Source organism: Odocoileus virginianus, chromosome 6, assembly GCF_023699985.2.
Source record: "Odocoileus virginianus isolate 20LAN1187 ecotype Illinois chromosome 6, Ovbor_1.2, whole genome shotgun sequence".
Lineage (NCBI taxonomy): Eukaryota > Metazoa > Chordata > Mammalia > Artiodactyla > Cervidae > Odocoileus > Odocoileus virginianus.
In genome coordinates, this window is record NC_069679.1 from 47,964,027 (window position 1) to 48,030,591 (window position 66,565).

The 66,565-nt window shown below is 37.5% G+C and overlaps 1 protein-coding gene across 2 annotated transcripts; it reads left to right on the forward strand.

The window, feature by feature from the left end:
- The first annotated feature begins 5,136 nt into the window (after window positions 1-5,136).
- Window positions 5,137-58,936, forward strand: SPPL2A (signal peptide peptidase like 2A). Of its 2 annotated transcripts, XM_070469284.1 has the most exons (16): window positions 5,153-5,366; window positions 24,951-25,066; window positions 25,377-25,559; window positions 26,481-26,570; window positions 27,044-27,177; window positions 31,146-31,297; window positions 35,248-35,344; window positions 35,779-35,880; window positions 36,837-36,918; window positions 37,475-37,549; window positions 42,087-42,143; window positions 42,339-42,392; window positions 42,841-42,943; window positions 44,317-44,391; window positions 45,839-45,999; window positions 55,105-58,936. In XM_070469284.1, the coding sequence occupies exons 2-16, from the start codon at window positions 25,016-25,018 to the stop codon at window positions 55,243-55,245; spliced, it is 1,557 nt and encodes a 518-aa protein (XP_070325385.1). In that variant the 5' UTR covers window positions 5,153-5,366; window positions 24,951-25,015; the 3' UTR covers window positions 55,246-58,936. The 2 variants fall into 2 exon arrangements, with proteins under 2 accessions (XP_070325384.1, XP_070325385.1); XM_070469283.1 differs by lacking the exon at window positions 42,339-42,392 and having other exon boundaries at window positions 5,137-5,366; window positions 24,947-25,066.
- Window positions 58,937-66,565: the final 7,629 nt, after the last annotated feature.

The window sequence follows — 66,565 nt, forward strand, 5'->3', positions numbered from 1 at the left end:
TTTAGAAAAGTGTGGTAATCTAATTATTTGAAAATCTTCAAGGTATCTTTCTGTTATTAGCTGGATCATCAAAAAAGCAAGAGAGTTCCAGAAAAACATCTATTTCTGCTTTATTGACTATGCCAAAGCCTTTGATTGTGTGGATCACAATAAACTAGAAAATTCTTAAAGAGATGGGAATACAGACCACCTGACCTGTCTCTTGAGAAACCTGTATGCAGGTCAAGAAGCAACAGTTAGAACTGGACATGGAACAACAGACTGGTTCCAAATAGGAAAAGGAGTACGTCAAGGCTGTATATTGTCACCCTGCTTATTTAACTTACATGCAGAGTACATCACGAGAAATGTTGGGCTGGAAGAAGCACAAGCTGGAATCAAGATTGCCGGGAGAAATATCAATAACCTCAGATATGCAGACGATACCACCGTTATGGCATAAAGTGAAGAGAAACTAAAAAACCTCTTGATGAAAGTGAAAGAGGAGAGTGAAAAAGTTGGCTTAAAGCTCAACATTCAGAAAACTAAGATCATGGCATCTGGTCCCATCGCTTCATGGGAAACAGATGGGGAAAAAGTGAAAACAGTGTCAGACTTTATTTTTGGGGGCTCCCAAATCACTGCAGATGGTGACTACAGCCATGAAATTAAAAGACGCTTACTCCTTGGAAGGAAAGTTATGACCAACCTAGATAGCATATTAAAAAGCAGAGACATTACTTTGCCAACAAAGGTCTGTCTAGTCAAGGCTATGGTTTTTCCAATGGTCATGTATGGATGTGAGAGTTGGACTGTGAAGAAAGCTGAGTGCCAAAGAACTGATGCTTTTGAACTGTGGTGTTGGAGAAGACTCTTGAGAGTCCCTTGGACTGCAAGAAGATCCAACCAGTCCATCCTAAAGGAGATCAGTCCTGGGTGTTCATTGGAAGGACTGATGTTGGAGCTGAAACTTCAATATTTGGCCACCTCAGTGAAGAGTTGACTCATTGGAAAAGACTCTGATGCTGGGGGGGATTGGGGGCAGGAGGAGAAGGGGATGACAGAGGATGAGATGGCTGGATGGCATCACTGACTCAATGGACATGAGTTTTGGGTAAACTCCGGGAGTTGGTGATGGACAGGGAGGCCTGGTGTGCTGTGATTCATGGGGTCGCAAAGAGTTGGACACAACTGAGTGACTGAACTGAACTGAACTGAACTGAACTGAATTAATTCTGTGTAGGCAAAGAACATACTTGGATTATTTGGAACTTTATTGAGATTTGTTTTATGACCAAATGGTCCCATGTAGACTTGAAAATCATATGTATTATGCATATGTTGGGTGGAGTGTTCTATAAATGCCAATTAGGTCAAGTTGGTTGATAATGTTGACCGAGTCTTCTGTATTTACTGATTTTCTGCCCACTTGTTCTTTCAATTATTGAGAGAGAAGAGTTGAAATCTTTAGCAATAGTCATGGATGTGTCTATTTTTTCTTTCAGTTTGATTAGTATTGGAGCACAGGGTTTGCTTTTTAACTTTACATCTGATTCTAATATGCAGGCGTCTTTAAGGGGTGTTGCTCCATAACCAATAATTCTCAAACTTCAACATACATCAGAATTGCTTAGGGCGGTTATTAAAACACAGATTGCTAGGCCCTTCTCTCAGAGTTTCTGATTCTGCAGGTCTGGATGAATTCACATTTCTCACAGTTCCCAGGTAGTGTTGATACTGTGTTCAAGTTGATACTGCCTCAAGTGTTCAAGAGGCCATGTTTTAAAATCACCGAATAAGCCAAAGCTTCTCAACCTTATATTCATATTAGAACCACCTGAGGAGTTTTAAAAATTATGATACCCAGACTACATCCAGACCAATTAAATATAAGATCTGCATGGGGTAAGGGGAGTCGTGGGACTCAGACATCAGTATCCTTTAAAGCTCTCCTGTGTGATTCTGATAAAAATAATCAAGATTGAGAATCACTGTGTGTGTGTGTTAGTCGCTCAGTTGTGTCAGATTGTTTGCATCCCCATTGACTGTAGCCCACCAGGCTTCTCTGTCCATGAAAATCTCCAGGCAAGAATACTGGAGTGAATTGCCATTTCCTTCTCCAGGGGATCTTCCTGATCCAGAGATCCAACCCGGGTTTTCTGCATTGCAGGGAGGTTCTTTACCATCTGAGCCACAGGGAAGCCCTGAGAATCATTGCTCTATACTATAGCAATGATCTAGATTGCCCAAGGAAGTCTTTGGGGCTCATGACCAAAACTTCATCAATGTCCTCTGAGTAAAAAACACTGTGGAAGTACTGGGAAATTACAGGTTGTATGAATGATCTCTAGTGAACTAGGGTAGGAGACAGTGTTAGCTCCTCCTCCTTTGCTTCACCTAGCACATTTGTAAAATGGGGCCTATAGTTCCTGCCCATTTCCTAGAACACAGAAAGATTCTGACGACCAATAGCATTCTATCTTTTATCACTGGGGAAAAAAATTTCATTAATTCAATATATTTAGGAATTAAAACAATCTTTAATTAATGATATTTGTTTTCCATAATGAGTTTTTATACATAGTTTATTTAGAGGAGAAAAATATTGACTAAAAATTATCCAACATAACTTTAACCCTACCTGACACTTCCAAGGAAGTTAACTGTGTAACAGAGGTATACTCTAAATCTTTTAACAGCCATCCCAATAGTAAAGTTATTAAACTCTTTTAAAATTTCCATTAACCCTTCCATTTTCCTTCATCATGCACAGGGACTTTGACCAATGAGAAAAAATTCTAGCAGAATTACGACAAACAGTGCTAACGCTGCAATAGCACAGCCTTCTATTTTTTCCTCCTCCTCTCCCTACTTTTTTATTTTTAAAAAATGGAGTAATTACACCCAAATTACAAATCCTGTAATTTTTACAATACTCATATGAGACAGAACAGGTTTTACTGTCCATATCTTTCAGCTGAAAAAAACTAAAGCAGGTAAAGAGAGACTGCACAAGAACTAGCCTATACCACAGGTTCTTTGACTGCAGGCACAAAATTTTCCCCAACTGAGAGGAGAGAAAAATGGTGTAACTCCAGACAGGAAAACCAGAGATTTTGAGACAGCCGGAGGAGCCACCCTGGAGATTCACTAGGCAATGGGCCATTATGGGCAGAAGGGAATATTTAGAGATGAAGTCATCTAATCACAGTCATTTTGCAAAAGGGAACTTTGACTTGCCCTAGGCAGCTAGAAAATGGGAAGAGATTCAGATTAACAGACAGGAGACCTGAGTTCTGGCCTCACTGTACCACTAAGTCTCAGACTTACCATTAACCTACAGGCATTTGCAATAGAATGTCCTACAAACATTTCAAACTCAAGTTCAAAATTATCTCTTCCTCCTCTCCCATCCCGTCTCTTCCATCTCTTGTGATGATCATCTCAATAAAAGACCCAGGGCAGGGTCCAGAGAACCATCTCCCATGTCCCCTCAGTTATACCAAATCCTGCCACAGTCTTTGGACCCACCACCTCGTTCTCCTTTCCATTTCTTCTGCCACTTCTGTCTCAGTTCAGGCCCTCACTACTCCTGCTTGGGTTAGGTTACTGGTGGTGGTGGCGGTGTTGGTTTAGTTGCTAAGTCGTGTCCAACTCCTGTGATCCCACGCACTGTAGCCTGCCAGGCTACTCTGTTGTCTAACAGTTCTCCTGGCTTCTGTATTGCCCTGTTTCAATCCTATCTGCCACTCTGTCTGCCACCACAGTGAGCTTTTAAACAGAAATTGTCCATCACTGCACTTTCCACCACCAACTAGCTGAAGCCTAAAATTCCAAGCAGGATTCTCCCATCTATTTGTGATTTGGCCTCTGCCTTCTTCTCTCACTTCATCTATCATCACTCATAACTTCAGCCAAGCCTGAGTTTTGCAGTTCCTCCAATGTCACCTTTCGCTTTGACACTAATGGTTCACTCTTCCTGGAAGTCTCCCCCTTCCCCTACCCATTGCCTGCCTAAAATTAACTCAGCCTTCTAGACTCAGCTTAAGTTGAAATTTTTCCTGGCACTCCTTTAAGTGTTCCTTTGATACTCCCATAGCATCTTGTGCAAACAAAAGAGTCATTAGTCACCTTGAACTATTTGCTCACACATCTCTGTTCTTTCCTAAACCCTGAGCTGTGGGATGGCAGGGACAGCATTGTATTCAGTGTTTGGTATTGAATATTCATCCAACAAATATCTGAGGACCACCTTTATGCCAAATGTTGTAATGGATAGAGGAGTGAACAAATCAAAGATACTCCTTTCTATCAAATGGGAATCAATATCATAAATAAACGAAGAGGTAAATAAGAGAATGCAAGAGTGAAAAGTGCTATGCAGAGAATTTAAATAAATCATGTGATATGACAGTGACTGGGTGGCTACTTTAGATTATGTCAATAAGTTCCCACTAAGAAAATGACATTTAAGCTGCTAAGTGAATGCCAGAGTGCTGCGTATTTAGAAAGAAGAGCATTCCAGCAGGGAGAACTACCACTACAAAGACCAGAAGAAACAAAGGGGGCCCGCGCGGCTTAAAGCAAGCATGGGAAAATCGTGAAGATGGGGTCACAGAAGGCAAGGACGTTGTTACATAATCGTCGTCCAGAGTAGAGTTTTGATTTTGTTCCAAGTGTGGTTAGGAGTGACATGATCTGATTTACATTTTCAAAAAGCTCTCTCCTGGACAGCTGGGTGGACAATGGTCTGTGGGGAGTGGAAACTGAAACCAGTTTGGAGGAGAGAAACATCAGTGGCCTAGATCACAGCGATTCGGGAGAAGGTGACCCGATTTGGGACATAGCATGAGCGTGCCTAGGACTGCTGGAGATGAGAAGACTCAGAGCTTGTAGGATTCTGGCTCGAACACCTGGGTAGTTACTGGGGAAGAGAACAGACGCTCCGCGGCTTCAAAGAAGAAGGCCTTGAAAAAGCCCCTTCGCCTGCCAGGACTTGGGGACAGTTCAGGTCAGGCAGCTGGAGAGAGACACGCCCAGACCCGCCGCCTGTGGCCGCCAGCGTCGGGAAGCTCCGGGAGCCTGGCGGGAGGCGCGCGCCGCCCCGCACTCCACATGGCCCGTGGGGGTTTCCGCGTCCTCCGGGCGGGGCCGGAAGAGGAAGTCGGCGCCGCAGCGGCGGCTCCAGCAGCCGCGGCGGCCCCAGTCAAGCGCCGCGGTCCGACCCTGTCCCGCCCGGCCACCGAGGCAGCACCGCGACGGGCCCCGGAGCCTGCCCCGCTGAGCCTGCACGCGCCGCCCGGCGCCCCCCCGTCAGTTCGATGGGTCGGCAGCCGCCGCTGCCCCCCGCCGCGGCCGCTCTGCTCTGGGGCTTCCTGCTCCCTTTGGTAAGGGGGGCGGGAGGGCTCTCGGGCCTCCCCGGGGCGGGGCCGGGCCCCCTCCTCTTCCTCCGCCTCCTCCTCCGCCAGACCTCCCCCACCCGTCCCTGCTCCGGCTCGGCCTCCCTTCTCCGTCTTCTACGCGGCCTGCCGGGTTTTTTTCTTTCATCCCCTGACTTACTCGCTACTCCCTCTCCTTCCAGCCCCCATTCGTGTCGTTTGAGATCTCCCAGTACCTATCCCAGAGAAAGCTATCTGCCCAACCCTTAATACTATTTTGACCTTGATGCTTCTCTGTAGGTTTTCACCGTTCCAGGCTATTTTTAAATGACCTCTGATTTTATTGTCCAGCCTTTCTTACAGCTGTTTAAGCTTGACCACCCCCCCCCCCCGCCCCCGCCCAAGCCCTAACTCTGAAAGAAGGAAAAGTAGTATACATGATCCCTGAATGTTCAGCGGTTCAAAGACTGCTCTTAAACAGATTCCCCCGCCCAGTGTTTCTGCTTCGTCTTAGGGCTGATTTGATTTCATGTCTGGGGTTTTTTGGTAATAATGCAAAATAACTTTTTAAAGAACACACCAGAGTAATTCTTTTAGTGGTTTTCAGTTCTCTGCCTAGTTTAAAGGCAAGGAGAGCCAGTTAAGTAACAGTAACAAATATGTGTCCTCAAGTTTGTTTTCATAATTAGAGAAACGTAATAATGTCTTAAAATTCAATGCCAAGTAGTTGAAGCTTCAGTAAGTGGTTGGGCAGGGCACCGGTGTTCTCTGTTTCAGTTTTGTTTCTTGTAGATTTCCCGCAGGGAGTTTCAAGTTGGAAGCTTTCATGAGCTTTATATAGAATTGCTGTGGTGTATGTCTGTCTAGTTCTTTCCATTAGAATGTGTAACTTTTCTGAAATAGTGTATTTTGCTTACTCTCCAGTTTAAAGAATTACTACTAGTGAATGTATTCAATGTGAAAGTGTCTTTAACATTTATTGAAAAACCAGATTTAGAGCCCGAAGTGTCCTTGGTGTTTTCATAACTGCTAGGCAGTATTAGGAACATGAATGACGAAATGTATCTAAAAATTGTTAGGGATGGCATGTGGGGAGTAGGATATAAAGAGAATAACAAAGCAGTAGTGTTGGTCTGAATCTTTGTTGAGATTTTGTTTACTTTGTAATTAGATGTATCCAAAAGTTAATTCGGATGTACATATACATAAAACTATAACCTAGGTATGAAATTTTGTTTAGTGGTTTTGCACTCATTTTTATTCGAACTTCTTAAACTAATTGTAAGAATATATACATGTGTATAAATTCCCACCTATCCTTTCTGAGTGCAAATTAATAATTTAATAATAAGTACATCAGTTGCTCGTAAATTCACACTGAAATTCTTTTTAATTAATTTATTTTAATAGAATAATTACTTTACAATATTGTGATGGTTTTTGCCATACATCAACATGAATCAGCCACAGGTATACAGGTGTTGCTCCCATCCTGAACACCCTCCCCCCGAAATTCTTACTAAACTCACATAGAAATTCTTTTTTTTTTTTTTTTTAGAAATTCTTTTTAAAAGCTCTAATGCCTCTCACAAGAAAAATGTAAACAAACTTTTCGTTTAATTTCAGATGCTTCACAAATCTAAAAGTTTGTCCCAGTTCTAAATTGTAACTAGTTTGTCTCTCCCATATTCTAGATGTTATTCTTTTTGTATTATATGTATGTATTTTGTCATATTTCAGTATGTTAATCTTTGAGTTCAGTACTCCCTGGTTACAGGGTTGTTATGGGGATTTCATAATATTCTTTCACTCCACAAATAGTGTACACCTTATATATGCAAGGAGCTGTGCTGGTAACTGTAATATACTTGACAATATGTTTTTAAGTTGAAAAGATCTGTTCTAGTGCCAACTAGTACTATTGATTTTCTATTTCTTATTGATTTCTCAGTGGATTTGTTTTCTTCTTCACTCTTTCTTCCTTTAATTTCCTGAAATGGTCTCTTGTTCCTTTCCTTTTCTGAGGAACTCAAATAAATCTCACATCCTGTTTCTCAGCAGGGAGCTCTCTCTCCTGCTTGCTGGATACCTAGTTCCTTTTCTTCTCTACTTTTATTGTTGTTGTTGTTTTAACCACTTTCTCCCTGATGCCTTTGTTTACTCCTCTTCCCTACTTTCACAGCTCTGGTGACCTCTCGAGTTCATTTGAATGAATGATGCCAGCTTAATTATTTCATTTCTTCTTTCTGGGCTTTTGAAGCTGGTCCAATGGGGCCTCTTTTCTCTTGGTCATGTTAGAACAGAGTCATCATCCTCTTCTAGAAGCAGCACTTAATCTCCAGAAAGTGTCATATCTTTGTAGAAGAGGCAGAGTAAACCCTCTGGAAAGGCCCTTCAACATCTGAATGACCTTACTGTGTATCTTGCTCAAGCTACAGCCCGCCTGGCTGTTTTAATGACTTCTAAACCCGTTAAACATTTGAGTCTAGACATGAAAAGAGTGCCTGGCAGATAGTTAATTCTCTCTTGTCTTTGCCAGAATTCCATATTACATTTATCTTTCCTCAGTCTAGCTTCCACCACTAGCCCTGACTGTCACAAAGTTCTGTTTCAAAGAGAATGAGTGAAATGTAGCCTGCATCTGTTTTCTAAAATTGTTTCAAAGTTCTCTGAAGAATCCCGAGTCTTTCTCATAGTGTTTTATAAAAGTTCTATTCATGTTTTCATTACTTCAAATAATTTGAAGTGTCGTATTGATCTTGGGTGGTCTCAGCCTGCAGCAGCTTGAGGCAGGATCTCCATTCCTGGCCAGAGATGGAGGTTGGGCCGCAGAGATGCTGCTACAGGGCAGCACTGGAGCGAGTCCTGCCACTAGACCAGCACAGCCGGTGGCGAGGCCCTGTCCTGTCAGCTGTGTGCAAGTGAATTTCCACATGGAAACGGAAAGCGGTGAAACAAGTGAAGTGTTCACTAGGAGGAAAAGGGTACAAGGACACACGGGTGGGCTCAGAGAGTCATGCCCTCGTGGTGGTTTGAAGCACTTTTATGGGGCATTTCTTCTGGATTCCCTTTGGCTAATTATCTTGCTTTTCCTGGTTCTGAGTCTTGTATTTGGTATATATCTCAGGGTCCTCCCATGCGTCCAAGTGCATCTCTTAGCCAAGCTGAATTCTAGCAAAGAGGCCTATGGGTAGTTGACATCACTTACAATGGGGTAGTGGCCCCTCCCTTTTTGACCTCCAAAGAGCCTTTCTGCACATGTGTAGTCACAGACGTCTCCTTGACTTCGAGAAAGAGGATATGGGATCTTTAACTCTTATCTAGGTAGGTCCCAGCTTCCTCAGTCATCCTGATTTTATGGAGTTTCTGTCCACAGGGGAGAAACTATTCAGCTGGCGCCCATCTGTCTCCTTCCTGAAGTGATCATCAGGATCTCCAACAGAAAACTCACTTGCTGTAATCTTCCTTCCTTTGATATACTATACCAACTCAAAGAATCTTCTTTAATCCCTTCTCTGTTAACTTCCTGAGGAAAGTAGTTGTGTTCTTCTACCCAACCTATCAGAGACATGCTGAACTGCTGTCATGAATTGAATTGTGTCTTCCCAAAATTCATATGTTGAAGCACCAACCCCCAATGTTGATAGTATTTGGAGATGGGGCCTTTGGGAGATAATTAGGTTTAGATGAGGTCAGAGAGTGGGTTTCTTGTGATGGAGTTGGTGCCTTTATGAGAAAAGACACCAGGGAGCTCGCTCTCCCTGCATTCTCAGAATATAGCACCTACACATACATCTCCTTAGCATCTCAAAATAATCCTGAGAGGAGTTTCTGGAAGATTACGGTTTGTCCTAGACCATATAGAAAGTCACCAAAAAGAAGACTAGAACCCAGGCTTTCTAGACATCTTTTTATATTTTTTCACTAAATTTTTTTTTGTTTTATTTGTTTAATCAAAAATAGATCACAGGATAAATTTGGATAAATTTATTGGATAAATTTGTGAATTTATGTTCATAAAAAAGGTCTAAAGATAGGAGGAGTCATGTTTACTATGTGTGTAATCATTTTTTATGATTACATTTAAATTTTATTAAAAATTTACCTGCAGTTGAATCTGTTTATAGAAATCTAGACCATAAAGTCTTCAGGTATGGACACTTACCCCAGAATACTAACTAAAAAAAAAAAAATTGATTACTTTTAGACCAGAATTTGCCAAACATTACCATGTCCTGTGGACTTAAATCAACTTGATTTATGGCTGGCCTTTTAGGCATTTGAGTTTATGAATTCCAGTGTAAATTGTAAATTCTATAATAGTTAAATAGTAATGTTACTTAAGGAAAACCAAGGAGAAGTCTGGATCTAGGTAACAAATAGGACATAAGCCCCATGAAGGAGAAATTTTTGCTGACTGATCCTCCTCTGTCTCCCATAGCACCTCATAGACTGCAGAGTTTTGAATGGATGAAATGGTTACCTTGTTACTTCCCTGCCCCCTGGTACATCTTAGCTTGTTACCTGTCCCCAGATTCTCCAAGTCTAAGGAATGGTTCTGGGAATCTGCTTTCCCCAAAGTGGCACACAGACTCTTTGTGATTCTCTGTAAATCTCTGTTGGGTGCCCAAGCTTCCGTTGAGCCGCTAATGAGGTAAGTAAGGTTTCATGTCATCTCTGAGGATCTTGGCCTGCTCAAACTCAGTGCATCATTTCCATAAACCTCGAATCCTGGAAGTAGGAGTAGAAAGAACATAAGATTGTCTTGATAGAATTTATTAGGGAGGAAAGAGGCATAGAAAATATATAATAGTGAGTTAAAAATTACTTAGATCTGACTTTGGAACATCTATCATTCAGACACATAACCTCCATTCTGCCTTTCCTGTAGAGGTCATTTTAACTCTTACTGTGTTGCTGTTGACCTGAAACTCATAATCTGTGTAAAGAGGAAGATGTAAAGAAAATGATACCTTCTACATTGCTCTGATATAAGGGTAATGTGTGGATGACTGTTATTCCTGAGCGTTTAACACTCAGTGATTACATTGTAACTTTTAATCTTTTGGTTTAGAAATAAAGTGTTTTTTTTTTAATTTCTAGTTCTCATTTTAAATAAATTCTGTTTGTTAGCAAAACTTGCTCCAAACCTCCAGCCTTCACATGCAGTATCTAAAATTAGAGGAATAGTTTAATTTGTAGATTTTATGAAGAAAGATTGCAGGGGGAGTTAATATGAGAGTTAGCCACATTCACACATTGTCCTTTCAAACCAGAGGATTAAGTATGTCTAATGGATAGCAATACAAATAATGTGAAACAGGTTTAATTGACAGACTGTGGAGGTGGGTGGGGGATTTGGGATCCAGTGATACACATGCATAAGATTTTTGAGTGAACTTGTGGATGAAATGGTGGAACTGCTGGCCAAAACATGAGCATTGACTCTACCAGCATACTGCAGTTATAGTGAGACTTTGACCTCTTAAGAAAATTCCTGGGAGTACCCCAGTAACATCTGGAAACCTGGTAAGTTTCACTGCTGTACATGATGAGATCTGTAACCATATACTCTGTAGACAACATCAGAGCATCACTTGGAAGCTTGTTAGAAATGCATAATCATGGCCTCCTCCTAAGACCTGCTGGATCAGAATTTGATTTTAATAGAACATTAAATTCAGGAAGCACTGATCTATAATAAAGGATAAGAAATTGCTGCCCAAATTACAGCATAATCTCTAGGCAAAAAGAATCATGCTTGACTAATCTGTTAAGGCTTTTTGTTGTTATTGTTCAGTCCCTAAATCGTGTCCGACACTTTGTGACCCCATGGACTGCAGCATGCCAGGCTTCCCTGTCCTTCACTCAAATTCATGTCCAGAATTTGACAGAGTTTGCTCAAATTCATGTCCACTGAGTCAGGATGCCATCCACCGATCCCGTTCTTTGTTGTCCCCTTCTCCTCTTTCCTTCGATCTTTCCCAGCCAAAGGATCTCTTCTGAGTCGGCTCTTCACATCAGGTGGCCAGTTGGAGCTTCAGCTTCAGCTTCAGTCCTTCCAATGAATATTCAGGGTTTATTTCCTTTAGGATTGACTGGTTGGATCTCCTTGCTGTCCAAGAGACTCAAGAATCTTCTCCAGCACCACAGTTCAAAAGCATCAATTCTTCAGCGCTCAGCCTTCCTTATGGTCCAACTCTGAACATCTGTACCTGACTACTGGAAAAACCATAGCTTTGACTATATGGAACTTTGCAAAGTGACATCTTTGCTTTTTAATATGACGTCTATGTTTGTCATAGCTTTTCTTCCAAAGAGCAAGTGTCTTTAATTTCTTGTCTGCAGTCTCTGTCCCCATTGATTTTGGAGCCCAAGGAAATAAAAGCTGTCACAGTTTCCACTTTTTCCCCATCTGTTTGCCATGAAGTGATGGGACTGGATGCCATGATCTTCATTTTCTGAATGTTGAATTTTAAGCCAGCTTTTTCACTCTGCTCTTTCACTCTCATCAAGAGGCTCTTTAGTTCCTCTTTGCTTTCTACCATTTGAGTGGTATCATCTGCATATCTGATGATATTTCTCCCAGCAATGATTCCAGCGTGTGCTTCATCTAGCCCGGCATTTCTCATGATGTATTTTACATATAAGTTAAATAAGCAGGGTGACAATCAGATTAGTTAAGCATGATTCTTATTGCCTAGAGATTATGCTCTAATCTGGGCAGCAGTTTCTTATCCTTTATTGTAAATCAGTGCTTACTGAATTTAATATTCTATGAAAATCAAATTCTGATCCAGCAGGTCTTAGGAGCAGGCCATGACAAGAAGTACAGCCTTGACATACTCCTTTCCCAATTTGGAACCAGTCTGTTGCTCCATACCTGGTCCTAAACTGTTGATTCTCAACCTGCATACAGGTTTCTCAGGAGGCAGAAAAAGTGGTCTGATATTCCCATCTCTTGAAGAATTTTCCAATTTTTTGTGATCCACAGAGTCAAAGACTGTATCATAGTCATTGAAGCAGATGTTTTTCTGGAATTCCCTTGCTTTTTCTGTGATCCAGTGGATGTTGGAAATTTGATCCTCTGCCTTTTCTAAATCCAGCTTGTACATCTGGAAGTTCTTGGTTCACGTACCGTTGAAGCCTAGCTTGAAGGATTTTGAGTATTACCTTGCTAGCATGTGAAATGAGTGCATTTTTTGCAGTAGTTTGAATAGTCTGTGACTTGCCCTTCTTTGGGATTGGAATGAAAACTGACCTTTTCCAGTCCTGTGGCCACTGCTGAGTTTTCCAAATTTGCTGGCATATTGAGTGCAGCATTTTTAACAGTATCATCTTTTAGGATTTGAAATAGTTCAGCTGGAATTCCATCACCTCCACTAGCTTTGTTCATAGGCTTTTTTTTTTTCCATTTATTTTTATTAGTTGGAGGCTAATTACTTTACAACATTGCAGTGGTTTTTGTCATACATTGAAATGAATTAGCCATGGATTTACATGTATTCCCCATCCCGGTCCCCCCTCCCACCTCCCTCTCCACCCGATCCCTCTGGGTCTTCCCAGTACACCAGGCCCGAGCACTTGTCTCATGCACCCAACCTGGGCTGGTGATCTGTTTCAACCTAGATAATATACATGTTTCGATGCTGTTCTCTTGAAACATCCCACCCTCGCCTTCTCCCACAGAGTCCACAAGTCTGTTCTATACATCTGAGTCTCTTTTTTTGTTTTGCATATAGGGTTATTGTTACCATCTTTCTAAATTCCATATATATGTGTTAGTATACTGTAGTGGTCTTTATCTTTCTGGCTTACTTCGCTCTGTATAATGGGCTCCAGTTTCATCCATCTCATTAGAACTGATTCAAATGAATTCTTTTTAATGGCTGAGTAATATTCCATGGTGTATATGTACCACAGCTTCCTCATCCATTCGTCTGCTGATGGGCATCTAGGTTGCTTCCATGTCCTGGCTGTTATAAACAGTGCGATGAACATTGGGGTGCACATGTCTCTTTCAGATCTGGTTTCCTTGGTGTGTATGCCCAGAAGTGGCATTGCTGGGTCATATGGCAGTTCTATTTCCAGCTTGTTCATAGGCTTTTTAAGGGAATTAAATATTTTCAAGAGTAAAAGTTAACACTGTGTTTTTCAGAGCTTGATCTTGATCAGGTGAAAATGGACCAATTGGCAAACCTAAAAGGTGGCATGGATTCATGGTGGTGTGTATGTTTAGCTAGAGAATTGCTATTTTGAAAGGAATGTGTGAAGACTTAAATTTGGAAAGTAGGTCCAGTGCTGCTAGATACCTTTTGAAGGAGAAAGATAGAAGGCAAACCAAATCTCTGAAACGCAGTCAAAGAAGAATCCTCGAACTATGCTGTTCGCTTGGACAGGAATAGAAGGGCCTGTTTCCTAGATTAATATTGGGCTGGTGAGTCAGCATCAGGAGACCTTGTGAACAGGGGCCAGGAATACAAATGCCTGTGCTTGGGAGTACCAGGAGATTGGAATATAAAGCATGGATGTAGCCTCAAGAGATAGGGACATGAAGGTCAGCACAAGACTGACTCAGTGTAAATACACAGATGAGGTACAGTTCTTTTTTATGTCCTTCTGTTTAAGGTCTGATTGGTCTGGGAAAATGGGGAGATAGTGTACCTGCAAGGATGTGAGTATAGTATACTCTATTACAGTTGGGTTATTTGTTTAGACTTTCAGTAATCATTTGACTCTTGTCATACCAAAAGTTATTTAGGAGAAAAATGGTCAAAATAGGCAACTATAACATTAAGATAGACTTGGTCTCCCCAAGTCCATGGTCTAGTGGTTAAGAATCCACCTGCCAGTGCAGGAGACATGGGTTCGATCCCTGGTCCAGAAAGATCCCACATGCCATGGAGCAGCTGAGCCTGTGCACCCCAACTACTGAGCCAGTGCTCTAAATCCTGCAAGCATAACTACTGAGCCCACGCCCCCTAGAGCCTATGCTCCACAACAGGTGAAGCCACTGCAATGAGAAGCCCGAGCACTGCAATGAAGAGTAGCCCCCACTCACTGGAGAAAACCCACAAGCAGCAACAAAGACCCAGTGCAACCAATTAAAAAAAAAGAACTAAACATTGTTTTGAAAAGAAGGTGATACGGAATATGATTGAAGTCAAGTGATCTGGATAAAGTAAATTTGGCAATGTTCATGAACAGCAGACATCCCATGAAGTTTTAGGTGAGATAAATTTGAATCAGAAAAATGGGAAGGACTGCTTTACTGGTTCACACTGTGGTCTAGTAAACTTGCTTCCCTTGCACGTGAGCTCAAGCAAGATGTGGAATATAAAGACATGGATGTGAGACTGATGATTCAGTGGCCATGAAGAACACTTGACTCCACAACTAATGGTTGTAGGAACTGGCATTAAGATGGAAGGTTTGGGGTAAGCATTTAGGAGCACTTGTCATAGGGAAAGGAATTCCATGAAACTCTAGAGTCCTAGAAGTGGGGTTACTTGGAGGATTGTAGGAGAGCTGGACTGTAAAAAAAAGCAGAGCACCAAAGAATTGATGCCTTCAAACTGTGATGCTGGAGAAGACTTCTGAAAGTTTCTTGGACAGCAAGGAGATGAAACCAGTCAATCCTAAGGGATCAACCCTGAGTAGGCATTGGAAGGACTGATGCTGAAGCTGAAGTTCCAATATTTTGGGTAGCTGATGCGAGGAACTGACTCATTGGAAAAGACTAATGCTGGGAAAGCTTGAGGGCAGAAAGAGAAGAGGGCATCAGAGGATGAGATGGCTGTATAGTATTAATGATGCAATGGACATAAACTTGGGCAAGCTTTGGGAGATGGTGAGGGACAGGGAGACCTGACTTACTGCAGTCCGTGGGGTCACGAGGAGTCATGCATGACTGGGCGACTGAACAACAGTAACACGGAAAAGATAAGTTTGAGTTTGGGATATTTAGGGTGTGGGAGGAATTAATTGGGTATTAGAGAAATTTGAGTAGTGGTAGGAGACCCATTCCCAGTATCATGGCAGGAAAGGAGTTAACAGCTAATGCAGAGATATGTGTGGCCAATATTAATACTGGAGGGGGGTCTAGCTGCATAAAGGAACTTGAAGGATAGCAGAGTTGAAAGATGGCTGGTCTGGGTTTTAGAGAGCTCTGTTCTAATCTGGTCCCCGAGACCACTTGAGATTTGATCATTTTGGACCTGTTTGAGCCATGAAATAAAGGGACTAGATTTTGTTACCCTAAATCACTTCAAACTCTTGATTCTAAGCTTCTTACTAAGAGGATATTTTCTTTAAGAGTTGTGTAAAGTCACAGACGACCAGCCCACAAGTGATTACAAAGGAGAATTCAGATGTTTTGAAGCATGTGTCTAACTGGCAAGATGTAAAGGAAGGTGTCCTTCCACCATAGGGTCTTTCTCAGGTGATCTAGTACTAGCACGGGTGGACCACCAGTCTCACCTGATTTGATATTTGTGATGTTTGAAGGGACACTGCGTTTCAGGCCTCTATGCTTCCCAACGTATTTGGCCCACAGTGATGTGGTTTCTGCCAGTTGGCCCATGAACTACGGGGTTTTGAACTGTGTGCATCTGCTTATACTTGGATTTTTTCCAATATGTATACTATTCTTGTGATCTACAGTTGGTTGAATTTGTGTGGAAGCAAATCTGTGGGATAGGAACATACCTGGATTTCGTTATCTGTCCTGGAACTAATCTCCCTCAGTTACTGAGGGATGACTGCGCTCTTGTTCCCTTATTGCTTTTGCTGCTCAAGGTTGAGTCCTAGAGCAGCAGCAGCAGTATCACCTGGATGCTTGTTAGAAATGCACAATCCCAGATTCCACCCAGACCCACTGAATCAGAATCTGCATTTTAATATGATAACTAAGTAATTTGTATGCACATTAAATCTTGAGAAGCACCATCCACGTGTCTTTGGTTTTGTGATTATTGTTGTTGTTTAGTCACTAAGTCATATCTCTGAATCTTTTTGCAGCCCTCTGGACTGTGTAACCCCCCGGGCCCCTCTGTCCCTGCAAGAACAGTGGAGTGGGTTGCCATTTCCTTCTCCGTACAGCTGTGGTACTCAAACTTTTTAGCAAGCATCAAAATTTCCATAAGGGCTTATTAAAAGTAAACTTCTCAGTGTTTCTGATTCAGTAGATCTGGAATAGGGTCCAAGAATTTGCATTTCCCGCACCCTGAAGTGAAAAGTGGAAGTGTTAGTTGCTCAGTTGTGTCCAGCTCTGCAACACCATGGGCTCCAGCCCACCAGGTTCCTCTGTCCATGCAAATTCTCCAGCCTAGAATACTGGAGTGGGTAGCCATTCCATGCTCCAGGAGATCTTCCCGACCCAGGAACTGAACCTAAGTCTCCTGTGTTACAGGTGGACTTTCTTTACCATTTGAGCCACCAGTGAAGCCCTTCCAACAGCCTAAGAACTACTAAAGCTTTTACTAGAGACTCTGTCTTTAATCATATTCTGTTTGTGATTATCTGTTTCAGGTTTGTTTTTAATCTTCCCAACAAGACTATAATTGCTTATTTAGTGTTTCTTGGGGGGAGGGAGCAGCTTTATTGAGATATGATTTATATACCGTAAAATTGACCCACTCAAAGTGAACAATTCAGTGGCTTTTAAAATATTTACAGATAGGTGCAACCATTACTACAGTCAATGTTAAAACATTGACATCACCTCAAAAAGAAACCAAATAGGTCGAGCACAGAGGATTTTTAAGATAGTGAAACTATTTCTTTTTCCATGTGATACTGTAATGGCGGATGCATGTCATTATATATTTGTCAAAACCAATAGAATATAAAACACCAGGGGATACTGTAAATGTAAACTATGGACTTTGGGTGGTAACAAATTGTCAGTGTAGATTCATAGATGGTAACAAATGTTTATAACAGAGGTTGGAGGGAGGCTATGAGTTTGTGTGGTAAGGAAAGATGTAGGAACACCATACTTCCTGCTCAGTTTTGCTGTGACCCTAAAGGTGATCTGAAAAATAAAGTCCATTTTTAAAAAAGGAAGAGAGAAAGAAACTTTCTTGATAGTGATAGTGTAGCTATCACTCCCATTTTCACCTTCTACCAAGCCCTGCTGCTTGCTGCTGCTGCTGCTAAGTCACTTCAGTTGTGTCCAACTCTGTGCGATCCCATAGACAGCAGCCCACCAGGCTCCTCCGTCGCTGGGATTCTCCAGGCAAGAACACTGGAGTGGGTTGCCATTTCCTTCTCCAGTGCATGAAAGTAAAAAATGAAAGTGAAGTCGCTCAGTCGTGTCTGACTCCTAGTGACCCCATGGACTGCAGCCTACCAGAATCCTCCATCCATAGGATTTTCCAGGCAAGAGTGCTAGAGTGGGGTGCCATTGCTTTCTCCCCTGCCAAGCCCTAAGCAATCGCTAATCATCTTGTATTTCTCCTGCATGGTACAAGTACATGGCAAGGTGCTAGATATATTATTAATAGTAACAGTTATCATTTATTATGAGCTTAATATGTGTTAACAGTTGCATGATCTAACTTAATCGTTGTGACAGCTCTGTGAGGTCTGGACGTTTTTGTCATACCAAAGCTGAAGAGGGAATTCCCTGGCAGTCCAGTGGTCAGGACTCGGTGCTTTTATTGCCAGGGCCCATGTTCAGTCCCTGGATGGAGACCTAAGATTCCTCAAGCCATGCACCACCACGCCTCCACCCCCCCCAAATAATCTAATGATGACACCCAGAACAGGTTAAATGACTTGTAACCTAGCAAGTAAATGGTGAACTGCCATTTTATCCCAGACCTATACTTCCAAAAACACATGAAGTCTATTGTGGATAAACTCAATGTTCAAAGCTGTATAATCTCTATGAGAAATTTTACCGAGCTATTAAAATGTAGTGGAAATGCTTAAATTGTTTGGGTATATTAGCTTGTTAAAGAAATTTACTGCATGTTCCGTAACTAATACTAACTATTCTACAATTATATGTGGGTATACTTTCCTCTCTTATACTAATCTTCCACTAAAATTTGTGTTTTACTTTGCTGCTGCTAAGTCGCTTCAGTCATGTCCGACACTGTGCGACCCCATAGACGGCAGCCCACCAGGCTCCCCCGTCCGTGGGATTCTCCAGGCAAGAACACTGGAGTGGGGAGCCATTACCTTCTCCGTGTTTTACCTTAGTAATTCCCGTATCAGTGAGTTTTGCTTATGTCAATAGTAGTTTTCTACCATCATAGGAAGATTGTAGTCCCTCTATAGCAATAAATGTTTCTCATAGTTGGATATCTTTGTATTTTCTTATACTTTTAAGCTTTTTAAAAAATCCCTTAGCTTTTGTAATTATGAAAGTAATGCTGAATATCATACATATTTTTACATACGTACATACAATACCATATTTTGTGTAAAAGGAAATAGTGTATATGTATCAATATGGAAAATCTGACATATAAAATTTAAATTTTATGGCTTAAAGACTTAAATATAAGACATGACACTTCAATACTCTTATGAAGAGAACATAGACAAAACATTCTTTGACATAAACTATACCAGTGTTTTCTTTGGTCAGTCTCCCAGGGCAATAGAAATAAAAGCAAAAATAAACAAATGGGATATGACAAACTTACAAACTTTTGTACATCAAAGGAAACCATAAACAAAATGAAAAGATGAACCTATGGACTGGGAAAAAGTTTGCAAATGAAGTGACCTGCAGAGGTTTAATTTCCAAAATATACAAATAGCTCATGCAGCCCAGAAACATTAAAACAAACAACCCAGTTGAAAAATGGGCAGAAGAGGTAAATAAACATTTCTCCAAAAAATACATATAGGCTAACATACAATCACATGAAAAGATTCTCAACATTGCTAATCATTAGAGAGTAAGTAAGTAAAGTCGCTCAGTCGTGTCCGACTCATTGCGACCCCATGGACTGTAGCCTACCAGGCTCCTCTGTCTATGAGATTTTCCAGGCAAGAGTACTGGAGTGGGTTGCCATTTCCTTCTCCAGGGGATCTTCCCGACCCAGGGATCGAACCTGGGTCTCCAGCATTGCAGACAGACAGTCTGAGCCACCAGGAAGCCCATAATTATTAGAGAACTGCCAATCAAAACTACAGTGAGGTACCTCTTTACCCCAGTCAGGATGACCATCATTAAAAAGTCTACAAATAGCGAATACTGGAGGGAGTGTGGAGAAAGGGGAACCCTCCTACACTGTTGTTAGAAATGTAAATTGGTTCAACCAATATGGAAAACAGCATGGAGGTTCCTCAAAAAACTAGCGTTGCTATATGATCCTGCAATCCCACTCCCGAGCTTATACAGAGAAAACTATGATTCAAAAAGATACATGCCATTTCTTACTCCAGGGGATCTTCCTGACCCAGGGATCGAACCCACGTCTCCTGCATTGGTAGGCAGATTCTTTACCACTGAGCCACCTGGAAGCCCAAAAAGATACATGCAATGCAGTATTCATAGCAGCACTATTTACAGTAGCCAAGACATGGGAGTAGCCTAAATGTTCATTCACAGATGAGTGGATAAAGAAGATATGGTACACATAAACAACAGAATACCTCTCAGCCCTGATAGAGTGAAACAATGCCATTTGTATCAACATGGTTGGACCTAGATTATACTAAGTAAGTCAGAAAGAGAAAGACAGATACCATGTGATATCACTTACATGTGGAATCTAAAATATGACAAAAATGAATTTATCTGTGACACAGAAACAGACTCACAGATATAGAGAATAGACTTGCTTAGCGGAAGGGGTGTTGAGGAGGAAAGGATTGGGAGTTTGTAATTAGCAGATGCAAGCTATTACATATAGGATAAACCGCAGAGTCTTGTTGTATAGCACAGGGAACTATATTCAATATCCTCTAATAAATCATAATGAAAAAATATGTATATATATATATATATATGTAGAACTGAATCACTTTACAGTAGAAATTAACTCAGAGTTATAAATCAATTATACTTCAATAAGTTTTTAAAAATAAATTTTAGAAAAGCTATACAAAAAAAAGCTATACAGTAGTATATATAATATGATCCCATATGTGTAAAACAAACTATATATTTGAGCTCTGTCTTTCTATCTTAAATATTCATATATAGTATCTGGAAAGACGTGAGAAAATCCCCTAAGGGGTGACTGTGGGCAGGATGGCAAGAGGGATTTCATACCTTTTTGTTTCCTTTGATTGTGTTTTCCTTTTTTAATTTTCTCTTTCCAGTCTTTTTACATCTTCATCTTTGCTTTTGTTTTCCTCTTCTTCTTTTTTTTTTTAAACAGGCTGGTGTGTGTCTCTGTCATTCTTTAAGTTTACATAAATGTACAGGTACATATAGGGAGCTTTGTTTTTATAAAAATAGGAAACATTGTAAATATCTTTTTGGAATTTGCTTTTCTCTCTATGGATATGTATTTCTACAAGTAGATCAAGTTCTTTCTTTTTAAAGCTGTGTACAATACATACCATAATGTAATGGATCCTCATCTGTAGAAGATGTTTTCTGTTTTTGCTCTAACAGATAATATTGCAGTGAATATCACTGGACGTTTATCTTTCTACAGTCTTGTGCATTGTGTAATATTAATACAACTGTAAGATATGAATCAGTGAATTATATATATTAAAGAATGTTTGATTGAGGAGGTGGGAGGAAGGCTCAAGAGAGAGGGAATATATATGCACATGTAGCTGATTCACTTTGTTGTAATGCAGAAACTAAACAACATTGTAAAGCAACTCTATTCTAATAAAAAAAAGTTTGATTGATATGGCCAGTTGTCTGTTGTAAAGGTTATACCACTTCAGCAGCCTAGACACAGTTAAAACCAAGTCAGTCAGTTCATTCCCTTAGTCGCGTCTGACTCTTTGTCACCCCATGGACTGCAGCACGCCGGGCTTCCCTGTCCATCACCAACTCCTGGAGCTTGTTCAGACTCACGGCCATTGGGTCGGTGATGCCATCCAACTGTCTCATCCTCTGTCATCCCCTGCTGCGTTCAGTCTTTCCTAGCATCAGGATCTTTTCCAGTGAGTCAGTTCTTCACATGAGGTGGCCAAAGTATTGGAGATTCAGTTTCAGCATCAGTCCTTCCAAGGAATATTCAGGACTGATTTCCGACTGGCTGGATCTCCTTGCAGTCCAAGGGACTCTCAAGAATCTTCTCCAGCACCACGGTTCAAAAACATTAATTCTGCAGCCCTCAGCTTTCTTTATGGTCCAACTCTCACATCCATACTGAGAAAAATAATAGCTTTGACTAGTCGGCAAAGTAACGTCTCTGCTTTTTAATAAGCTGTCTAGGTTGGTCATAACTTTTCTTCCAAGGAGCAAGTGTCTTTTAATTTTATGGCTGCAGTCACTATCTGCAGTGATTTTGGAGCCCGAGAAAATAAAGTCTGTTACGGTTTCCATTGTTTCCCCATCTATTTGCCATGAAGTGTTGGGACCAGATGCCATGATCTTAGTTTTTTGAATGTTGAGTTTTAAGCCAACTTTTTCACTCTCCTCTTTCACTTTCACCAAGAGGCTCTTTAGTTTTTCTTTGCTTTCTGCCATAAGGGTGGTATCATCTGCATATCTGAGGTTATTAATATTTCTCCCTGCAATCTTGGTTCCTGCTTGTGCTTCATCCAGCCTGACATTTCATATGATGTACTCTGCATAGAAGTTAAATAAGCATGGTGACAGTATACAGCCTTGATGTTCTCCTTTCCCGATTTGGAACCAGTCTGTTGTTCCATGTGTAGTTCTAACTGTTGCTTCTTGACCTGCACACAGATTTCTCAGGAGGTAGGTCAGGTGGTCTGGTATTCCCATTTGTTGGAGAATTTTCCACAGTTTGTTGTGATCTACACAGTCATAGACTTTTGTGTAGTCAATAAAGCAGAAGTAGATGTTTTTCTGGAACTCGCTTGCTTTTTCAATGATCCAGGGGATGTTGGCAATTTGATCTCTGGTTCTTCTGCCTTTTCTAAATCTAGCTTGAACATCTGGAAGTTCTCAGTTCATGTACCATTGAAGCCTGTCTTGGAGAATTTTAAGTATTACTTTGATAGCGTGTGAGATGAGTGCAATTGTGTGGTAGTTTGAACATTCTTTGGCCTTGCCTTTCTTTGGGATTGGAATGAAAACTGACTTTTTCCAGTCCTGAGGCCACTGCTGAGTTTTTCCAAATTTGCTGGCATATTCACAGCAGCACTTTCAGAGCATCATCTTTTAGGACTTGAAATAGCTCAACTGGAATTTCATCACCTCCACTAGCTTTGTTTGTAGTGATCCTTCATAAGACCCACTTGACTTCGCATTCCAGGATGTCTGGCTCTAGGTAGGTGATAATATCGTGGTTATCTGGGTCATGAAGATCTTTTTGTATAGTTTTTCTGTGTGTTCTTGCCACCGCCTCTTAATATCTTCTGCTTCTGTTAGGTCCATAGCATTTCTGTCCTTTATTGACCCTGATGCTGGGAAAGATTGAAGGCAGGAGGAGAAGGGGATGACAGAGGATAAGATGGTTGGATGGCATCACCGACTCAATGGACATGAATTTAAGTAAGCTCCAGGGGTTGGTGATGGACAGGGAAGCCTAGAGTGCTGCAGTCCATGGGGTCGCAAAGAGTTGGACATGACTGAGTGACTGAACTGAACTGAACTTACATGAAATGTTCCCTTGGTATCTCTCATTCAGTTGTTTTCCTCTATTTCTTTGCATTGATCACTGAGGAAAGCTTTCTTATCTTTCCTTGCTATTCTTTGGAACTCTGCATTCAGGTGGGTGTATCTTTCCTTTTCTCCTTTACCTTTAGCTTCTTTTATCTTTCCTTTTTCATTTGCTTTTGGTTAAAACCAAATCCTGATTTAAATACAGTGCTTTCCAAAAGGAGCTTAGGAGAATGACTGGTTCTGATCTGTGACCGGTAAAGGATAAATTCAGCCTAGAAACAAGGAAGTCCTCAAAGACTAATGGGGTCTTGTCAAAAGGATACAACAAGCAAGGTGGAAGAGGCCATATTTGCAAACTGACCAAATTGGGCATAGCTTGAACATCAAACAATCCCAAATAATAGATTCAGTAAGAATTTCAACAGATCAGTCCACCTCTGCTGTCAGAATCCATTCACAGCCACTGAGTATTTAGCTGAACGAAAACTGTTTCTTTTTTCCAGAAATAATTTCCTTATGTAACATTTTTTGTATTCTGATGGCATTTTTGAAGAATTCCCTACACTTGCTTAGATCCATAAGCTAAGGAAGTCCCAAGTATGCCAGAAAGCCCTCAAATCCCAAGTGTTCACAGGAGATTTTAGGTAGGAGAGAATGGATTAGAACATTTCTGTACTTCTTAGATATTTAGATTGACTTCTATGTAATTACCAAAATTACAAATTTACAAAATTAATAGATCAAAAATGGTCAAATAGCAGCAATTTCTTGTTGGTGCATGCTTTAGTGGCAGAGGCTTAGTAGTACATTATCTTTAACTGCCAAACGATCTTTTTTCTCCCTTTGGTTGTAGCGTAAGATTTTCTCAAAGGAGAGAGGAAGGATCTGGATTGATCCAATTTTAAAGGGAATTGTGATGTGGAGTAGTATTGTAGTTGTCTTGGGCTGTTTCTTCATATCAAAGGTTCCACTCCCATCCCCCTACCCCCATGTACTATGGTTATCCTTTTAGTCACTTATTACCTCTTGTCTCTCTTCTTTCTCAGTAGTGGGAAATGAGGGGTAAGGAAAGAACATTCTTCTAGATCTTCTTTTTTCACTATAAACTCTAGATTGGTCTTTTTGAATAGATTTTTTGCAGGGTCTTGAAAACTTGAGATTTCTAGTTTCCCTGGTTCATTTCCAAAGAGAGCACTTAGAAGTTTACCCTGCAATGCAGGAGACACGTGGAAGATCCCGCATGCCACAGAGTACCTAAGCCCCTGTGCCACAAGTACTGAGCCCGCATGTGGCAGCTACTAACACCGGCATCCCTCTGGCCCGTGCTCTGTCACAGAAGCCGCCGAATGAGAAGCCTGCACCCTGCAACTGGAGGGCAGCTCCAGCTTGCCGCAACCACAGAAGAGCCCGCCAGCCACAAGGACCTAGCACAGCCAAAAATAAAAGGGGAAAAAATTTTTTAATGTTTACCCTAGTAACTCATATAATATGAAAGGTAACGTAGGTTAAGGGATTTCAGGTGCATTGTCTTTTATAGAATATGAATAATGAAATAATAACTCATGAGAGATTGGGAAGTAAAGTTTCAGGGTGTGAAGGGAGTGTCGAAGTTATGACATCATAACAAGATTCCTCCCTGGGATATGGCCCTTATAAAAAGGGCCATTAAGAAAGTGACTTCCTTAAAGAATGTTTTCTGAGCAACCATGTACAGTTTTACTATTTCCTCTAAGAAGTTCATTGGAGGACCTTACCCCTTAAGGAAATGTGGTCAAACCTGTATATAAATAGTTTTATTAAAATCCTTAGTTCTTGGCAAGCTGAATCATTGCCACCATGAAAATTATTGTTTGTGTCCCAGACAGCTGCTCACGAAGCAATCCTCCATGCCTCTGGAAATGGCACGCCTTCACCATCTAAGGACTACTGCATGCTATATAACCCTCACTGGACATCTCTTCCAAGTACCCTAGAAAATGCAGTAAGTAAATCACAGTTTCTATTTATTTATAACAAAATATTGAATGGTGAGAATGAGTGGTTATAATGTTTCTGTATGTAACCTAATTTTAACATTATGATTAATAAATATTTTTGCTTTTGCTTTAGTATTTTTCTCTTTATGAGAAAAACAAGTTATAAAATTAAAAAATACCTACCTCAAAGCCTGATTGTCATCAAATGTTTCTAATTTAAAGGAACTTTGTGTTAAACCAATGTTGATACTCTCTTTGAATGCCTTTAGGGTGAAATATGATATCTGTAATATTAAAGACATTTCTTCTTTCCAGACTTCCACTAGTTTGATGAATCTGACTACCACACCACTCTGCAACATTTCTGATATTCCTCCAGATGGAATAAAGAACAAAGCAGTTGTGGTACAGTGGGGAACCTGCCGTTTTCTGGAAAAAGCCAAAATTGCACGAACAGGAGGTGCTGAAGCTTTGTTGGTTGCCAATAACAGTGTCCTAGTAAGTTATTAAACTATAATAACTTCTTTTGAGTTCTTGATATCAAATTTTACAGGAACTGAACTATATTCTTTGTGTGTGGTTTGGGGCTGAGTGTTTCAGGGGGTTTTTTGGGTTTTGTTTTAAACTTTTTGTTTTTCATTGGGATGTAGCCAATTAACAAACAATGTTGTGGTAGATTCTGAACAGTGAAGGGTCTCAGTTCAGATCAGTCACTCAGTCGTGTCTGACTCTTTGCGACCCCATGGACTGCAGCACGCCAGGCTTCCCTGTCCATCACCAACTCCCAGAGCTTACTCAAACTCATGTCCATCGAGTCAGTGATGCCATCCAACTATCTCATCCTCTGTTGTCCCCTTCTCCTCCCGCCTTCAATCTTTCCCAGCATCAGGGTCTTTTCCAATGAGTTGGTTCTTCACATGAGGTGGCCAGAGTATTGGAGTTTCAGCTTCAGCATCAGTCCTTCCAGTGAATATTCAGGACTGATTCCTTTAGGGTTGACTGATTGGGGTCTCAGCCATACATATACATGTATCCGTTCTCCCCCAAATTCCCCTCTCATTCAGGCTGCCACATAACATTAAGTAGGGTTCCATGTGCTATAGGGGCTGAGTTTTGAATAATATGATGGTAGTATTCTTAAACATTCTGGATATAAGAGGTGTTTAATTGGAAAATTTTGTTTCTTTTCCATTCGTAAAATAGACAAGATATGTTAGGAGTGTGTGTGTGTGTGTATATAAAATAGCAGTTTAAATTTATGCTAAAAAGATTCCAGTTTGAATCCTTTTTAATATTATAATATTAAGAGAAAACCACATGAAACATTGTTTTATAACTTTAAAGAGATATTTGTATTTAATGAATAATTTGTACTTTACCAGTAGTTCATAAGTTTTCATATGTTTTCTTTTCTTTTAGTTTCCTCCCTCAGGGAACAAATCTGAATATCTTGATGTGAAAATATTGATTGCATTTATAAACCACAAAGACTTTAAAGATATGAAGCAGGTAAATTAATAATTATCTGTTAGATAAAGTTTATAAATAGTACAATTTTGTACTTTAAACCACTGATATTTAAATTATTATATATGTTCCATTTGCTAGTAAGATGGAACTTGTTAGTCTCATTCAAGTCTTATTTAACCCCTCCCCATTTAGCACAAGGTGTTTCAGAGTCTTGATGTTTGAAAGGATATTTCTTTGTTTCAGCCTCTTTAAAATCTTTGTGTCATATCATTTATCTTAATTTTAAATCCTTAAACACAATGTCAATGTGTGAAACACCACACTTTTGCTTTTAATAAGGCAAAGCCTCATAATTTTGACAAGAGACTATATTGTGTTGTCAAAATAATTCTGTTATTCTTGACTGTCTTATATATCCTGTCCATTCCAGAATGAAATTGGAATACTGCTTCCATACTCTATAGTAAAAAGAAAGTGAATTCCGGTGTATTAACTGTTATTGTGCATTTCAGACTCTCGGAGATAACATCATTGTGAAAATGTATTCTCCGTCGTGGCCTGACTTTGACTATACTATGGTGGTTATTTTTGTAATTGCTGTGTTCACTGTGGCATTAGGAGGATACTGGAGCGGGCTAATTGAATTGTAAGCTTAAGTAAACTTCATTGTTTTTAAGATAAATAGTTAAAAAATTATTGTCTTTAATCATTTTATCATGTAACAACACTTAAAGTTCTACTTGTTCTCAGAATATAGTGCTGACAACGTTAGATTGCAGGTTTGTCCTCACGTAAATCTTTTAACTTTTCACTGAGAAGAAGAAGGAAACATTGAAATTTCACCAAAGTCTCTTAAATTAAAATGTTTAATTACCTCACCCAGAAAAGGTGGAGATAGTTAGCATCCTAATGTACCTATTCGCTTAGATTGAAAGAAAATAAACAGGGTGGAAATTTTTCAGCTCCTCCTGAGTTGAATCATTACAATGTGACCTCACCGTTCTAGTCAGTGCTTTAGGAATTGGATATTAATTACGCATGTCCATATTTTAATTTAAATATAGAAATTTCAAAAGTACATGAAATTTGGATTTGTCTATTTAATAACAACCTAAACCCAGTGTTCTTACAGTTATGTACCTTTGCTGTAGATTAAAGGCAGTGAGGAGAAGGCAGTGGCACCCCACTCCAGTGCTCTTGCCTGGAAAATCCCATGGACGGAGGAGCCTGGTGGGCTGCAGTCCATGGGGTCGCGAAGAGTCGGACACGACGGAAGCGACGTAGCAGCAGCAGCAGCAAAGGCAGTGTAGTTTAGAAGAATCAGTTCATTTTCTTAACTCTGAGTAAAAAATTGTGCTCAGAGCACATTATTTTGTGCATAAAGGACAATATGTTCACCTTGTGAGTTGATCTATAGATTCCACTAAGAAGGACTTATTTGATGCCAGCTAAATCTAATAAGCTTATTTGTAATTTCTTAAAATACTAAAATTTGATTGACTTACAGTAAGAGAAATCTAACAAGCATAGATTCCTAGAATACTGAGCTTAAAATATTTTACATATTTGGAAAACACATTTCAGCATGTGTTAGTCACATGTCTTCACATAAGTAAGCATTATATTTTTCACTATTAATCTTTATAAAGCCTAGTATGGAAGATCTCCAAAATCATTTTCTAGATTGTATGGTAAAATGTTATAATTTCTGAAAAGCTGCTGATTCATTGAAAATGTTTTTCCATTTAATATAGATTCTCACTGTACTTACCTTATTATGTAAATTGTTTCTTTTCAAAAGTAGTGCTGCTCAAGCTGTAATGTGAATACAAACTGTCTTGAGATCTCATTCAGTTCAGTTCAGTCGCACAGTCGTGTCCGACTCTTTGCGACCCCATGAACTGCAGCACGCCAGGCCTCGCTGTCCATCACCAACTCCTGTAGTCCACCCAAACCCATGTCCATTAAAATTTTTAAAAATTAAGATTAAGTAGGCTTGGGGTGAATGCTGAGATTCTGCATTTTTTGACAAACTGGTCCATGGGCTTTGAGTTAGCAAGGCAAGCTTAATGTACCTGTCAGGATGGGCTCCTCCTCAAGAAAATTGGAGGTGGGAGAGCAGTACATACAAGATGACTTAATCATAAAACATGATGATGGACAAAAACAAAAAATGTATTGCCTTCAGTAACGAGGTTGGGAAAGAGATATCTTTTACCTGCAGAGTTAAGGATTTTGAAATTGAAGTGACTGATTCTGGAAGTAGGATAAAGATAGAAAAAACTAAGTGTATATGTTGTGGTTGGGAGTGACAGTATAGAGAAAGAGTATTAATCAATGATAAAATGGAAAAAGTTTCATAAAAAGTAGAGTTATTGACATAAGACCATTTACAACAGCATGGCTGGATTTTGAAGGTATTACTTACGTTAAGTAAAATAAGTCAGACAAAGATAAATACCTGAACATCTCATTTATGTGTGGAATCTTTAAAAAAATGAACTCATAGATGCAGAGAACAGATTGGTGGTTACCAGAGGTGGGGAGGTGGAGGGTGGGAAAAATGGGTGAAGGTGTTCATAAGGTACGGACTTCCAGTTATAAAATAAATAAGTCCTGGTGATGTACAATATAGTGACCATAGTTAATGATTCTGTCCTGCATATTTGAAAGTTGCTAATAAAGTAGTTCTTAAAAGTTCTCATCACAAGAAAAAAAAATCTTTTTAACTCTGTGCTGATGGGTGTGAACTAAACTTATTGTGGTAATCATTTTGCAATATATACAATTATCAAATCATTGTGTAATACACCTGAAACTAATGTTATATGTCTTCTATATCTTAATTTTTAAAAATAACACAGGAACAACTATTTAGCAAGTAAAGAGAGTTAGGCTGAAAGAGAAGGGAAAAGAGAATATGGCTTAGGGAGGGAAAAGTTTACCAGAACAGGACCTTATAACCCAGAATTAACCTGCCAAATGAAAGATGTTCTTTATGCAAAAATGAAAATGCCTTGATTCAGTATAAAGACTTTTCAGTAGAGAGTTAAACTCCTGTTATAATGAGCCCTCATATAATTGGTGAAGAAGAAAATGGCCACCTACTCCAGTATTCTTACCTGAAAAATCCCAGGGATGGAGGAGCCTGGCACACTACAGCCCGTGGGGTCTCAAAGAAGTCAGACGCAACTGAGCAACTGAGCATGCATGCATATAACTGGTCCTCGTCATAAACTCAAGATGACAGGAAAGAAAGCTTAGCTTCCTGTTGCCTGTGGCTCTCGACCTGATTTGAATACAGTTTTTTAAAAAGAGATGAGTTGTATTATTTTAATATGATATAAACCTAGAATATATTTTCCTTCAATAAATTACCTGGTATATACTGAATATGAATATATAGCCTTTTGGTTATTGTACCTTATATGGGTTCTGTGATAGAAATGTCCTTAAATAAATGTTTGCAATTATTTTATCCAGAGGTGGGCATGTTTTTCCCACTTTTGTTGAAACTCTGTTAATACACTGTCATCTGGCGCTACAGTTTCAGGGAGGTGCTGTGTGTTCCTCCTCAAACCTTCTCCCTGCTCCTTTCCCAGGCAGCCTCCCTAGAGTCACAGATGTGTAGAATAGTAACCATCTTGATACGCAGTTTTCTGATAAAGCAGCATGTTGATAAATAAGCAATTTAGCAAATGTACAAGTTGATAGAAATAAATCTTTTTTTTTTTAACCTCACGTTTGTATCGAGCCCAGACCTGGTGAAAAGGATCAGGATACATGAAAAAGGAATAGGGAACACCATTTTACACTTGATCTTAGCCAAAAGGCCGAGAAGCGATCAGGAATACTGTTTTAGTAGACCAGAGTTGAAGGGACTGGCGCTGGAAAAATACGTTAGTGGCTTCTGTATAACTGGGAAGGGACAAGGTGACAGAACAGAAACTGTTCAATAAAAGAAGCTTGTGACCCTTTCCTCTTCACCTCCTGTGTCTGCCTTTCACTAGTTGTGTGACCCCAGAAGGGGTATTGGGAGAATTAAAACAATATTTTGCTACCTTGAATCAGGGTAGGACAAAGCTATGTCTTGAACTTCTTTTGAATCCTTCATAATATGTTGAAGAGCACCATACAAACTTAGTGAATACTGAGCTGGTATTCACTGATATTCTGTTCGCTGATAGAGTAAGTTAGTGTTTTTACATTGAAGAGAAGCTACTTTTAAAAGTAGTTTACTGCCTGCAAGTTGGTAATATTAAGTGTGTAAAAAGAATTGGTTTTTATTTGAAACATTACATCAGTGTAGTTTCCAAATTAGATAATATAAACATCACCAAAAACATTAATTTTTATGTAATAAATATCTTCTGTTTCAACAGTTTTGTCTCCAGAAGAAAAGTTTCAAAAGTTAGTGGTTAATAATACACCAACTCTGAAGGGTAGAATTATAGAGAGTTTTTACTTCTAAATTAAGTATTTCTTCATGGTGTATAACTATTTAAGTATGTTAACTTTGTAATCAGAAACAACTTTAAGTTAGTATTACAGATAGATTTTAAAAATAACTGTACTTGGCAGAGATTGCTGAAGTTTCTGTGTGTGTTTATGCAGGGAAAACATGAAGGCAATGACAAACACTGAAGATAGAGAAGTGAGGAAAACGAAGGAAGAATATTTTACTTTTAGTCCTCTAACAGTTATAATATTTGTGGTCATCTGCTGTATTATGATGGTCTTACTTTATTTCTTCTACAAATGGTTGGGTAAGAAATCATTTTATATTTGCTACTTTTAAGCATACAATCTTTTCATTTACTTTGCCAGATTTATCTTTTCCTTTAAGGCATTCAACTGGAAAACTTAAGTGAATAATTAAAAAGTGATATTAACTTTTAAACTGTCGAAAGTGTTAGGTCGCTATTACTCTGGGATTTTAAAAAAAAATCTGATTTAAAATACACTGTGACTCAAAATAAGAACACTTCTTCATGGACAACCTGAAAGAATTGCTGCAGTCCCTAAGTTTTCGTCTTTGCAGATAAAGCATTATAGACTGGGGGTATCTAAGCAGCAGACTAAGGATTTCTTGGTAGCTATATACAGTTGCATGAAATATAATAGAAGATTATTCAAATTATGAATTTACTGCTTCTACTTATTCCTAAAGTGTGATTGGTCTTTTTTGTCAGTTTGCAAATCAAAATGTTGTATTGCTTAAATTTTGTTTTACTTGTGTGAACATTAAGATCATACTACATCTAAAAACACACAGGTACTTGCTTGTAGTCTAGAGAGTAAATGATACTTTTTCCTTTAGGAAGGAAGGGGTCATGGCTTGCCCATCCCCTGAACAGTCTACTTAGTGTTCTGATAAGATGGAAATTTGCCATTTGTGGCCAACACATAGCAGAAAGAGAACGGAGCCCAGGGAAAAAGAGAGTGTGCCTAATGAGACTTAGCCAAAAACTCTTTGTGAAAACCACCACAGGCTACAAAATGTTTATTTAGAGAATAATAGTATAAGTTTCTGGAAAAATGAGGCCTTGGGTTAGTTTCACCTTAGTTTTCAATTTCTCCTCTCCTATGGTAGCAGTTTTAAAACTATACTTATATATATATTTCCAATTAGAAAAAATTATTCTTGGAATATCACTCATATTTCAATATGTTGCTGGGAGAGTGGATACCATTGTGGTATTTGTATTATGTCGTCATTGCACAGCTAATTTTTCTGTTTTAAATTCTCAGCCTTCAATTGTGTGTCTGACCCTCAGTTGATATATTTAGTGGTCTTTAATAGAACAAAGAGATTTCTCTACTTTACCCTAAAGCATGTTTTAGTTTTTGGTAAGGGATTTCCTTAAACTCATCACTATTTAAAAATTGACCCTGTTTATAACTGTAATTTTCAGTGTAGGAGGAGGAAGATCATTAAACCTCATGGTTATCCCATGATATGGTGTCTAATTGTGACTCTGACAATGGTGTGTGATATTGTGAAATTTAATATACTTTCAAATGGTTTCTTATGTCTAAAATTGATGCCATTTCTTAATATGTTCAATGTATTAAATTGCTAAGATTCTCCATACCGTTTTATGTTAAGTCATGCTCAAGAAAATAACTAAGGATGGTTATGTTTACCAAATTCTCTCTCATGCCAAATCATTTTCTTAGGTATAGTAGGATACTAAAACTCTGGTAGGGCTTCCACAGCATGACTTCCACTGGAGTTTAAAATCTTGGTTTGGAGACCTTTGGTGGATGACTAAACAAACTCAACTTGGCAGTCTTTGATTGTCATTCTTACTACTTAGATTGTCGTATATATGCAATAATAACAAATAAGCAAATGAAAAAATATTTTGTCCAAGACCACCAATTAGAAAATGGTTAATTTACTGCCCCTATTTACTGTCTCTAGTTTGCTGTCTTTTCTCACATACAAAACAAAGTTATAGTTTTCTGAAATCTAGTGGTTTTGCAAAATTCAGTTAAAATGTATATTTCCATTGTAAAATTTTGAGAAATTTCACAAAGCAATACTTTTAGAGTATGATAATTTCTTCCTGTTTTTAACAACAGCAAGATCAAATGTTTTTAAGTAATTTTCAACCAAGTATAGCTAATATAGAAAAACATTTGTGAATTTTAGTACCTTAATATCATACCTAGACAATGAGGTTTGTTTAAGTGGATTTGGTTTTACCACATATAAAGTTATTAGAGATGAATTCCACCATAGGAAAATGTAGACATCATGATTAATGTCTAAGGTAGGTAGAAGTTCTCCCCTTTAAGCTTTTAAAAAATATTTTAGGGACACATGTATACCTATGGCAGATTCATGGTGATGTATGGCAAAAGCCAGCACAATATTGTAAAATAATTATCCTTCAATTAAAATAAATAAATTTTTTTAAAAAGTAAAACATTTCCACTAAAAAAAAAAAGTATTTTAAGGGGTTTATTAATTCTTCCATTTGCTACATTTAAATTAAATACAAATGTCTACAACTCACTTCATAGACATCTTTAACAAACATGTGACTTTGAATCATTGAATGATAAAATGCACAGCTACTAACATAAATCCTACCAATGTTTTCTTAGGTCAATCTCTGAAGGCAAAAGAGATAAAAGCAAAAAGAAACAAATGGGACCTAATAAAACTTAAAGCTTTTACATAGCAAAGGAAACCATAAACAAAACTGAAAGACAGCCTATGAACTGGGAGAAAATATTTGCAAAAGATGCAACCACCAGGGGTTAATATCTAAAATACACAAACGGCTCATACAATTCAATATCAAAAAAACAAACCACCCAATCAGAAAAAGGGCAGAAGACCTAAATAGACATTTCTCCAAAGACAACATACAAATGTCCTATAGGCACATGAGAAGATGCTCAATATCACTGATTATTAAAGAAATGCAGATCAAAACTACATGAGGTTTCATCTCACACCTGTCAGAATGGCCATCTTCAAAAAGTCTACAAATAATAAAATTTTTGAGAGGGTGTGGAGAAAAGGAAACCCTCCTGTCACTGTTGGTGGGAATATAAATTGGTGTGGCCACTATGGAAAACAGTATGGAGGTTCCTAAAAATAGAGCTAACGTATAATCCAGGAATTCCACTTCTGGATGTTTATTCTAAGAAAACAGAAAACTAAGTAGAACGTGTGTGTGCGCCCTTACGTTCATTCGGGGCTTCCCTGGTGGCTCAGACAGTGACAGAATCTGCCTGTGTTGCAGGAGACCCAGGTTCAGCCCCTGGGTTGGGAAAATTCCCTGGAGTAGGAAATGGCAACCCACTCCGTATTCTTGCCTGGAGAATTCCATTGACAGAGTAGCCTGGCGGGCTGTAGTCCACGGGGTTGCCAAGAGTTGGACACGACTGAGCAGCTAATACTGTCTTTCTACTTCGATGTTCATTGTGGCATTATTTACAATAGCCAAATTATGGAAGCAACCTAAATGCTCATCAATAGATGAATGGGTAAAGAAGGTATGAGATATATATATATATATATAATGGAATATTACTCAGTCATAAAAAACAATGAAATAATGCTATTTGCAATAACATGGGTGAACCTAAAGATTATTATGCTAAGTTAACTCAGACAGAAAGACAAATATGATATCATGTAGTGGAATCTAAAAAATAATACAATCAACTTATTTACAAATTAGAAAGATAGACATAGAAAAGAAATTTACAATTAAAAGGGAAAGGGAAGGGATAAAGGGATAAAGTAGCAGTATAGGATTAACAGATATACCCGACTATTATAAAGATAAACAATGAGTATTATATAGCACAGGGAACTATATTTAATATCTTGTAATAGCCTGTAATGGAAAAGAATCTGAAGCTGTACACCTGAAACTAATACAGTATTATAAATCAACTGAAATAATAAAATTTTTTTAAAAAGAAACTGCAGAGCTAGCTTCAACCCGCAAAGAAATCCTAGTAGTGTGTAGTGGAGCTGAAACAACACGTGAAATACCACTCTTAAAGCTCAAGATCTAAGTATGTTCAGTTTAGTAACCAATTCAGATTATGATATGGTCACTGCATTGAAAGTATTACGATCTAAAAGAAAGCTAAAGAACTAATATTAATTGTATAAAAGTTTTCTTATCATGTTTCCTTATCATGTTTCCTCTGTTCTCATATAATTTGGTGTCTTTTTTTCTAGTTTATGTTATGATAGCAATTTTCTGCATAGCATCAGCGATGAGTCTGTACAACTGTCTTGCTGCACTAGTTCGTAAGATACAATGGGGACGATGCACGTATGTATCTCTTGTGAGGAAGCCCATAATATTGGTTTTTGTAATTTAAAACAATACAAGGAAAAATAGGAGCTTTGTTGTAAACCTTTGAAGTCCAATATACATGTTGCTATTTTAATTAAAAATATTTAAAATTAAATAAAATTAAAAATTCAGTTGCCCAGCCCCATTAGCCACGTTTCAAGTACTAAATAACTACATGTGGCTAATGGCTGTGGTATTGGACAGCACAGATATAGAGCATTTTCATCAATACAGTTCTGTTGAACTGGTGGATATTTTATTATGCATCATTCATTGTACTTAAAGTCAAGGCTTTAAAATTGACTTTTCAAAAACTTTCTTCTCACTGTGGCAGACATTCATTTGTTACATTAAGTGAACATTGTATTTCATCTTTAGGGTAAATTAATTTATTTCAAACTGTCTTTTAGGATTACCTGTTGTGGCAAGAGCTTTGAAGTGAGACTTTATTTTCTCTCTGGACTGTGCATAGCAGTAGCTGTTGTTTGGGCTGTATTTCGAAATGAAGATAGGTATGAATACTCACTGTATTTCCTTTTAGCTTAGACTAAGGGTGGGTTGTTTCATATCTTGCCTTCATCATGGATTTTTTTTCCCCCAGAACATCCTAGTCTTGAAACATGCTAAATACTTAAATAAAGAAATCTTGTGCTAATGGATTTGAGGTTGTCTAGAGAAGGAAATGTAAACTAGGATTTAGACATCTAAACTGAAATAGGCTTCAAAAATACATTTATTTATGGTATAGCCACACAGTGAAGTGCAATGCAGCTGTCAAGAATGAAGATTTCTGTGAATTGATATGCAGTGATTTCCAGGATGTATTTTTAACTGAAAAAAGCCAAATATGCAAGAATATCTAGCCTATGCTACCTTTCATGTGAGAAAGAAAAAAATATAAGAAAATATACAGGTTTCTGTGTGTTTGCAGGAAGGATAAACAGAAAATAATTTTAACAGTTTATTTATAAAATTATTAAAACCCCAAAGGATGTAATGGCCCAAAATTTGGGAGCAAAGTTCATACAATTGTAGGCAGCTCCAAGTATGATAATCAGTTGGTAATTATTCATGCTATTATTTCTGGTAGAGTTTGATGTGTAGCTCTCATTTCCTTTATGCTTTAGCTATCTGGATGTATATTAACATCGTATCCTTTGTTATGAGCTACCTTTCTAAAAAAGAGACATGTAAAATTCAAAGATTAAGGATAAATATGTACTTCTGTCTGATACACTTCTGAAGCAGGCTTTCAGCTTTTTCTTATCACAGTAGTATTCATTATTCTAGTAGAACAATAAAATATGGAGACTCTTAAGAGGTTTTTCTGTTGTTATAACTGCTGCTTAATAGTTGAATAGTCAAATCATAGCAATTGAACAGTGTTGCTTTAGTGATATGTTTCTTTTGATATGTTCCACTTAAAAATAACTGGGTAAAACAATAGAGTAATTTCTTTTGATTTTAGGTGGGCTTGGATTTTACAGGATATCTTGGGGATTGCTTTCTGTCTGAATTTAATTAAAACACTGAAGTTACCCAACTTCAAGGTAAAGTAGACTACTTTGCTAGCTAAAATATTGCTTTCTTTTTAAAACAATTTTATTAAGGTATAATTTACAAATAATTAAATGCACCTATTTTAAGTGTACAGATTATCAAAACTTTACAAATATGTAACTTTGTAACCACTATCCCAGTCGATTATAAAATATTTCTTACCTCATCAAAAGCTCTATCATGCCCTTTATCAATCAGTCCTAATCCCCAACCCATGAAACCACTGATTTGCTACATAAAATATTTTTTTTTACATAAAATATTTTTAATCATTCACATACTATGCCAAATTCATATAATCCGTACAAGACTAAAATCAGGAAAGAACATTTCTTTGCTTCAGTGATTCTTTTTTAAAAGAGAGGGTTGAAGCAGATAAAGTTTTAATGTGATTTATAGAATAAAACTACAAATAGTAATAAACATTAAATGCCTTAAAAAGTAGTGTTTAAATATATGTTACATGTTTATTTGTATTTGCAAAATAATATCTCTTAATTTAAATATGAGAAGTTTGACCTTTAAATTTGTTTCTTTCTTCAACAGTCATGTGTGATACTTCTGGGCCTTCTTCTCCTCTATGATGTATTTTTTGTTTTCATAACACCATTCATCACAAAGGTATGATATTTTTAAATGCATAGGAAACATACTAAATGATTAGAATCTTAAATATGCTCTTAGAGTATTGATTTTCCAGATGTTTACCATTGACTGGGTAATTCTCTTAAGAGAATTGTCATTAAAATTGGCCTTTTACATCACTTATTCTGCCATTGAACCAAATAACAGCCATAGGCAAAGCATTGACACCAAGCTAACTGAAATAGTTATAGACGATACCCTGGACGGTCCCTTTAGCAACTGTACATATTTCTTTTTAGAGAACTCTTAATGACTTTCATTGGACACTAGGGATTTGAAACCTGCGAAACCAGTTAAGCTATCACTAGTGTGCTCTGTAGAAGGATGAATTACTTGACTTCGGTTTCATCTGAGCGGAATTTGTCGTCAGCTGTGGATTGTCATGTGGCACCAGGAACTCTTAAAAACTGTGACACTAACAGTGAAACAAACCGAGGGAAAAACTGTCACTTTCTGCACTTTGGCCCCATCTTACCAGTCTTTGTCAAGGGCAGTATTTTAACACTAATGTTTCTCAGGTATATACTCAGCTAGTGTAGGACGGTTGTGCATCCGTGAAAGGATCAAAGAAGAAGGTGGCCTTTGGGTGGCTGTCATTTCTCCTACTGCCACAGAGAGAAGTTTTTAGAGGTATAAATGAAGTCTTCCTATCTGCAAAGATGTGCGTTGCCATAAGCTGTCTTGAATGTGGGATGTGTCCTAAGAGATGGCAAGTTGGATAGCCAGAAAGCCGATCACTAGTAGTTAAAATTTTTTTTCCCCTTGTAAATTTGCTCACTAAGGTCATTGGGGTTTTGAAATGGACTGAAGAAGATTCCTGGAAAAAAAGAAATGGATTCTAGATTGGATGCATAAATCTGTGCCATTTCCTTTAAAAAAAAAAAAAGGCCTTTTAATATTTTAATAGAGGATATTTTTAAGCCTTTACACCATTTTGCTAAAAAAAAAAAAAAGCTTCCTGATTGATGTAAACATGAGAATGTCTATAAGTTTTCTTCCTACACATTTTAAAGTAACTTTTCTTCCTTTTATAAAACAATAAATATTTGTTGTAGATAATACAGACAGCAAAAAAGAATGAAAAGCTGTCATTGCTTCTTTCATTTCTGTAACCCTAGTGTGAGACTAAGAAAGAGCCCAACACTGGAAATCTAGAGACCTAAAGTGTAGATCTGTAACTCTAACCCTGAGCCTGCTAGTCACTTAGCCCTCAGTTTCCTAATCATTTGAGTGAAGGGAGTATTGCTAGCATTCTATCCTCTGTTTCCATCAGTAGAATTCTTTTGGTTGCTTCTGCCAGAATCCAACCTAACATTTCTATATGAAAGAGGTCCCATCTATTCAGAATATGTGCAAAGGCCAGGGAGGGCCTGTCCTCAGGAGAAACTAGACCCAGGGACACATACTCTTCCTTCCCGCTTCTGTCCACCTTTTCTTTGTCTCAGACTGGCTTTTTCCACGAGGTTAGAATCATAGCAACTTGAAACTCCTAGGTCATCTATTCCCAGCTATACCACTAGCTCCTCAATAAAATCATAGTGCTGTCCTTAGAATAAGGGAGAGGTGTTGGGTGAGTGTGGTAGTCCTTCATTATTGGCCCATTTTTTCTACCTTGTCCCTATTCCTGTCTCATGAATGTGTTATTAATTATTGCTTAATTCTTCTACCTTGTCCCTATTCTTATCTCATGAATATATTACTAATTATTGCTTAACTCTTCTACTTTTCCCACTTTGAGTCTCACTTTCTAACTTTATATCATTTTTTTATCCTTTGTCACTTTCATACATTTAGTATTTTATAATGACTTTTTCCCCTTACAGTAGTTCTTTATTTTTTAACCTCTGCTATCTGTGAAATATCTACATTTCTGATATTGGCTATGATGGCATAAGACAAACATATGCCCCATTGGGGAGCTAAAATTGCAACTAGGTAACAAATGTAATTAACTGTCCCAAAATACTAGTACTTCTTCATGCTTTAATGGTGAACCATCTGGCTCATTGACTTAATTTGCAGTGGTAACCTAAAAAAGCATAGAACTAGTATAATGAGTTATAGCAAAAGCTGTTAATTTACTAAAGCATATTTTGAAGTTTGGTCTAAACTTGTTCTAGCTTGTGTCAATTTATTTGGTTTAAAAATGTTTCTATAAGTCACTCCGTCACAGATCTCATAATGAAAGTAAAGCACTCTCTCTACAAAACCATTCCCATAGGTTAATGGGTAGTCATACCGTATGACTACCCGTTTAGGCTTCCCTGGTGGCTCAGATGGTAAAGAATCTGCTGCAATGCAGGAGCCCAAGGTTTGATTCCTGGGTTGGGAAGGTCCCCTGGAGAAGGAAATGGCAACCCACTCCAGTATTCTCACCTGGAGAATTGTGTGGGCAGAGGAGCCTGACGGGTTACAGTTCATTGGGTTGCAAAGAGTTGGACATGACTAAGTGATTAGCACTTTCATACCATATGACACTTACATTGCACAGTGAACATAAAAGTTATAACTAAACTCTTTTCTAAAAATAAATTTTCCATTGTGTTTTAACACTAGTATCACTTTATAAATGCCAAACTTGTCTGCCAGCAAACTATGTCCATTCTGTACACATAAAAATGTCAGGATTTTAAAGGTATATATGGTAATAGTAAAGATGTCTTTGAGTCTTTGTTCTTCTGTGCCTAGGGAATTTTTCTTCTTTTTTTTCATCTTTGATCCCACTGACTAGAAGTGTGACTTCTAGTAATATAACCCAATGGAAAAGATTGACGTGCTCTTTGGAGTTCACTCTTGTAGATTTACCTAAACACTGTCTTCTCAGTTTGGTTTGTTAGGCAAATCAAAATGAAAATCAGATACATGATTTCTGATTTTTGTGGTTTTCACTGTAAGTTTCAAGAATTAAATATTAGACATTCTAAATATCTTCTTGACCCTGGTATTAGCAGATTTTTAATGAGTTAGCAGGGCAGGTAGCATAGGAGTACAGGTAGTAAGAGCCTGTCTTGGTTTTTTTTTTTTTTCCTTCATCTACCACCATACTTGGTATAGTGTCTTGCAAATAGTAGTTTCTCAGGTAGATATCTTTGAATGTATGAGAGGATGTCAGTAATAGTCTTCAGTTAAATGTCTTAAATAGCAATTTGAAAATGAACCAAAATAAGCTCTTTATCTGGAAATTGAATCACATCATAGGAGTTTCCTGTAAGCAACTGTATTTAATATTAGTTTATTTTCAAAAACTCCTGTGATTTAACCCTTCTGTAACCCAAAGCTTAACATGAGGAAAAGATTTCTGTAGCCAAGGAATTTATTCTTTTTTCTACTCAACTCAGGTATCAGTGAAATCCTCTTAAAAGTGAACTCAGGTAATTTATTCTATGCTCCCCACACCCATGGAAAATAGTATAGCTAATCAATCAAATTTTCCTAAAAATTCAGCATTTATTTATCTTCCCATGACCTGTTTGGGGCATTATTTTAAGTGTAAGATGGGTGCTCATGCAGTCTTAGCTTGCTCCATCTAAATGTTTCCCCTCTTCCCGGTAGACTTTGCTGTCAGGAAAGAACTTTTTAATGAATTTCTCACACAGCCCACATAAAAAGACCTTAGACATGCACAAGGAAAAAATTCTGCTAAGGTTAATACTTTGATTGGTGCATTAAGAGCAGGCAAAGCTGAAATTGGACAAGAGTCAGGATAGAGACATGTTCTCAAGTTCTTTAGGGCTTAATCTTTTCGAGTTTGGCTTCATTGTTATTGTGGTGAGTAGACAGAAGGTTAAAATATGTATTTAAATAAAGTCATCGATTTATTACAAATCTGTATATAAAAAATTTCAGTATTTCTTCTGTCCCTGTTCATTGTTATTGCTAAAAATAACTATGACACATAGTATATGACATAAGTAAAAGCACTTAAAATGTATAGCCCATAGAAGAAATGCTAGATACTAGTTGTCAGGATAAATCTGTGCTCAAACCTTCAGTTGAATAAGTTTTGTGTGGTTTATCTGTAAGTTTCTCTTATTTTTTGAGCTCTAATAAAGTGAAGTAGCATACTAGGTGAAATTTGTTTTAGATAACTCTAATTTTTGTTATCTACAGAGACCATTTTAGAAAAAAATCAGTCTACAGATAACTTTCCATCAGCTTATGGTAGGCCATAGCCATGGCAGGAGATCATGAATGTGTGTGTGTGTATGTGTGTGTGTGTGTGTGTGTGTGTGTATGTGTTCAATCATATCCAACTCTTTGCGACCCCAAGACTGGGGCCCACCAGGCTCCTCTGTCCATGGGATTTCCCAGGCAAGAATACTGGAGTGGATTCCCATTTCCTTCTCCAGGGGATCTTCCCGACCCAGGCATCAAACCCACATATCTCGAGTCTGCTGCATTGGCAGTCAGGCTCTTTACCACTAGTGCCACCTGGGAAGCCCTAGGTCATGAATACTTGCAGATTGTTCACTTTAAGTGATTGAACAATTTCTTTTACCTTTCTTAATTTTAGAATGGTGAGAGTATCATGGTTGAACTTGCAGCTGGACCTTTTGGAAATAATGAAAAGGTAGGGGTGGCAATTAAGTACTAATGGCTGCCAGTGTATTTGTGTGTGTCCGGTTAATAATTTTGCTTTCCTGTGTAATTCATTGGTCATGTAGTGCATGTTAAGGTATTGTAAAGCTTTGTTTCTCACAAAATATAGCCCTTTTGTTAGTTATTCTAAATTATTAAATACCTATTGACTTGGGTTTCATCCTAGAATGATGGAAACTTGGTGGAAGCCACTGCTCAACCATCAGCTCCCCATGAGAAAGTAAGGATTGTATTTCAGATATGTTCATTGGACTTTAAATCATACCCTCTCAGACAAGACTCTTCTTTGGGGAAAAAAATCCAGATTGTTTAAAAAAAAAAAATCTCTTTCAAGGCCTGAGTCCTCTATTTTTGGTAAAAAGGAAAGAAAAAAACGTTAGATATGGGGATACTGGATTCATACTCTTAACCCTACATGTGTGTTGGGTTTTGTTTCTCCATAACTACATATCTATGTCTTTCAAGCTTTCTATATATTCAGAGTGTATATATGTTTAATTTATGTTCTCTGATTTCAAGCTTTTTTCCTCCTCATATTTCTAAAATGTTAATTTTAAAACATTAAGTTATTCTAACATCAATCCTTCCCTTTCTGAAGATATGGGTAAAGATTCCTAAGAGGTTTATTGGTGGTCTCTCTCTTTTTTTTTTTTTTTTTGTAATTACAGTTACCAGTAGTCATCAGGGTACCAAAACTGGCCTATTTCTCAGTAATGAGTGTGTGTCTCATGCCAGTTTCAATATTGGGTTTTGGAGACATCATTGTACCAGGTAAGCAGTTGTTTGTAACAATTTGAGTGAAAGTAGACTGATGATTTAAAATTGTCAGATGTGCAGTATCAGATATCAAATGTTAAAAGTTACCTGCTCTTTAAGTATTTCTGGCTAATGCTAGAGCTGGGATCAGTGACAGGAATGGAGAAAAAGTGTTTTGATGAGTAGAAGATAAAGCCCAAATAGTAACAACCGAAGTATATCTCCCATGGCTCAAAAAATGCCTTAGAAGAAGTAACTAGGATCAATTTGACCTCTTACCCAAGAAAGTATATCATAAATCCCCTTTAAAAGTTGAGTTTAATAATGCCAAATATATTATAATTTCTGTTACTTATGTTTTAAAACAATAGTTATTTGTTTAAACTAAGTTATATAAACTAAGCAAGGTCGTGATAAAGAGGAAAACACCGTAGAACAACAGCTTGTTGGGCATTATAATACCAAAAAAATACAGTGTTTGGTGGAATTGATTGCCTTCTCCTAGAATGTCTGCTCTGACAGTTACTGCAGTTTGGCCTATTTTCCTCACTGGGCTACCTATGGAATAAACTTAATCCCAGCCCAGGAATAATATAGTATAGAAGTGATTAATAATGTTTCTCAGGTAGAGAGGGAGGTGGGAGGGGGGATCGGGATGGAGAATACATGTAAATCCATGGCTAATTCATGTCAATGTATGACAAAACCCACTACAATATTGTAAAGTAATTAGCCTCCAACTAATAAAAATAAATGAAAAAAAAAATAAAGTTGAACAAAAAAAATAAAAAATAATGCTTTTCAGTCAGCTGGTAGTGCGTCCTTCCTCACTTTTCTTACTCTCTCCTTGTGTACTAATAGGCTGTGCCTAGGTAAAGAGTAGTGGCTCTTCTGAAAAAGCCCTGTCATTGACATAGTAAAGCTAGATCGAGAAACGAATAGTGTTGCCATGTGAGCTGGATGGCAAAGTCCAGTGTAGCAGCTCTCTTAGCCCAGTGAGTCTCCTCTCACGTAATTGGTAAAGTAGGGAATGCTTTCTATTAAGTAACCTTAAAGTTCTTGAATGTCTTTAAACTTACCCTTCTCTTTACCAGTCCCACACCATGTGCTATTAAAAGCACATAGCATAGAATTGGTGAAGACAATGTGCTAGCTAATAAAAATTATGTTTTTAAAGACTGTTTAATGGCTTAGGAAAATGCTTAATATATGGTATTAAGTTTAAAGAAATCAGCATATAAAATTTTGTCCAAATTTGAGGTACTTTAATGTTCTAATGACGCAAAAATGAATGTTAAATACAATGCAACATGTACTTTTACCATAATTAACAACTGCATTTGTATTGCTATTGTTATTTTAAGACTGTCATGTGAAATTTTCTTTAGGCCTGTTGATTGCATACTGTAGAAGATTTGATGTTGAGATTGGTTCTTCTATATACTATGTTTCCTCCACAATTGGTAAATTTTTGTTTTTTCTTTTTGTTATATTGAGTTGTATCACCTGTAGGAAAAGGTCTAAAAGTAAGGAGTCCTGGATTCTAATTCTTCACCATTAATTAATAGGATGCTTTTTCCATCCAAAAGAGATATAGTTTACTACCCTATATCACAAGGTTTTGATGTTTGAAAAGGAAATTATATATGAAAGAAGATTCTACACATAAAAAGCTTACTAGAGCATATGGCACATAGGTAGTTGATACTAGTATAATACTAGGTTTTTAAAAAATTCTGTGTAATAATTGCATATTAATATAAATAAACTTATGGGCACAATAATACCTGGGACAGCAGAGGTAGTTGTTACTTGTCTTGCTTCTTTTGTTGAAAACAGACAAGAACAAGCAATAAGCCAAAAAATACTTCTCTACTTCTGAACATGTCAAATATATATCTCAAAATCCATACACCAAAATTCTTTATTCTTAGGTAAATGGCCTGCACCAGAGCCATTTAGATACTGTTCTAGAAAGGTTTTTAATTCCACAATGGAACTAAATCTTGTAAATTGAAAGTGTACATCAGCAGTTAGAAAAGGGTTTTTCTAGAAATAGTTACTCTGACAGCAAGAAAGAACAGCTAAATGAGTGAAAGGATGAAGAAAGCGGGGAAAATTATAAATAAATAATAAAAGCAGTCCGAGGCCATTAAGTACGATACTCCCTAAAGGCATTAACATGTTAGCGTGCAGCACTAGTCAGTGTGATCGAATAAAAAAACATTCAGTGAAAAGACAAAAAAAGACTATAAATTAGGACAACTCACTTAACTTCACTGGTCCTCCATTGCCTCATTGTACTTCAGTATTCGTCCATTGTAACTTTGGGCAACTCTCTTCACTGGTCCTCCGTTGCATCATCTCTAAAACGAGAAGGTGGACTGCATTGTCCGTAAAAACCCTGTGAGTTCCAGTTTTCTGAGACCCAGTGTTCATAATGAGACCCAGGGTCATCAAATATGACCCAGGGTCATATCAAATGAAGTTTGATATGCAGTTGTTGAAGACGACCAGGAAGTATATAATCAATAATAGAAAGATTTTTTAAAACAACCTTTGGTACCTGTAGGCACAGATTTTAGTTATCTAGTATGTGGAACAACTTAACATCCTTAATATTAAGGTGGCAGATAACTGAGACTTTCTTAAATCATTATCTTTATCAATGATTAAGGATTAATTATGTTATTAATGATTAATTATAGTGGAAATACTAAACAGTTTCCACATTTTTCAAAAGCTCTGTAGAATGTCTCTCCTGACTACTCTCTAGGATAATAATGAAATTATGAAAAGAAGTCATAAGGCAAAAACATTCTGAGAAATATTGAAAACCAGTACTTTAGTGAGAGTATTAAAATCCACCTTTGATAGCATAAAAATGACTGATACTTGATATTCTTGCAGCCTATGCCATTGGCATGATTCTTACATTTGTTGTTCTGGTGCTGATGAAAAAGGGGCAACCTGCTCTCCTCTATTTAGTACCTTGCACACTTATTACTGCCTCACTTGTTGCCTGGAGACGAAAGGAAATGAAAAAGTTTTGGAAAGGTAGCAGCTATCAGGTATGTGCTTATATCTTGGTTACCAAGTTATGACATTGCCTAACTTTGGTTGGGAACTACTTGTATATATCAAAGCTTTATATATTTATTCTCAAAGCTTTTACATGCCTAAAAGTTGGCCTTGAATTTATCAGGGTGTCCTAAGTTTTTTTCCATCACTACCCCCTTACTTGTCACCTGCTGCATCATCACTTCTCATCCTCACTGCAATCTGATGCCAAAATTCTGGTGACTCAAGATAAAAGTACCAAGAAGCATGGGAGGGCATCAGGGAAAATCAAAACAGCATTTCAACATGACTTTTCAGAATCCACACAAAAGTCGACTTCATGAAAGATAAGAGCCATGTTTAAGCACTAAATTTTGATGCTGACACCACTAGCTGTTTGTAGTAAGAGTCCTCAGGTTTTGCAGGTAAAAAGTATACTCTCTCCAGCATCTAAATGGGCCCAACCAAATGAAAGTGGGCACTCATTTCAGGTTTAAACGGATCAAGACTGCCTTTTCTGTAAAATTCCTACAACAGAGAATATCCAGGTAGCAGAATCTATGGTGTTTGAGTTGTTTCTCCATTGAAGTTAAAGCCCTTTGTTCTTTTCCTAAATGTTATCAGTATTCCTCTAAAGTTTGTTTGTTTGCATTGAAATTAAAGAGAGTTGGGAAACTCTAGCCTGTTGAGGTCAGGGTCATGGCATTGATTCCTTCATGAGGCAGTTAACTCTGCTTTGCCCTATTACAGCAAACTATGTTCCACCATCCACTCTCATGCTTTTGTTTCAGTGATCGCATGAACAAAACTAAAGATACTTTGGGTAGATAGCTGTAATTCCGTTAGTAGACAAACAGTTCAAAGTTCATATCCATTTTGTGGTTGGTTCTAGTGTCCTCTTTATTTAACAAGAGGTGATTCGCACATTAAGTTAGACTACTATTAACAGAATTGAGAAAAGCACCAGCCTAGAATTCTTTGGGATAAGTCTTGCAATTTCTTTGAGATTAGAATACCTGCCCTTCCTACCTCCCAATTCCAGTTTCTCAACTTGTATTTATACACATAGAATTAGTTTATGGCCACAAGGTCCTTGACTCAACTACTAAGGTAGCTTGTAACTTCCGTGAAGATGACACTCACATGGAATGTTTTATAGATTTTTTTCAAAGTAAAAATATGTCCTACAGCACAAACTCTAAACTAGTTTTGAAAGTCATATCCTAAGAGGTGCTGTTTGTCATCATTTTTTTTTAATAGTTATCTGTTTCTTCATTTAGCAAATGTTTATTGAGCAGTTCTATGAGCCAGATACTATTTTAGGTGCTGATGATAAAAGATGAACAAGTTAGAAACAAGCCTACTCTCATAGCCTCTTGAAAGTTAGAGTCTCTTGGAGGATACAGATAGAGTCACTAACAATAAAGTGTGATGAATGCTTTAGTTATGGCAGGGTGCCTTGAAGACTAGAGGTGGGACACCAGTGCTTAAGGTTTTGAGACAGTCAAAGGTGATGTGGGCAAGGAAGACTTCTTGAAAGAATGTTAAGTTTATGTTGAAGCTGTAAGACTGAGCCTTGTGTTCCATGTTGAAAGAACCGTGACTTCAAAGGCTCAGAGGGAAGAGCTTTGACAGAGTTAGGAACCACATGATGGTTAGAGTGGCCATCCTATTGAATAAGAATAGGGGAGTGCAGGAAATGAAGACTGGAGAAGGAAGCAAGGGAAAGAGGCTGTGCGGACTTACAAGCCACATTAAAGAGCTTGGACCCTCTCCTAAGAACATTGGAGACCATTTAAGAGTTTTAAGAAATCTAGAAAATGGATTGAAAGAAGGCAAAACTTGAGCCAGCTATTAAAATGAGAAGTTGTAGTAGCCAGAATTAACACGGTACTCAGACTGAGAGAAGAGAACAAAGTCAAGAGAAATTTAGAAGCCTAATAAATGTGACCTGGTGATAGATTCAGTTAGGGAGAAGAGAAGAAAGAAGAATCCAGAGGTTTTGGCTTGAGTAACTGAGTGGGTAGATAGTGATACCATTCACTGAGATTAAGAAGGGCAACAGATTTGAGATAAGATGATGAATTCAGTGTTGGAAATTTCAAAATACCTAGAGGACTACCAGGAAAAGAGAAATCAGCAGCTGAATAAACATCTGATATGCAGGAGATAGGCCTAACTAGAGACAGAAATTTGGGAGTGTTACTAGCATTCTCTGAGTGAGTGAGAATGTAGAGGCAGAAGAAAAGACTCAGGACAGAACTGTGACCAAGATATTTCTACTTTTAGGGGCACTTAACTTATTAACTGATTATGAGGTAACTCAGGAGGAGGAGGATGATCAACACAGGGAAACTTTGTTTAGGGTTGGCATTAAGTCTTTTTTAAGTTAGCATTTAAATTTGGGACAGCTAGTGATAGCACATGGTACCGTCTTATGGAATTAAGTATGTTTGCTGTTATCTTCATCACCAGTATTTCATTTTTACTTGTAAATTTTTCTTTCTCCTTTAGTACAGCTTTAAGGGTGCAGTGGTTTATTATAAGCACCTTTCCTCCTTTCTCTTTCTATGCTGTTTATTGAGGAGAAAGGAGATGCTAGGTAAGAATGGATTTCAACCAAGGGATGCATTTATATTCCCTATGAATAAGTGCTCGGCCCTGGACCATCTGAATTTTACTCTTAAAAATCATGACTTTGAAATGATGATTCTACTTCATAGCAGCTGCTGCTGCTGCTGCATCACTTCAGTTGTATCCGACTCTGTGTGACCCCATAGACGGCAGCTCACCAGGCTCCCCCGTCCCTGGGATTCTCCAGGCAAAAACACTGGAGTTGGTTGCCATTTCCTTCTCCAATGCATGAAAGTAAATAGTGAAAGTGAAGTCGCTCAGTTGTGTCCGACTCTTAGCGACCCCATGGATTGCAGCCTACCAGGCTCCTCCATCCGTGGGATTTTCCAGGCAAGAATACTGGACTAGGTTGCCGTTGCCTTCTCCATTCATAGCAGCTACTATAAAGTTTAAGATTATTGGAGCTAGACCCAAAGCCATAGTAAGCACCCTGGAACTGTGGACTCCAGGGCCTTAACTTTAAGACACAGAAGCTAACTAAAAGAATTGATTGTAGGAAAATCCGTTTTAAAGAGTCTGAAAAGTTAGGACAGTTTTGGTTATACACTTCTCACTTGTAGTGTGGTATCATAATTTCACTGGAGAAGGAAATAGCATCCCACTCTAGTATTCTTGCCTGGAGAATCCCATGGACAGAGGAGCCTGGTGGGCTACAGTCCATGAGGTTGTGAAGAGTTGGACATGACTGAGCGACTAACACACACGCACACACATCATAATTTCATTAGGTAAGACATTCAGAATTCAAATACCACATAGTAATAAACAGTACGGAGTCTGGTGCCAGACCACCTAAGTTTGAAGTTTTGTTAATTATTAGTAATGTGACATTAGGCAAGTTACTTAACTTCTCAGTGCCTCAGTTTCCTTCAGTGTAAGATGGGATGGGAATCAGTCTACCTCACAGAGTTACAGATTCAAACTGCTTAGCACAGTATATGGCACATCATTAGCACTATAAATGTATTTGCTATTATTATTTGTATGAATTGAGTTTTTTTGTTTGGTTTAATTTGTTGCTTTGGTGATCATCTTTCTCTTCATTAACTGATTTTCGTTTTCCTGTTTTGAATATTAAAACTTTGAATATTTGTTAAATCTGCTTTCTTAACTTATTGCGAAAGGCCATCACAAGCCTCAGAGAAAAGATTTTGTTAAACATGGTCATTTTCCCATAGTGCACTAAATTTTAAAATATTATGAATGGACATTTGCTGAACTTTTAGGCAAGCTAGTTGCAGAATATTATAAACTGCTACCAGGAGATAGTCTATTTTTCCCTAAACTAGGGCTTCCCTCATGACTCAGATGGTGAAGAATCTGCCTGCAATGCAGGAGACCCGGGTTCGATCCCTGGGTCGGGAAGATTGTGTGAAGAAGGGAATGGCTGCCCACTCCAATATTCTTGCCTGGAAAATTCCATGGACAGAGGAACCTGGTAGGCTACTGTTTATAAAGTCACAAAGAGTCAGACACCACACACACACAGCCTTAATAAAAGTTATAGAATGTGATGCTTTCTGTTAATGTAAAAAAGAAAACCTCTCATTTCTTTTGTCTAACCTTTAAGGTCCAAGTTAATTTAGCTTGAATGTTGTTATTTGTGGGAGACAGTATTATGATAGACTTTGGCATCAGTTCTGGCAAGTTAATCTCTAAAGATTCCTCATTCATCAAGTGAGGTTGGATCTACAGGCAGGTAGGAGAATCTAATCTAAAGAGATCAATTAGCCCAAGGCCTTGAAAGGCAAGTGGATGTTGAAATCAGATAAAGCTGGTAGAGGCTTTGGAAGTAGAACAGGGAACCTCAACAAGTCTGGCAAAATAAAGGCAGGCTATGTCGGAACTTCGTGTAGGAGAGACCTGAGGGTCAGCCCTGAAGACAACCCTCAGGTAGTTACTGGTTCATCTCTTTGGCTAACAGTTCGCTCTTCTCCCCTACCTCCATTGTCTGTTCCCAGAGTATCTCTTATATAACTCCCAGCTCAAAATCTGCCATCTCTAAGCAGATACCCAGGAGTTCTCCATTTGAAATTAGGTTCACCTTTCCCCATACTTTCTTTAGACTTTGATGTTAAATACTTATTAACATCTGCCTTGTAGTGTCGATATTTATGAAGGAATGCCTCCCCAGGTAGCACTAGTGGTAAAGAAACTGCCTGCTAACGATGACATGAGACATGGGTCGTTCCTCTGGGTCGGGAAGATTTCCTGGAGTAGGAAATGGCAACCCATTCCAGTATTCTTGCCTGGAAAATCCCATGGACAGAGGAGCCTGGTGGACTACAGTCCATAGTGTCACAGAGAATCGGACATGACTGAGCATGCACATCCTCACTAATTAGCTCCTAGATGTTAGGAACCCACAATGCTGATAACACTGTTTTACACACAGTAAATTCTCAGTCTATGTTTATTGATATTATTCATGCAAAGTAATTAGAATGTTCAGTCCTTAATCCACTGACCTTTTTAATCACTTTTGTGTGTGTGTATAAATTTTTGGATTGTGTTTTAGCAGTCTTCAAAAAATTGCCAGAATTGTTACGAGGTGTAAAAGTATGGCACTTTTTAAATACTAAACTAGACTTCTATATCTCTACAGTCTTTATATAGAACCATTTTGCAAGTGCTAAAAGTTCTGGCTGCTGTTTGAAAGAATCAAATGTAAGCTAAGTAACACAAATTAAAACCAGAGTATCAGGTGGTGTCACGTTTGTTTATGCCGCTATCGTTTGGTTCGTTCTAATCCCGGATATTAGAGCTGAGTGTAAGAGTAGCAGAAAGCAGGACTTTCCACTGGAAATTTTTAATTCACGGGTAGCCCTGATGACCTTTTTTACATTGTTTTCAAAGGACAAATTATACCTCTTTCATTACTGAAACTTAGAGACTTCATAGAAATACTTTAGTATTTTACTTAAAGTCTTTTAGCCCTTCCATGAATTTCTCTGATCAAGGGAAGTAATGTTTTTCTATAGGATTTCACTAATATACTACTACTTTGGAAACCTTAATTTTATATTCTTTCCTATAGCTAAAAGCTACTTACCCTGTATTTTTTATGAACTTTTTTTTCTGGATTGCTTCAAGAGCTAAAGTATTCAGTTTCATTTATTTTCTAGTGAGTGTAGAGAAAGTTAAGGTGTTCTTTCTCTAGAGAGAAACTTGAAGCCATGGCATAATTATTCTGGCACATAGAACAATTAATAGAAAATTGTTTGGGGAGAATTTTTTTTGCTTCTAATCCTAAATCAGTGGAGTTAGATTTATGCAGCAACCTCCAATGGGTGGGAAGTAAGTTTTCAGTTTGTTAATATTCAGTAAACAGTGAGTTTGTCTCTGCTAAATGTCACTAGTGCTTCTAATTATTTTTAGAAGTCACAAGCTGTAACTGACAAGTCAAAATATGGAGATACTTAGAACAGCTCTGCTGTAGTATCAGCTGCTCTCCAGTCACTGCAGCAACATGAGCACTTTTATTCATCTGTTTCAGGAGATTGGTTCAGAGCTATCAGTAAATGCCGGGTTAGCTGACCCAATTTCAGAGGACATCTTTCTAACTTGAGCTTGCCTATTTACTATGAAAAAATAATTATTTATTATGATAAAGCAATTTACATTAATTTTGCCAGTTAATTTTATACCTATGTTAATTTTTGTTGTGTTTTTAAAAACCTGTTTCAAGTTTGCACTTCTCTGTTTCTGTACTGTTTTTATTGAAAAGTCAGTGATGAAAAATAAATGCAGAGTAGAGATATTACTTCTCAATAAGTTGGTTTTACAAGTTTTTTTTTAATATCTCTTTATTTAGAAATTAGATTACTGTACCAATGAGGTACTAAAGGATTAGGAAAGAAGAAGCATATTATAACTTAGAGTGTAGACTATTACTTCATTAGGTGACAGTTAGCAGAATCGGCAGGTCTTGGAGGAGAGTGTTTCCCCACCATCCATTCTTCACTTCTCTGTCCCCACAGCTCCAGCCTCTTACACCCAGAGTGTCTACATTGCTGGAAAAAAGGGGGCCTAAATATATCTTATATGCTTCTCCTTTTCCTCTCATTTAAATTGTAACTAAAATCAGCTCTTCAACAACTTCATCTTTTCTATTACCTATCTTGATTTGGGCTTTGCTCCTTCACTCCAGAAGTGCTATGAATATGCAGTTACTATAATCTTAGCGATATCTTTAGCAAATAGAGGACCACGAAACTGATTGTTTAGGGGCTTGAAATGATTCATAGAATATAAGCAGGTTTGGGTTTTATAATCTGACTCCATCACTTGAGACAGTTGTCAGCTGAAAGCTTCAGCTCATGTTTGTTTTCTTTGTCTGGCAAGTTCCAGAGACCCCATTTGAAATTATTCTTTTCTCTGCTCCCTCTCCCAAAAAACACTAAAGCTTTTAGACTCGGATTTTTAAAATAGGAATATTTATCTTGTCTTCTACTTCTTGATGAAGGAGAAGGGAAAAAGTATATCAGTTCAGTCAGTCACTCAGTCATGTCCGACTCTTTGAAACCCCATGGACTGCAGCACACCAGGCTTCCTTGTCCATTACCAACTCCCAGAGCTTACTCAAACTCATGTCCATTGAGTCGATGATGCCATCCAACCATCTCATCCATTGTTGTCCCGTTTTCCTCCCTCCTTCAATCTTTTCCAGCATCAGGGTCTTTTCCAGTGAGTGAGTTCTTTGTATCAGATGGCCAGAGTATTGGAGTTTCAGTTTCAGCATCAGTCCTTCCAATGAATATTCAGGGCTGATTTCCTTTAGGATGGACTGGTTGGATCTCCTTGCAGTCCAAGAGACTCTCAAGTGTCTTCTCCACCACCGTAGTTCAAAAACATCAATTCTTTGGTGCTCAGCTTTCTTTATAGTCCAACTCGCACATCCATACATGACTACTGAAAAAACCATAGCTTTGACTAAATGGACCTTTGTCAGCAAAGGAATGTCTTTGCTTTTTAACATGCTGTCTAGGTTGGCCATAGCTTTTCTTCCAAGGAGCAAGTGTCTTTTAATTTTATGGCTGCAGTCACCATCTGCAGTGATTTTGGAGCCCAAGAAAATAAAGTCTGTCACTGTTTCCATTGTTTCCCCATCTACTTGCCATGAAGTGATGGGATTGGATGCCATGATCTTCATTTTCTGAATGTTGAGCTATAAGCCAACTTTTTCACTGTCCTCCTTCGATTTCATCAAGAGACTCTTTAATTCTTATTCGCTTTCTGCCATAAGGGGTGGTGTCATCTGCATATCTGAGGTTGATATTTCTCCTGGCAATCTTGATTCCAGCTTGTGCTTCATACAGCCTAGCATTTCTCATTATGTACTCTGCATATAGGTTAAGTAAGCAGGGTGACAATATACAGCCTTGACATACTCCTTTCCCGATTTGGAACCAGTCTTTCATTCCATGTCCAGTTCTAACTGTTGCTTCTTGACCTGCATACAGATTTCTCAGGAGGCAGGTCAGGTGGTCTAGTATTCCCATCTCTTGAAGAATTTTCCACAGTTCGTTGTGATCCACACAATCAAAGGCTTTCGCATAGTCAATAAAGCAGAAGTAGATGTTTTTCTGGAAATTGCTTGCTTTTTCAATGATCCAGCAATTTGATCTCTGGTTCCTCTGCCTTTTCTAAATCCAGTATTTAAATTTAATCACTAATCTAAAAATCTTTGACAGTCTTCAGAAAGACATGAAGTTGTTCTTTTTTTTTTTCTATTTTTAGGTAGTTTTATATGAAGAACAGGGTAAAAACACTGAAAATATTTAAGCAGTTTTTTCCTTTATTCCCAAATATGATAAGATTTTTATGAGAATATGAGAAGAGTTGAAGTGATCATTTGAGAAAAGTTTTAACTGGTAATTCTGCTAAAATAGTCTATAGCAAATGTATTATTCTTGATTTTGTTTTTAGATATCATTTGACCTTTAAGTACTTTAAATTTCTTTTTTCTTAGTAGAAATTTTTTTCATACAGTCTTTTAAAAATCTCATATGTCATTTTAAAATTATCCTAAGGTCAATATTCAAGGCATCAACCAGGTTACACTGTCCCTGAACCAGCATAGTGATTTGTGGAGCCAGTTTTAGTTTTCTACCTCCAGGAGTGGACACTGCTTGAAATAGAGTCCTACAATAAGCATCAGGAATATCTTGTGGTGGAGTCTCCATTGCCACACAGTGCGATATTCATATTGGGAGATGGAGGTAGTGGAAGATCCGGAGAAAGCACTTATCAGATTGGCCCTGAGTCCAGTGATTATGCTTCCTGAAGGAGTTGTCACCCTGAGCATGTCCTGAGGAATGTGGCTGTGGAAATAGTACATTGCTCCAAAAGGAGTGCTTGGTTCAGTGGGACACTCTGTGTCTTTTTTTTTTTTTTTAAAAAACTCGGAATCCTTTTGCCAAATTAGTGACTGGGGGCAAGTTGAAAATTTACATTTCCTAACATCTTTTATTTATGCCTAGATGATGGACCATCTGGACTCTGCAACAAATGAAGAAAACCCTGGGACTGCTGGTGAACAGAGGTCCAACAATAATATTATGTGGACGTGCAATAATGTGTCGATTGATTTTCTACAAATAGAGTTTGACTTTTTAAATTGACTTTTGAATTGACAATCTGAAAGAAACTTCAATGATATGCTTGCAAATATGTATCTGTAAGAGCTGGTACTGACAATTACATGATAAATAATTAAAATACAATTGCTTTTAACTATGTTAAAGTTGTGCCTTCACATTAAATAAAAGCATATGGTCTGTGTAATTTTCAGGATGTATTATATATAGTATATTTTTATAAAAAAAAAACTCTTCACCCACCCCTGTACTTGTCTTATTAAAGTCTGTTTCTTTCAACTCTAATGATAGATAAAAGTATTTGTCAAAGTGAATTTCTGAGCAGATTTTACTGTAAAGAATTATGCAAACTTTATGCTCTATAAAACTAACTGTTTAAGATCATTCAAGAAGGCAGTTCAGCAGAGGAATTTTGGACCTTTTATCACTGCAGAGGTTAGAAATACATGATTTGGGAATACAGATAAAAGTGTATTTTTGTAGCATAAGTTTTAAAAAATCCCACTCCTTTTTTAAACTTGAGAACCTAAATTACTTCAGATTACATATGTGTTATATTAGAATATTTTTCCATTTATAGAAAAACATATAAAACTAGTCATTTGAAAGGAAACAAAAATTGAAATCCACATTTTTCAGTGGTCTTCTGTTTCCTTGAAGATGTAGCTTAAATTTCTAAACTAACCTGTAATTCCACTGTGGTATTTCTGATCTCTGAAGTTTGGATCTGCTAATGTTAAGACTTAATATTTTGTAAAAATTATTTTTCTTAGCAAATTATATATTAATACATATGACTCATTGCTTGAGTACTAACATCTCTAATAATCCCTTCCTCTATCTTTCCCCTTCCCCCAATTCCTACTCCTTTCCCCATGGGAGACCACTGTTAGCTTTTTAAAATTTGGGTGAAGCATGGTTTACTAATATACAAACTGTGCTTCAGAGGAAAGAATTGGAGACAGAAGACAAGATACTGGGTGTTAGTCTCAATTTAATTACAAAATTTGAGTAAATTTTATTAGCTCAATGCAGTTGTATCTGTTTTCTCATCTGCAAAATGAGTTTGTTAAACCAAGTAATAACTCTGCTACCGTCTAACTTGAAAAAATTTTCTTTCTTTGTTCAATCTCATATGTGAACTTGAACATTATCCTGCAAGTCATAGGTCAAATTGTCTATTTTCTTTTCTCTTAAGAAATCCCCAAATGAAAAGTGGTTGCAAAGATAGCAAGATTTTGTATTTCTCTGTAAATAGTGTATAAGATACGTGAACACATCTACGATTTTTCATTCTAAGGCCAGTTTAACTGATTAAAAGATAAAGTTAACACCTTTCAAAAATGGATCAAACCTTTGATGTTTGACCTAAGTTTAACACTTGAGGGAATTAGATGCTTTTGATTCATTGATATCTTCCCAGATTGTTAAGTTACTGAGTAATTTATAGATATAGAAGCTCCCTTGACGGCCCTTCTTTCTACTTAATAGACTTATGGGTCACTTGGTTTATGGCAAATGACAAATAACTATCTGACAAGTAAGAGTTCATGTTGATTTTGCCTCCATAATATCGTTTGACTTTTTTCCAAAGAATCTAATTTATTTGGCAGACTCGGATAGAGAGAAGAACAGATTAAGTGCCAGGTGAAAGCTCCCAACTATATTTTCATTTATAATATCAATAAAATGTTTGCCAAAAATACAGGTTTCTTAAGTAAAGTTATCTGCACTCTTATTCCAGCTTTAGGATATTCAAAAACTTTGACCACATATTACGAAGAAGCTACAGAAAATTTTATACCTAAAAAACTGGAATTTTAGTTCTTTGATACAAATTCTACTTTATCCAACCACTAGTAAGAAGGTAAAATCTTGTTCTAGTTTGCTATTTAAACCTTACTGATTAAATAGAAAAAACAAAAAGTGAAATTCCTTGAGTTTCTTTGTCTTCAATGTCAACTTTGTATTACTTAATCCTAGCAACTGAACTGAAAATATTTATAAAAATTACAGTAAATTGCAGAAATATTTTATTTGGGGAATCAAAATATGAACAGAGGATAGGAAAGATGAAAGTTTGCATTTAGAAGACTGTATCATTTTTTCTCAAACTGTAGAAGTAGATGATTTTTACTTCATTTCAACAAAGGTAAACATGAGTTTTGTGGGAAAGGACTTTGAAATTCTGCTACATTGTTTTCTTCTAGCTTCTAGATTTTTTTTAGACTAGCAATATCTTATTTGTAGACTCAGCGATTTATTTTTCTTTTGAAGGAAGAAAGTTTTAACCCTTCTGTTGGCATTCACTGATTTTAGTTACATGTTCATAGAGATTTTGATGAAATGGTACATTTGTAGTAAATACAAATGAGCTTTTCAGTTTTCCTTTGCTCTTTTAATTTCTGCCTTGTGTGTGTACGTGCTGTCACTTCAGTCATGTCTGACTCTGCAACCCTATGGGCCATAGCCCACCAGGCTCTTCTATACATGGGATTCTCCAGGCAAGAATACTGGAGTGGGATGCCATGCTCTCCTCCAGGGAATCTTCCCGACCTAGGGATCAAACCTGCGTTTCTTGTGTATCCTGCATCACCAGGCAGGTCCTTTACCACTAGCGCCACCTGGAAAGCCCAATTTCTGCCTTAGGTATAAGCAAAATTTATTTTCATATTTGAACTAATTTATTTAAGATTTGTCTCTAAAATTTCAACCTAATCTCAGTTAATGAGACTTCAAAAATAGAAATTGCTTTTCAAACTAGTGGATTATACTAGTTTGAAGGCTTTGTATTTTCCCATTAACAAGGGAAAATGCTGAATTTATTCAAGATGATGCCAGATAACCAGTTTTGCAGTTTAAAAATTTGTTGATGTTTTCAGTGCTCTATTTACCTCAGAGGTAACTCTAAAGGGGGTTGGGGAGGGTAATGAAAATAAAATCAAAATCCTGGACAAAAAATCATTTTATGCTTCCTGCAAGAAAGATACTCTGTAAATTCAGGAGATCTGAGTCAAGTTACTGAACATTTTGGAATCTGAAAGAAATGTGGTACTTATGATTTGATCATAAGAGTATTATAGTGGCCATATTACAGTAAAGATTATAAATGTCCTTGTTTAAGGTTTCCATAATTAAGGACAGCTTTTGTATCTAAGAAAATGTTCATTGGGGGAAAAAATTTTAAACTAGGTTTTTTAGAATAGTCTTACATTGTTGGCAATTAAGGGACAAATAAAAAAAATGTGGAATATTTAATGTCATGTATTTCTTTGATTAGGCATAAAATGTATCATAAACAACTGCTTTTCCTTCAGAATATGGATTTTTTTTTCAATATCTAAAATTTACCTGGTCAGCCTATAGGATTTCCCAGTGAGACAAGTCAGTATAAATTAGGTGGATTTTGCCCTTTTATACCTTCTGTTGTCTTTTTATCACATGAGAACCTATTTTAAAATACATGATTGAATTTTTACTTCTTAAAATTTTGTGTGGAATTCTTTTCTTTTAACCCTTTGATATGTTAGTGTAAATTAGTACTTTTATAATACTACTAGGCTTTATTTTTTTATGGAACATGGTTTAAAAATTTTCAACGTGTTAATTTGGCAGTGCTTTAAATCTCTTCATTATGTGCCAATACTGACAAGAAAAGGTTTTTTTAATGTATTGAATTCACTATGTATTCAATAAATTCTATTTTAAAATAAAATTTGACTTTGTTTTCATTTGAAAAATAATTGAAAATGAACTGAAAGCTACTAGATCTTGTTCACATAAGATAAAAATCATAATAATCACTAAAATGTGTAGTTATTTTAACTCTGACAAATTATCCATAACCTAGATTCCACAAATATCATTTACTAGAAATTTCTATTGATACATAATGACCCTTTAGAAGTATTTATTGAATTGATGTATGTATAGACTTTTTTAAACCAAGAAATTATCATACCCTTTGTAATGAATATCCCTAGCATTTGCAGCTTTGCTGATATTCTCACAAGTTACTAAGATTCCTGCTGCCATTGTACTGTTTTTTGTTTTTTTAACTCACATGTGGATGGCCCAGATATATGTGTCTTGACCACATGTTAAGGAGTCCTATCCCCTCTATGCATTAAAGTCGCTTCAGTCATGTCCGACTCTTTGCCACCCCCATGGACTGTAGCCCATCAGGTTCCTCTGTCCAAGGGATTCTCCAGGCAAGAATACTGGGGTGGGTTGCCATGCCCTCCTCCAGGGGATCTTCCTGAGTCAGGGATAGAACCCGTGTCTCTTTATACCCCCATGGCAGGCAGGTTTCTTTACCACTAGTGTCATCTGGGAAGGGATTTTATTTCATTCCACAGGCCCATATACCTGACAAAGATGCGTAAGAAACTGGAAAGAGAGGCTGTCTTTAGGAAGAGAGGGAGTATGATGGCTTGAGCACAGCAGTGAGAGGGAGACTTATTTTTCATCGTATACTCTTGTACCACTTACATTTTCCGTCATATATGGAGCCCTATACCAAGGTTAGTTCAGTTCAGTCCAGTCGCTCAGTCATGTCTGACTCTCTGACCCCATGGACTGCAGCATGCCAGGGTCACAGAGCATAAATCTCTGGAAGTGACTAAACCCCATAGCAGCTGTTGCCATTAGCCTTAGGATCTAAACCAGCCGGTTCCCTAACGCCATACTAGGTAAAATACCTACCCTCTAGCGTCCTAGCCAATCACCTAATGTCTCCCTTCCAGTAGGAATTTTCTGTCTTGAGGCTATAAAAATTGACTACTGACCTCTGAAAGGGGTCGGCTCTCGCTTGAGCCAGCCCGCTGTTCTAACAGTGTCTCTCACTCATAAACCTGATTTTCCTCTCATTCTGCTTCATGTCTGGAAATTCTTTTCCGATCCATGCACAGACCCCGACAATATACATCTATTAAGATTCAAAATACAAATCATAAAAAATACTGAATTATTCCCCTCTTAATAGGTATTCATACTAATAGTTGGTTAATAAAATACTCTTTTCATTTTCTTTAGGTACTAAGCTTTGTAAACAGTATAATGTATAGTGGGACTAAAGGGAGAAATATTTAACCAATTGTGATGTTTTTTATTTATTTTTTATTATGATTTTTTTGATGTTTTGGTCGTACCACGCAGCATACAGATCTTAGTTCCCTGACTAGGGATAGAACCTGTCCTCCTTGCTGTGGGGGCATAGAGTCTTAACCACTGGACAGTCAGGGAAGTTCCCCAGTTGTCATATTTTTTATTTTAAAATTTATGTTCTTTATAAATTATGCTTATTAGCTTGAAATTCATTTTGCTTTGCTTGAAAATAGCAGTAGAACTTAATTTTTTAAGCTCATTCCCATTTCTATAATTGCATGAAGACTCTAGAATATCGATATCAGAAATTTTAAATATTTCTTGTCACCGTTAACCAGAAGTCCCACAAAAAATTAAAGCAAAAGTGGAAATTCCCTGGTGGTCCACTAGTTAGGGCCGAGTGCTTTCACTGTGGGTCCCAGCTCAGTCCCTGGTCAGGGAACTAAGATCCCATAAACTGAGTGGCAAGGCCAAAAAAAAGCAAAAATAAAAATAATGTATCATTGAAGGGCATTAACAATGGAAAACAATGTCCACTCAGGGCTGGTGCACTGGGAAGACCCAGAGGGATTGGATGGGGAGGGAGGCGGGAGGGGGGATCGGGATGGGAAACACATGTAAATCCATGGCTGATTCATGCCAATGTATGACAAAAACCACTACAATATTGTAAAGTAATTAGCCTCCAACTAATAAAAATAAGTGGAAAAAAAAAAAAAAACCAATGTCCAATTCCAGGCGACCCTGATGATAACAAAGTATTCTTGGTAAAATTTGGAAATTTCAACAACCTGCACATGAGCTCTTAGAGTAGCCACTTTGCAATAGCCAGATTCAGCAGAATTCTGGAGAGAGAGCTCTGTAAATGAGAGCAAAGTAGTAATTCTTAACAGCTCTCTTAGGGGGTTGGGGTAAATGGTTCTTACCCCTGGCTGAACATTACTATTTTACATGTTATTATGTTAAAAACAACTTTCCAATTTAGATCATAGGGTCACCTCTCCAGGTAAGTGGGAAAGGTATCAATTGGGTTCTAATTAATAGTTACTTACTAATAGATTCTGCTAGCTTTAGAAAACCAAGCAATTTATTTTTTACAAATGAGTCCTCACTTGAATCTTCAGTTGAATCCTCACTTACTATTTTCTCTATAAAATCTACTCCAGCCCCTTTCAGTGCAGAGAAGTAAACCAGACAAATGAGAGGGCCAAGTTCTCTCCATACTCTTCAAACATCTCTCAAAGAATTTTAGTACTCATCGTCCCCACTGCCAACAACTCAATTTGACTCAATTTAATTCACCTGTACTGTAACAGACTTTTAGTTGGTCTTCCAGATGTTAACATCACTATCAATTCCCCTTCCACATCACAGCCAGTGATCTTTCTAAGATGAAAATCTGATCATGCAAATTCAAGTGTTTAAAAAAAAAAACCTTTAATAGCACTAAATTTGTTTAAGAATGGTCTAGTTTCCTTCATGTGGTTTTCTAGTCCCTGTTCCTAACTCCCCTGTGCCATGTGCCCAGTCATGTCCAACTCTTTGTGACCCCATGGACTGTAGCCTTCCAGACTCCTCTGTCCACAGGCTTTCCCAGGCAAGAATACTGGAGTGAGTATTTCTCAGTATTTCTCCCTCCAGGGGGTCTTTCCAACCCAGGAACCAAACCCGTCTCTCCTGTGTCTCCTGTGTTGCAGGCAGATTGTTTACCCTCTGAGCCATCTGGAAGCCCCCTTTCTAACTTAATTTCCCCTAATTTTCCTCTCCTTCATTCCTGCCCTTTGCACTCTTCCTAAGAAGCTCTTCTGTGCACTGTCCCACCTCTCACACTCAGCATCCCCTACATACCTTTCAAATGTCAGTTTAGGTGTCACTGGAATGGGAAGAGATAAATGTGGAAAGAACAAATACTATTCCTTTACAGAGTTCCATTATAAAAGGAAGGAGAGAAATGGGTCAAGAAATAAGTTTGGAATGGGAGTGGGGTATTGACAAGGGGAAAAATAACAGCATTTTTGAATGTTGATGAGGATCCAATAAAAGGAGCTATTTTGATGATGTTGGAAAAAGATCAGAGAATTAAATAAGTTTATATCCTTAAGTAGGCCAGAGGTGATAGAACCTAGTGTCCAAGTAGAAGGGCTTGCATTAAATAGGATTATGGAGGGTTCGTCCCCAGTAACTGAAGATAAGGTGTAGTATTGAATTGAACTAAGACTGTGATTTAGTCAAGCAAATTCCTGAAAGCAAAAGAGGAACAAGGGAATTTAGGATGTGTGTGAAGAAGTAAATATAACTTATTAACCATGAAATTTAAACTGTGTAAAGAAGAACATGAGGATTTGAGGCACAGTGTGGAAGTGGTGGGGTGCTGGTGATGGTTGTAAATGATAGTGAAAAGGTGTTAGGATAAATGCAGGTCCCTATAATTGTAGGTCCCTATAGTGTTGAATGATTGTTGAGTTTCGGATAGCAGAAAAAGTTGAATAGATGGCAGTGATAGTCCAATAAATTGATAGAAATGGAAATTATGAGGAATTGACAATTTTGGTAGTGATACGGTCAATGTAGATTTCCCAGGTAAAATACAGGGTGCTCATTTAAATTTAAATTTTAAATAAAAAGTGGATGCTTTTTAGTATAAGTATGTTCCAAAGTATGCTCAGAATGGGTTTATTTTCATCCATTATGCTGATCTTGCCATGGGTCCCTTCAGCCTAGTAACCTCTGTTTTTCAATTGGAGGATATTTTCTTAAATTAGTTGGTTATTCCTTCCCTTCATTTTCTCTGCTTTTTTCTTTCTGGAATCCATAATATATTGATTTTGTACCTCCTGTCTTACTTTTCTTCTCAAATATTCTACCTTTTGTCTTTTTGCCCCATTAGTCTGGAAGATTTCCTTAACATCTAACCCATTTATTGAATTTATTTCTGCTATCATGTTAAAATTTCCAAGAGATCATTATTTGTTTTTTGCTCTCTGACATTTTATTTTTTATTGTATCTTACTGCTGTTTCATTAGTGCTGTATATTCTCTTAATGCTCTGAAAATATTAATAGGATTTTTATTTGTTTGTTTTTGAAATTGTTCCTTGTGTATAACCACCATTTATTTTTTCCAATTCCACTTTTGTGTGTTATATCTTAGAAGCTTTCTTCAAAGAGAAGGCAATCTTTAGTTTTCTGCTCATGTTTAAGAGTATGATACTAAAAATACAGTTGGACACTCTGAGCACATAAGTGGGTTTATTAAATGAGAGTTGCATTGTAGGATAATCTGGCTCTGCTTTCAGGAAACCCCAACACCAGCATATTTGAATGTTTTCTCTTGGGGCTGATCAGATTGCTCAGAAAAGTGTCTTCCAGTCTCCTGGAATCATGTGGTAGGGAAAATGTTGAGAGTCTCAGCATTCTACTTGCAAACATTCACTCAAACACCATTTTCAGTGTGTTACTGATGCACAGCCTCAATTTTAACAGGTATCATCCAAGTCAGAGACCTCTGTTTTATTCTCTCCAAAGAACAAACCTCGTTTTTCTGCCAGAGCCAGGGGAAAAAAAAAAATTGCCCAGCTACATGAAGTAGAGAAGCTGTGTGACTCTTCATGAATGATAGGATTAGAAAATAACAATTTTGTAATTCCAAATGAAATAATTGGGTTAGGCAATGATTATCAGTGTATAAAACCATCAGATGAGAGGAGGGCTTAAGATGTCAGCACCTGAAATCATTGATAAATGCTAGCATTACTAAAAGGGCTTCCCTGATGGTGAAGAATTCGCCTGCCAATGAAGAAGACGCAGGTTCGATCCCTGGATTGCCAAAATCCCTGGAGGAGGAAATGGTAACCCATTCCAGTATTCTTGCCTGGAGAATCCCATGGACAGAGGAGGCTGGTGGGCTACAGTCTGTGGGGTCGCAAAGAGTTGGACACGACTGAGTACCGCATGGCAGCAGCAAGCAGCAGCATTGCTAAAAGTGTGACAACTAGACATCACAGGCCTTTCAGCGCGATGCCTGTGAAGCACAAAGCACCATGAAGTGTTCTTGAAAAAAAAGATCACCTGAAATCCCATCAAATCTAGAGTATGAACTTCTAACAATGGGAAACGAAGAACTTAAATGATGCTCGAGGGAGGAAACTTTCAGAATATGCAACATTCTCAAGGACAATTGAATTGGCTCTTGTAATAAATCGATACCATAGGGGAGAAAAGTGTGAAACAAAGAGCTGCTCTATATTAGAAGAAACTCCTGGAACATGACACTCAAATCTCACATTTATTGAATTGGGATCCAACTTATTTGGAACAACTTATTTGGATCCAAATTCAATAAACCAACTAAATAAGACATTTGTGAGTCAATTGGGAAAATTTGGTTATGAACTAGATATAAAATGATATCAAATAATTATTGTTTTTTCAATGTGATAATGGCATCATGTCCATAGCATATATGCATATTCTCTAATTGAAGAAGCCTGATTTTCACCATCTCAATTATTCAAGAACTATTTATTAAATGCCTATGATATGCCAGGCACTGTAATAAGCTATTGGGGTTAAAGATTAATATTTGAAAAATTCCCGGTATTTTTGGTGCCATTTTATAAGCTTTCCTCTTACAAAACAAGTTAATTATTTTGAAAGAATGTCTAAGAAAGAAAATCCATTAATCCTCAATTCAAAGTACAACAAAATTTCTTGGAACTGGTTTAATCACTCTGCTTATACAAACAAAGGATTTGCCAAACATTTATGAGGGTCTAATTTAAGTGACAAGGAAATTGTACATAAGTAAACATTTCATATATTGGCTCTCTTTTTAATTCTTTTAATACTTTAATCAATGTTAATTGTTTTAATTCATATGTTGCCCATGTTCTTCAACTTTGAATCACACTGTTCCCTTCTCAGTTGCCCAGGGACTTAATGCCGGTGGCAAAACCGTTCAGGGAGAAGTCAGAGTGTGATTAATGTGAAAACAATTATGTAAGCCAAGTATTTGGACCCAGTGAAGTAAACAAAGAATCTTGATTAGCTGATTTATTAGTTTGAGGAAGAGATTTTGTGAAAGACTGAATCATATATAAACTGATCTCTACTATTAGTGACAGATTTCTCAGTTGTGTTTTACTGCCACAAGAGGTAATATAGCATAAGGGTTAAAGACATAAACTCTGGAATTAGACCGCCTTGATTGAAACCCTTACTTTGGCTTGTGCCTCAGTTTCCTCTGTACAATAGGGATGAAAATAATAGTATCTAGTTCATAGAGTTCAGAGGACTTAATACACATTGAGTGAATAGAGCAATACCTGGGAGATAGAAACCACCCAACAAATGCTCACTATTCAATGTTCAGAAGTAAGGACTCCTGATGCTTTCCAATTGTTTTACTATGGAGCTTACTTTTACTTAACTGCATATAAACCTCTATACTTATTTGTGTCTATGTCAAGGTGAAGTATGTTTAAAATAATTGTAGGAAATCATAAAACCTGGCTAGTGTCAGAAATAGTCATCATTTAGATGTAACTTACAATAAACTCACAGCATTCCAAAAATATTTTTTTCTAGGTTAAAATTAAGCCTCTTTACTATTAAATACCCAAAAGCCACAAAGAATCTGTTAATGTTTAAAATAGTTGCTTTACAGTTGCCATATCCCTACTGCAGCTGTTGATGAGTTTAAATCAACAAAATGTGCTTCTGAAAGTTTCTAAATGTAAATGGAACACCAAATATTGTATATATTTGTTAACAAATTTAAATTATAAAAACAAAGAAGAAATTGTGGGCTAATCATTGAAATTATTTAGATTGAGCTTTTGTTTTTGTTTCAATCCATTTCTCCTCTTTACAGTTTGGGAGCTATATAATCTATTTCTTTTCTCTCAGTTCTTAATTTTTTTAATGTACTTATGAAACTGGAAGTCTAAAATAGAATGTTTCCTTCCAAAACAATGAAAGAGCTTTAAAATGATGGTCTTCAGATATTTTTGTTTGCATATCACTTAAAATAAATTTGAAAAGCTACTAGGGATGGATGGGTTAACTATACTTATTGTGGTGAACATTTTGTAACATATACATATATTAAATCATTATGTTGTACTCCTGAAATAAAATATTACATGTCAATTATATCTCAATAAAATATGTTTCAGTGTAAAAAAGCACTATGTAACTCATGTATTTTATCATAATTTAAAATATTTGCAATAAATGTA

What these genes read in the sequence shown, in the direction of transcription:
- SPPL2A (XM_070469283.1), top strand. Translation starts at nt 5,301, where the DNA reads ATGGGTCGGCAGCCGCCGCTGCCCCCCGCCGCGGCCGCTCTGCTCTGG. An exon ending in TGGAGCGGGCTAATTGAATT is followed by an intron (nt 27,178 to 31,145) that starts GTAAGCTTAAGT and finishes GTGTTTATGCAG; the next exon opens with GGAAAACATGAAGGCAATGA. An exon ending in TAACACCATTCATCACAAAG is followed by an intron (nt 37,550 to 42,086) that starts GTATGATATTTT and finishes TCTTAATTTTAG; the next exon opens with AATGGTGAGAGTATCATGGT.